This window comes from Haemaphysalis longicornis, unplaced genomic scaffold (genome assembly GCF_048455015.1).
Source record: "Haemaphysalis longicornis isolate Haplotype H1 unplaced genomic scaffold, Haemaphysalis longicornis Haplotype H1 scaffold_8, whole genome shotgun sequence".
Lineage (NCBI taxonomy): Eukaryota > Metazoa > Arthropoda > Arachnida > Ixodida > Ixodidae > Haemaphysalis > Haemaphysalis longicornis.
In genome coordinates this window covers 184,261,375-184,333,109 of record NW_027526445.1, presented here as the reverse complement: position 1 = coordinate 184,333,109, position 71,735 = coordinate 184,261,375, and the positions used below count along the sequence as shown (strand labels likewise).

At 49.8% G+C, this 71,735-nt stretch overlaps 1 protein-coding gene and 1 long non-coding RNA gene across 2 annotated transcripts in view; both read left to right on the top strand.

The window, feature by feature from the left end:
• The first annotated feature begins 29,403 nt into the window (after nt 1-29,403).
• LOC144150262 (membrane metallo-endopeptidase-like 1) lies at nt 29,404-38,733 on the top strand. The gene is made up of 4 exons (XM_077682123.1): nt 29,404-30,313; nt 32,474-32,991; nt 35,301-35,583; nt 38,107-38,733. The coding sequence occupies exons 1-4, from the start codon at nt 29,597-29,599 to the stop codon at nt 38,404-38,406; spliced, it is 1,818 nt and encodes a 605-aa protein (XP_077538249.1). The 5' UTR covers nt 29,404-29,596; the 3' UTR covers nt 38,407-38,733.
• Nucleotides 38,734-65,897: 27,164 nt separating this feature from the next.
• The window catches only part of LOC144148801 (uncharacterized), an 8,071-nt gene continuing 2,233 nt past the window's right edge, over nt 65,898-71,735 (top strand). The window contains exons 1-2 of the long non-coding RNA XR_013318066.1: nt 65,898-66,069; nt 66,805-66,942. This is a non-coding gene — a long non-coding RNA (uncharacterized LOC144148801). The remainder of the gene's footprint in view (nt 66,070-66,804; nt 66,943-71,735) is intronic.

The following is a 71,735-nucleotide window of genomic DNA, read 5'->3' as shown; positions in this document are numbered from 1 at the left end:
TCGCTCAGCTTGCCGAGCCAGGCTAGCCGTCATCATGTGCGGGCATGATTTTGATAATGCATTCCTGACGCACAGGGTAGCAATGGCTCTCTTGACAAGCTTGGAGTGAGAAGACCGAAAAGGAAGGAGTGGTTTGTTAGCCCTAGGAGCGTAAGACCAGCAGACGTGGTTGCTGGTGAAATTAAGGTCCAGTTCTAAAAACCTGATGTGGGCTTCGTGGGGTAACTCGCTAGTAATAAGCAACGGCTTCAGGTGCTCGCTAAAAAGTGAAATGACACGCTCTGCGAGGGGACTTCGGGAGGACTTCGTCCCAAGTCTTATGTTCAACGTCGACGTATATAGACAGCATATCTGCGATCGTCTTGTTCAGACGTTCCGTAAGTCCGTTCGTTTGGGGTGGTACGCCGTCGTTCTTCGGTGATCCGTGTTGCTGTAGCGCAACATTCCTTGCATGAGCTCCGCAGTGAAGGCCGTTCCGCGGTCCGTGATTAGGACTTCAGGGGCTCCATGTCGCAGCACAACTTTGCTTATGAAGAACTTCGCGACTTCTTGTGCAGTCCCCCTCGGAAGAGCGGCCGTCTCTGCGTAGCGCGTCAGGTAGTCATGTAGCTACGACAATCCACATGTTTTCGGATCGTGACGTAGGGAACGGGCCCAGAAGGTTCATTCCAATCTGTTGGAAAGGTCTCGATGGGACGGCGATTGGCTGCAGAAGTCCGGCGGGTCTCGTCGGCGGCGTTTTTCGTCGCTGGCAGTCACGGCAGCTCCGGACGTAGTGGGTGACGTCAGAGGTAAGGCGGGTCCAGTAGTACCTCGCCTTGATTTTTTCAATAGTGCGAGCCGTGCCGAGATGTCCGGAATACGGGTCGTCGTGGCACGTTTCCAAAATTGCTTCACGAAGGTCTGCGGGGATGACAAGAAGGTAATTCGTTCTTGTTCAGGGGGAGAGAGAGAGAGAGAACAACTTTATTAAAGTGCCTGCAGCTCGGTTAGATCCCCTCGCGCGGGGGTCTTTCCGCGATGCGGCCGTGAGGTCTTCTCGACTTCTTGTCCCTCTACTTTGGCTCCGGCCTCGCTACTCCCTTCGGCCGGCTTCGCCTGCCCCTTTGTTGGGGCGGTAACCTTTCGTCACTTTCCCTTGGTCGTTGCCTTTCGAGGGCCGCCAAGATCTGCTGGGCGGCCTTGGTCTGTTGTTCCTGGTCGTAGCTTCCTGCTGCGGCTTCGAGATACGGCGGGATCATAGTCTCTGTCGACGCTTCGCGCGGGTTTTTGGCACAGTCCCAGAGGATGTGGGCCGCGGTGGCTCTCTCCTTCTGGCACACTCGGCACAAGTCACTCTCGTACACGCTCGGACACACGTGCCTCGTCAGCACCGGGGTGACGAGTCAAGCCCGGGTGGGGTGGCGGTACCTTTCGTCTGCTCAGTCTGTACCACTTCAGGATCTCGGTGTAGGTGGTCATGCTGTCCTTGGTTTCTCTCCACCACCACGACGGGTCGGCTTCTGCCGCAGCGGTGCGGTTAGTTAGTCCTCGCGCCGCCGCGTTTGCCGTCTCGTTATGGTTGGTGTTGCCCCGGTCCGACACATCGATGCCCACGCGTGCCGGGAACCACTTGATGGCCACGCACCTCCTCTCACCGTCGAGGTCGACCGTGCGTAGTACACGTGCGGCCTCCCTGCACACTCTCCCTCTGGCGTAGTTACGCACCGCCGTTCTTGAGTCGCACAGCACCGTCGTGCACACAGGGTCGGCGATCGCCAGGCCGATGGCCACCTCCTCTGCCCGGTGCGCCTTCTGGGTTGTCACGCTCGCCGCCGTTATCGTTTCGCCAGTCGACGCCCTGACGACCGCCGCGGCGTAGGCCCTCTCGCTCCCCTGGTACTCCACCGCGTCCACGTACATGGCCCCTTCGTCTCTGGTGTGGAGGTCCGCGAGCGCCTTGGCCTTCGCCATCCTACGCTCCTTGTTGAACTCGGGGTTCATGTTCTTCGGTACCGGGCATACCCGTAACTGTCTGCCTGTCGCTTCTGGCACAGGTACCTGTTTGTTTTCAGCTCCGTCCTACATCGGTGTCAGACGCAGGTCGTGCAGTATCTGCCTGCCCGTTCTCGTTTCCGAGAGCCTGGAGATCTGGGCGGTCCTCTGCGCCTCCGCGATCTCCTCCAGGGTGTTGTTCACCCCCAGGGCCAGAAACTTTTCGGTGCTCGTGCAGTCGAGGAGTCCGAGTGCCGCTTTGTACGCCTTGGGTATGAGCGCGTTGATCTTGTTTCCTCGAACTCTCCGGCGGTGATGTCCGCCATCCCAGGCGCCACCGCTCCCAAGTGCTCCCAAGACGAAGTGATGGGATGTCCATCGTGCGATCTCGTGTGATATAGCACTATAGATATATAGATCTCGTGTGATATAGGGTGCGCTATAGCACCCCACATATATGCACCCATAAGCTACCAGACCTTCGTGGGTGGGCTATAGAAACGCAATACAGAGTGTATTGAAACTCAACACAATGAAGGTAATAACATTCTTGCTGCGTGTTAGTTATAAATAGTTTATTGCCTGTCTAACGACCACAGTCCACACATTCAGAGTTCAAACGACTTTATAGAAAGGCAAACAAAGTTTGTTAAAACTCAATTAGTGAAAGCAATAAAATTCTTGTTGCATTTTCGCAATAAAAAGTTCATTGATCTTATATTGGCCGCAGTTTTTAAGATTGGAGATTTGGTTCACTCTATAAAAATGCAATATAAAGTGTATTAAAACTCAATGTCTTGAAGGCAATAAAATGTTGGTTGAGGTTTCGCAATACAAAGTTTGTTGACTTTTTAACGAGCACAGTCTATAAACGATGAGTTTTAATTTACTTTTTATTGACTCTATAGAAACACTATAGAGGGTCTATTAAAACTCAACGTCCATTTTCATGAAGGGGGAAGGTGTTCGACTGTATTCGTCTCCACGCAACCGACTGCCATCTGTTGAGGGAAGAGTGTGGTGTAGTGTACTTGAGGCGACTCAACCTGCAGTGGTGCGTAATCTCCTTGTACGTGGCCAGCCTGTCTCTGCTCCCCGTGAACGTAGGTCTGGTGTCTCCGTCGAGGTCAGCCTGGTTGCCGAAATCTCGGGCTGCCTCGTGAGCCAGTTCATTCCCCGGCAGGGACGAGTGCGCTGGTGTCTATGCAAGGCGAACATGCCTGCATCTGTCGCCAATAAACGTAGAAATAATTTTGGCCGCTGGCGGGGATATTCGTCCCGCCAGGAAGTTTCTTATTGCCGTCTTGGAATCAGACACAATAATTTTGGCTTCCGTGCTAGCTACTGCGAGCGCAATAGCCGCTTCTTCTGCCACCTCAGGGTTCGTCGTCAGGATTGTGCCCAAGGTCACTGAGTTTCCTTGCTGGTCTACCGCGGCTACGGCCGCAGCCGGTCGGTCGTGATAATCCGCAGCATCCACATAGAGGACATGTGGGTTCTCGCACAGCTGCCGGTGAAGTGCAGAAGCTCTGGCGGTTCTTCTGTCTTGATGATGATCCGGGTGCATATTTCGTGGTATGGGAGAACAATGGATGTATGATCGAGTGCTGTCATCCAGAGAGCATTTGATACCGTGTTGAGAAGCGAAGTGGGTGCGCAGAGACCTTATAATTGCGCGGCCAGTCTCGCTGCACGAGAGCCTGTGCAGCTGCGCCATCCTTTGTGCTTCTACTGGCTCTTCCAGGGTATTGTGCACCCCCATTGCTTGGAAGCGCTCCGTGGATGCAATGACGGGTATTCCTACAGCTTGCTTGTAGGCTTTCCGGATGATGCAGTGGAGCTTCTCTATTTCTGCTCTTTTGAAGTTCAGAAAAGGAGCCACGTATATGATGCGACTTATAATAAAAGCATGAACCAGGCGCAGTAAATTTGCCTCATTGAGGCCGTGGTGTTTGTTAGCTATGCGGGCTATAAGTCGGCTGATTTGCTCCGCACTAGATTTCAACGTCGATACAGTAGCTGTGTTGGCTCCATTTGCTTGAACACGAAGGCCGAGTACGCGAATGCACTCGACGCGTGGAATCAGGCTGCCCTGTACATACACTTGAATGTTCGGGACGTCTTTCTTTCTTCTTCGCTGTTTGGGAGGTTGGTAGAAAAGGATCTCCGATTTTTGAGGCGCCTACATCACTCCGAGAGGTTTTGCCTGCTCACCTCAAAAATTGGTGGTAACACGCATTTATTTTATGTACAAGGGATACAAAGGCGCCATGTTACGCTTTAGCGAATTTTGGTGTCTAGGGGAGAGGGATTAAGTAATGGGAGTTGGGGAAAAAGTAGGATACATCCAATGGTACATCCAAGTGGGTGTGCAATTTAAGGAAATGGCGAAGGCCAGAGGTCTCAACGAAGTTTCGTAGAGTGGCGAGCAGGCGCCGTTCTTCGCTCTGATTGGAACTGCCTGGATAAAGCCAATCATTAAGGCTCGGTGGGATTGCCAATCCTACGGTTTTGGAGGCTTGTTGTCGACAGTCGGCAAAGCGAGGGCAGTCCCACAGGATGTGCGCAATGTCATTATGAAGTGCGCCGAGTGCACGACCAGTGGCTCCTGCGGCCGCGATGTGGCGCTGCAGGTAGGTTTCAGTTTTCCTGCTAGACCACTCGCTTCCGTGCCAGGTTGGACCCCTCGTACCTTCTACCTCGACAGAGGACTTCCTCAAGGCTCGATCGTCAGCCCCACACTCTTTAATCTAGCCATGATTAGGATCTCCCGAAACCTTCAAAGAGACACTAGTGCGAGGTTTACTATTTATGCGGACGATATCACAATATGGACCGAGTCAAGGGACTTCCCGAATGAACGAACTATGATTACGGCCCTGCAAAATCCAGTAGAAAGCATTGAATCTACCCTACCGGATCTCGGGCTTTCCTTGGCCCCTAATAAAACAGAATTTCTATCAGTTTTCGGCTGCAACCCAGCTCCTGACTTTAGTCCGCCTTGCATCATCGTTGGCACCACACCGATCACCGCCGTACTCGACCACATTCGCCTGCTAGGTATCCCCGTCGGTTACAAAAGTAGCCCGACTATATGGCTGAACCAACTAAAACAGAAATGGAATTCGACTCAACATGCCATACGAAGACTACCTAATAAGCATGGAGGAGCAAAGCAAAAATCAGTGCAGGCGCTTGCCCGCGCCGTCGCAATCGGTATTCTTACATATGGAGCCCCATCTTACACATTGAATTGTACCCAATGACGCGCTCTTAATGTCCTCCACAATACGACTCTTCGTGCAATCACTGGCTTATCACGCCATACAAAAATCTCTAACCTGCAATCTGTGGCTACCCTTCCACCAATTGAAAAAATTATTCAAGAGCAAACCGACCAATACAACTTTAAGCGGAAACTTACCCATCAAGGTGCCATACTCACGGCCTGGGATAAGCAAGATCGCATCCCCTTACCTGATTTCCCTATACCTATTCCTCCGTGGCAACGACTTCTCCTGACCGAACCAACAACAACTCACCCCACACCCGCACAACGGCCATTTGTGGACAAAACCTTGTCAGAGGCTATTCAGCACAAAACAACCCGACGAAATCGATATTTATACTGATGCCAGCCTGACACCGCCAAATGTTGGAACTGCCTGGGGTTTCCCAGATGACCGGACCATTATAGGAGTCTGTGAATCCGGACTCCAAAATGGACCGGACCGGACTCCAAAATTAATGTCACAAACACGGAAGCGGTACTACTCGCCATTACCCATGCTCTTGACTACTTGATGTACGACCACCATCAACCCATACCAAAAAAGATCGGAATATTAACCGACTGCTACGAAGCATTTCAAGAACTCCGACGACCATTTTCAACGCACCCTTCCGTAAACCAAATTATCCGGCAAACAATGACCCTACAACTGCATGGCATTCAAGCCCGCGTAGACTGGACTCCTGGCCATGATTTGGCGGCACCGGGGAATCAGGCAGCCCACGAAGCTGCGCAGGAGGCTTGCTCTTTTCTCTCTTCCGCTGACCCCGCCGTCGCCCAGCCTTCAGACCTTCCTGAATGCTTGGACACGACCGAAAATACCAGTGTACCCCCGCCATCCGCATACACCGGTACAAACACGAAAAGAAACTCCGACTCAAGCAACTTACACCGAAGGATCACGTTTCCAACAGACCTTCCCTTACAAGAACCGAAGAAATGAAATTCCCCGCATTTCCCCGAGGGGAAGAATGTGAAAGTGCGAATGCACGAGTTGAATTTGCGCGGTTCGGTAATGTTCGCGAAAGAGAGATCACACACACACACACACAACTACAAAGAAAGAAAGATGCATTTATTCACAGACACCTATTTGTGTTGTCGTTGTACTTGATTGCTAGAGCGGATCTCAGCTTTGAAATTTCGTGTCAGTACTCCTTTAAGCAGGTGCATTAGCCCTTCTCACGCCCGATTCTTGGCCAATCCGCCACGTGGGTATGTGCCATGTCAGCGGCCAGGCAGCGCGCGCCCATCTCCCCCGTTGCCAAGGAAGACGAGGAGATTCCTGTCCAATCCCCCACGTGGGTATGTGCCATGTCAGCGGCCAGGCTGCGCGCGCCCATCTCCACGTGCGCGGACATCGCCGGTGGACGCAGGTTCAGGGTCGCTTAAGAAGTGCATTGCACTTAATTAAGAAATTCTACACAGATGCATCATTCTCACCGGAAACAATTCGCAAATGGTACTACCCCCACATCAACCCAAAATGTCCATACCGTCAGCAAGCCGTCAAGGCTGATTTGCACCACCTGGTCTGGATATGCCCCGAATTCTCTCGATACCGGAATTTCACTTCCCTAAACCCAGATCCCTCAACCCGTATCGATCCCCTCACACTAGATGAACGCACCATTAACCTTGTAAAACGGTTCGTCACTAAGAGCGGTCTAGCGCAAGTTATATAGCGATGGCCTACACCAGTGAATGGACCATTCAATGCTGAACAGTTGTCCTGTGAGAAACTGATGCCGCCTCCCGAAGACCACGAACTCGCACGAGCCCCCTTCAACAATGAATCCTCCCCTCCCAACTCCCCCACAAGGCCTCCGGCCTTCCCTTTTTGAATAAAAGATTTAACAACTGTGCTCCGTTTACGTCACGCGAAACGTCATGAAATGGTGCTAGGGATGAAGTGCGGTTTTCAATTGGTAATTTTTCGGCAATTAAGCGTGTTTCGCCGCCGAAAAAACGCTGAGGGCTTCGGGACAGTTGAACTTTCGTCTGACCTCTACTTTCTGTTTGCCTTCAGTGTCCCTGATTTCGGAGTGCGTGGACTCGAACCGATGTCCTCTGTTACCGTGGGAACCGGCATCTCGATCAATCACGAGGCTACGAATGCCGAAGTGTAAGTTCTTTTTACCAGTTGGCCTAGAGATATCAATGCACTGTTCAAAGAGAACCAGTCAATTATGATAGGCGTATACGCGGAGTGCCATCCTCTGTCACTTGATAAATGGAGAAGGAGGAGGAGATAGCCTTTATTACATCAGGAAGACGCTAAGTGAAGTGGGGGAAGTGGGAGTAGAGGGTGGGATATTCGTAGCTTGGGACATCTTGAAAATAAACCGTTCAAGTTGAAGCTGGTTGGTTCCTTACCAAGGCGGAAGAGGCCACGTGGGGTGGGGAGAGCAGGCTCACGGCTTTAAACTGCTCGCGCTAGACCGCTTTCTAGGGAGTGGTGCGCAATTAAAGTCAGCGTGGAGGGTTCCAGTGTTCGAGGGTCGATGTATGAGGAGCAGGCATTTGGAGGAGGGTTGAAAGTTCTGTAACGCGTACATTTCGGACAGTGCCAAGTTAGGTGCTGGAGATTGGCGGGTGTGAGGGAGGCGCAGAAGGGACATCGAGGCGGCAGGGAGGGGGTGTAGCATTTACGGAATGTCTCTGGGGTTAAGCTAGCATTTGCAAAATATTTGTTCATAAAAATTTCGGCTGATCTTGGGAGCGGGGGCGGAGTGGATAAAAATCCGGTTGGAGTGAGGGTCTTGAAGCGGTCTTTTTTGTCTTTTTTGTACCGTAGAATCTGTATGGCTGGCGGTAATGACTCAGGAGGCGGAGGAGCCAAGTCGGGTAGCAGCGGAGGACTGGAGGTGATACACTCCCGTGCAGCCGAGTGTGCTGCCTGGTTCCCCGGTGAGGATTCCTCGTGTCCAGGCGACCAGTCGATGCGAAGATGGATGCCGCTAGATTTTCGGATGGAGATCTGATGCAGGATTTTGTTGGCAAAGGTATTGGTCAATGTGGGACTTTGTAGAATCTTTAGGGCTTCGAATGAGTCCGTCAGGATGCGTATTTGTGAAGGGACGGAGGAGTGAAAGTCGATCCTGAGGAAGTCGATGGCTTGAATGATGGCATGGAGTCCCGCTTCCAGGATGGTAGCACATGGAATATCAAGGGTTCGTTTGCCTTGGATGGAGGGGAGATCAGGTGATGTCCATGCGGTGCCAACTTGTGGATTAGCTATGCTTGCGTCGGTGTAAATATCAATTTCTTGGGGGCGTTTACTGTTCCGGAGGACGTTGATGCGGGCTGCGCGGGCGGGGTGGGCGTTATGCGGGACGGGATGGGTGGCTGTAGAGTGTGTAGAGTCCGTGACAGAAGGGCGGTTCCTGGGAGCCAAAGGCGGTGGGATGTCGTTGGGTTGCAACGGCTTCAGATTGTCCCAGGCGATGATGAAGACACCTTGATTAGTTAATGAGCGTTTATGAAGGGATCGATGTACTTGCTCTTGAATGATATTTTCCAAAGGGAGAAGAGCAACTGCAGCTTGCAGGTTCTCAAGACGAGTATGTTTGGGTAGTCCACTGATGGTGCGAAGGGTAGCTCTGTGCAGATTTTGAAGTATTCTCACGTGCGTTTTATTAAGCTCGTAGGGTTGGGCTGCGTAAGTCATAGTACCAATGGCGACAGCTTGTGCTAATGTTTGGGTCGCCTTCTGGCTTGCTCCACCAAATTTGTTCGACAGGCGACGTATGGCATGTTGGATTATTTTCCATTTAGGTTTGAGTTGTTGTAGCCATATTGACGGGCTATTTTTGTGCCCATTTGGGATGCCGAGTAATCGCAGGGGTTGGAAACTAGTGGTTATAGGGGTACCGGCGAGAAGAACAGTTAGAGGATTATAGTGCGGAGGGGGTTTGTGGCCAAATACGGGTAAGAATTCGGTTTTTTCAGGGGCCAATTCGAGACCAAGAGTGGCCAAGGAGCTTTCAAGGCTATTTGCTGCCGCTTGGAGTTCGGTTTGCATGTCTCCCGGGCATAAAACGTCGGCTGATTCAGTCCATATGGTTACGTCATCAGAATATATTGTGAAGCGGACAGCAGAGTCACGCTCGAGATTTCGAGCTACCCTCGCCATGACGAGGTTAAATAGGATCGGAGAAAGTATGGATCCCTGAGGTACCCCGTGGTCAAGGTAGTATGTGCGAGGAGTCAAGCCTGGGTGAGATCCTTGAATTCGTATTGGACGAGCGTCCAGGAAGTTGCGGATCCAGATTTGAGCCCGGGCGCTTGGGTAGGCGTGTGCCAGTTCTTCTAGTATGGCGGATTGGCTGACACGATCAAAAGCCTTGCGTATGTCCACTGCTAGTATCAGATCGGGAGGAGAGTGGTTATGATGGGAGCGATTTATCATCGGCGTAATAGCCAGAGGCTATCGTGAGTGCTCAGGTTTGGGCGGAAGCCCATCTTGCCAGGATAAAAGTATGGCTGTACATATTCCGGGTAATGGGTCATACGGTTATTTATGAGCCGTTCAATGAGTTTACAGAACACAGGAGTGAGCGAGATGGGGCGGAGGTTTGTGAGGTCAGTTGGGCCAGTACCAGGCTTCTTGGGTTTAGGAATAGGGAAGATGAGAGTTAATTTAAGAGGTTCAGAAACTTCACCAGTTTCCCCGCAGCGGTTTATATGGTCAAGTAAGACAACAAGGGAAGTCTTCGGCAAGTTGCGGAGGTGTTTCCAAGTTACACCGTCATGTTCAGGGGCAGATTTGGGTTTACCTTGATGAATGGCCGGGTGAAGTTCGTTGAAGGTGAAGGGAAGATCGAGGTCGTCCTGCGACGAGGAAATAGGTATGTATGGAAGATGGGGAGGGGGATTGAGTTGGGCCTGGGGGAAGAACGCCATAATATTATCATGCTCAACGGTGACAGGGTCTTTCGTGAGAGTGAGAGTAGAAAAGAGCGGAAGTCGCTGTTTTTTCTTAGGGCCAAGACTCTGGTGGATCTTCCATAGAAGGTTGCAAGCTAAATCACCTGAACGTTGGACGGTCTTGAACCGCAGTGCAGACAGCCATATTAATGCCGTGGCGGAATTTCTCTTGACAAGGCTGGCACATTCTCTTTCACCCAACTTCCCTGCTCCCTTTACACTGCTGGCAGTTATTTTTAGCCAGAACATCGACTGAACTTTACTGCAATCCTTCAATCGCTTTATGTAAGAGCAAAGACGAAGAAGCGCAAAAGCATGAACCGATCGTGGGCACGCGCCATTCTCCAAAGAAGAAGATCAACAGGAAGACGCGTTTTCAGCTTAGTAGCCTGCAGCCTATACTCCCACCTCATCACGACAAAACGGACAAGATGCAAGCTAGTGGGAGGCCTCTCTACACTGTGTCCCAAAGCGGCGACGACGACGATGACTACGACGACGACGACGACGGCATGCACGTAAGCCGCCCGGCTGACCCCTTTCGCTCAGAAAGGTCCGAGGCATATTATCTTCAGCCTGAACACCCGTACGGTCAGGTGTGGTTTGTTAAGTCTGACTGCCCGTTACTTTTGTCACTGAGTCATTTCGTGGTAGAGGGTGAAGGCTCGTATCTTTTGTTCTGCGTGTCAGCTCACTTTTTGTTTAGCTGCGTCTAATCTCACGGCAGCCGTGAGAATTACCTCCGGGAAATTCTCACGGAAGTTTCCATAAGAGCTGGCTGGCCTAAAATTTGCTGAATAATATTACGTCCCAACGTAACGTAACATAACATAACCTCACCGAACCTAGCGTAACCTAACCGAATGCGTCATAACCTACCCAAATCCACTGGATTTGCAGTTGGCCTAGCCCAACTGCAACAAACCTAATCTAACGCAGCCAAACGACACAGAACACAACCTATACAAGCGTAATTCAACCCATTCTAGAAGTCCTGTGCATCGATGTCTTGATATATTAAAAACCAGAGTAAAAAAGTATTAAGAAAATTACGATGACTGAAAAATTCTGAAAGCTAAAAAAACATCTCAAGGGGGGACTCAAACCTGAGCCTTCTCGTTTAAAACCAAGTACAATACCACAGCGCTACACGGACAGCTGCAAACGTGGGATTTTAGGGAATATTTATCCCATAAAATCTCTGCCGAGCGTGCTTAGCCCATGAAAGGCGACTGCCGGGAGAAATTTCTGATGGTAATTCTCCCGGTTGCCGGGATAATAGCCACTACCTTTTTGTTGCGCGATATGGTTTCTTGGGAAAGGAACGCAAAGATTCCGAATGTCATAGTTCTGGTTGGCTGTGCAGTGACTGAAGTGGCTTAGCCGTTTCTCATGTGGATCTTATAGCTCCCATAATACCAATTCGATTGAGACATTTTTAAAAGAGGTATTGTTTAACCTCCAAGTAAATTTACTTGGAGGTTAAATTTACTTGGAGCAAGCACTACGACTTGCTCAGCAACGTCGTCCTCACTGCCAGTCGAGATGCGGAAACCGATTGATGACAAAGTAGTTCGTTTTAGGCCTGAAGTCAGGCCGTCCCACACCTGCATCGCCCCCTCCCCCACTGCTGCGCATCAACTTCAGCGAAAGAAGTCATAAACAAAAAAATGGCAGCATCTCCACTCCGTGGGTGATGGCGAGGGTGCGGAGTACGGGGACTCGAAATGACATCCGATTTGCGCCCCGACCGTCATTCGATTTGAGCCGTGAGTTGCACCTTGATTATTCCCTAAATGAAACTGCAACTCACGGCTTAAATTGAATTTCGCTGTATTTTCGCTTGATGGTTGTCCTAAGGTGCTCCGCACCATTGCAGTCGAGGGAGTAAGCCGTTTGACTCTCGGGCACTAACTCGCGGTCGTAGCCCAATGCGTAAGACGACTGGCACTAACTCTGTCTGGTCTACCAGACCCAGACTCGAATCCTGTCGGTGTCTGTGTGATCGATTTTTAGCGATTGTAAATGCTATGCGCACGGACGCGGACGGACATTGGGCGGTCCTACGGTACTCCGCACCTAATAATGCCAGACGCGTCAGTGAGCGGACAGTCTTCTACATCCACGAAATCTGCCACGGCGGTTTTAGTCACGCATTCGCGTCAAAAATACTGAACGCTGTTTTGCCGACACGTTATAAGCTTCATTCACTAGCGTGTCGCGAACGCCGGCAATTGTGTCTGTCGCCTTAGCAACGGCAGAGTCCTTCAATGGGACTCTGGCAACGGGGACGCGCGGGCTGCGGCATGGTGGCGCTCGCATGAGGCCGCCCCAGCGAGCTCAAAAGCTACACCTCGACGTACACTACTGTTTCGCGCCGCGCCCTGTACAGCCTACCTGTCGGAAGACACGAAGTGATTGCTAGATTCCGGCAGCTGATTCCAGCTGCCGTGTTTTAGTATCGGCCACAGCCATCGGCGAACGCTTCCGGTTGTCGGATACCAAAGGCTTTGAAAGAAATGCAAGGAGGAAAGCACCTCGTGAGGATCAGATAACAGCAAACCTATGGCGGTCAAACTGCACTGGAAAAACTGGCAAACCTCTATACCCCCCGCGGTGGCTCAATGGCTAAGGCGCTGTGCAGCTGAGCATGAGGTCACGGGCTCGATTCCCGGCCGCGGCGGCCGCTTTTCGTGTGGACGCGAAAAGCAAAAACTCCCGTGTGTACGAGATTTCGGCGCACGATAAAGATCTTCAGGTGGTCAAAATTAATCCGCGCCTCATCTCCTGCGTTGCGTCGGCGCGTTAAACACTACAATAAATCAATTAAGCCTCTATACGCAATGCCTAATGACCGCGCGTGTTCCGGAATCTTGGTAGAAAGCGGACATCGTCCTAATCTATAAGAAAGGTGACATGAAAGACTCGAAAAATTAGAGACCGATTTACTTACTATGTCATCGTCTACAAGGTACTTCAGTCAGTCGTCTACAAGGTTACTGCCAGTCGTCTACAAGGTAATCGCTAACAGAATTTCTGCCACCTTAGATTTCAATCAACCTAATGAACAAGCAGGGTTTCGTAAAGGCTCTTTAATAATGGACCATATTCGCACGCTCAATCAGGTGGCAGAGAAATGCGCGGAGCCGCCAGGCCCACCACTGAAGAGGCCGGCGCTGCGATCGTTTTGACGTCACTTGTATGATCACCGTTCCTATCTTGCTGCACAGTTGTCTTGTAGCGTGTGACACTTCGCTCAGGAAGCGCGTTCTAAAAGTACTTTCGTGTTAATTTCCGTCGTTTGAAATTAATTCTCAGTGCGTCAAGTGCAGTTTAACCTCATGGGGACCTTATAACCGTGTCAACTGTGCTCCGCAAACAATTTGAGCGTAGTGGTGTATGACGTGTGCGACCGAAGCTTAAGCTGCGGCTCGTTATCCCGGTCAACAATGTAGACTACGACGATCGCCGAGCTAAGTTTCAAGATTTCCCTTGTTTGCAACAAATGTATGAAGCAGGAAATCATGAAGAGTTTACTGCTCGCACAAACGTTCCGCACACACACCCGCCGTGCCTGCCCGCACGGCCGACGGAGCAGCTCGAACCGACGCAGCTCGCGGCGGCAACAACTTGTCGCCGCTTTTTAAAATCACATAAGTCGTGGAAAAGTTCCATATTGGTGAAAGTGGATGTTAGGGTGGTGAAAAATCGGGCTAGGCAGTGTCATCAGCTGTGGCTTCCAAAGCGATGCTCAAATATATGCCGCGACCTACGCCGACCGGTCGCGGAGGTCGGTCCCGACACCGCCGGCCCATTCACGTGTGCGGTGCAGCGAGCGGCCGAAAGATGACGATGCCTGCGCGCAAGCATCCGCCGAGGCCGCGGCAGGTATCTTGATCATCGATCACTTAAACGGAAATCACCGCGGATACAAAGTTACACATACAAGGAAAGGGGTAACAGTGGGCTGAAAAGTTGTATTAGGGACTGTAATTTGCAACTGTAACGATAGCGGCGATGAAATACAGGGTGGTGCGACGATAAATGGAACAGTTTAAAAAAATTCCTGAGTGAACCGCCGCTCTGTTCTTCACACGAAGGTCGCATTTTTGGTCTATTTTGTTTGAAACCGGGAACAACGATGGCACTTACCCGTTGATTCTGAAAATAAATAAAAAGGATTTTCGCCTATGGGAAAATGGCGACAGATTTGGACGGGCGAGCCAGCGCAAGCTGATCTTGGAACGATGGCGCCACCTGGGGTATGCAGAGCGAAAAGCACGTTTGGGATTCATGGTAGGGAGGATCCAAATTGGGAAGCAGATGATCAGAAAATGTGAAAGCGGGTTTTCTAATCATCTGCTACCTCATTCGGCTCCTTCCACGGTAGAAAAAAGCAGAGCTCTTCGAACTCTCGGAAAAAGAGCCAAATGGGGCAGCAGACGAAGGAGCCAAATGAGCCAGCAGACAACCAGAAAATGTGATAGCAGGTGAGAAAACAAATCCAACATTTATTGGCAACGATCAACCGTGGGAAAATTTTATTATGATTGGTATCAGCTGTTATTCAAGTATTTTTGATCATCGTAAACTAGGGACGAAAGAAATTTTCTGAAGCCTAAAGCTCTGTTCTCCTATTCTAAAACTCCCAGTTACCCCAAATCATTAACGACGTGTTTCGCCTCGTACACAGCCTCGCCTTCTGTGAGCAGTCGGGAGTTTCGAAATTGATGCTTGCGAAAGGCCGGCTCACTGCAAACAGACAAAATCCCGCGTTGCAATTATACATTCCCACGCCCAGGTCCTAATGAAAACTAAATATAGCCATGTCCAAACCCGCTCGAAGGCGTTGAAAACTCGCGTTCATACTATTCATAAATTGCGGACAAGTTGTCGCGAAAAGTAAACATATCAGCCATGCAGAGTACAGGCTACGACAGTGATCCTTAATCAAATCCGTGAATAACTATGAAAGGCATTGTAGGGGAAATAGGCACTGCTTAAGCCAAACTGCAGATCACAGCAGCACTAAAAGCATGTGCGGCGAAGCAATCCGATCAACGTTCTCGCGAGTCAAAGTGAGCAGTACTTGCGGTGAGATCACAAGTGGGCGACGTGCTTCCGTCGCTGTTACAAGGTGTTTTCTTGCGCACACAGTCTCGTACATGTCACGTCACAAGTGTTCCATAATGAATTGACACCGTACTTCTCTCGGCATCAGTTGCCTCGTCCTTGGCGTTAGCTGGCTGCGTACCCGCTGTGAGTCGCGCGCGATGCCGCCCCGAGATCGAACACAGTCGGCCCCTGGCGGCGGCGGGACGAAACGCTCCTAGTGCGAATGGCGCTCTCGCGTCGCCTGCTCGTTCACGTAGCGCGCGGCACAAGACTCGTGCTGCACGCGATAAAACAACCAATATGTGTACTTGTTTGGCAGTAAGCAATGACATAGTTACCTCTACTTGCGCATTTCCTCTAGAGACGCAAAAATCAGCGGCCGTTGCGCTGGTTTAATTCCACGAAACATCTTCGCCGTGGTGAAACGTGTAATACGCGTGTAACGTGTTATAAACATTGTTTCGACACATTGCACTTTTCTTATTGATGAGTGCAGTCTGCCGTTTCGGGTACGTCAAATGGGCCTTTTTGAAGGTGGCGTGGTGGTTATTTAAAGGATAAAAGTTTACTACACGAAATGGGTACGAAGCGACAAGACCTGTGCATGCCCGTGCACTTGCCACACCCTTGTAAAATTACGCTGTTTCCTTGTAGAAAGAAGAAACAAACAAAAACACTCTGCCCACGACCCTAGCGCTATCGCCCATACATTACCGGGGGACGTATTTTACACCCGCATGCGCCTGTGTAATTGAATTCTATCCCGCACCTTTTCGAAAATAAGTACCATTTTTGGACAGTCGTTGCTTATACTGTGTTGCTAATTTTACGAATTATTTAAAATGCGTTTCTCTGGATGCGCAAGAGTATTTCGGGGGGATTTCTCGGTAAAATTAAGCAGTTGTGAGTTTGCGTTTGTCCTGTGGCATTTCGTGTGCGTCATTTTCATGTATCCCATTTTCAAATCCCGCCATAAATCGCCTTGTCCAGAAATGTGTTTCACTCAGCATAACGAAATTCCTAATATGGTCACGTCTTAACCTCTTAAGGAGGACCTAAGTTTAAAGAAGGCGGAAAAATCGCGTAACAACGCACGTTGCTGCCCACATCTATGGAGGGTGTGTGCCGTGACTCGCCGGATATTTTATTGTTCCCACAATGCTCGCTATCAATACAATTTTGAAAAGGGACGAGCCACAATTCCTGGACAATCGCGGGCCAAAAGGGGGGTTAATCAGTTTTGAGAATACTGGCGTGTACTCGTTGAAGTACTGTTTTTTCACCGCTACGGAACACGACGCCTAGCGTACTTTCAATTGCAAAGAATACTGATAACTAATGTTTGGCTTTTTGTGTTACATGCGTTCTCTACTCGCTGCGCTTGGAACGTTGGCAGAAGCGCCCTCCCCCCTCCCATCAAAAAAAAAAAAAACGAAATGCACAGAAAACTTTTATCCGTGCCTTTTTTAGCCAATTCACAACAAGAATTAAATGCCAAGACAAAAGCGAGGTACAGTTTACAACGCAATGTAGTTACCGGGAACCCGTTACGCTGTTTCGTAACGAGAAATAAAAAGGGAACGTTTTACTATATCTTCAACAGGGCAACTTCATTTGCAGTCTGTATGGTTCGTAAGTGACATTACGCAAGAATGCAAACACATCTCGCTTTTCTAGGCACCAGTTAAATATTAAAAGTAGCGCAAATGGTCAATAGTAGAGCCGTAAAAGAAAATCTGAGCTGAGTGTGAGGTCCCAGGCTTGTCACTTTGCAAGTCTAGCTAAACATAAGATTGCGCGCGTTAGTAATTTAATTCGCAAGTACACTTGCGACGAAAGCCGTAAATAAGTGATACGACACCGTTATTCATTAAACCTTCCTTCAGAGTCGCTAAAATTTCACTTATTTAAAGTTGCGCGCAAAAGACCCATTAGAACGGTTGCATTTATATCTCGATCGGCGCTGATTAAATATCAGTAATTTTATGTTACCTTTCGCACACAAAAAAAAACATATTGTAAACTCAGAAAAAATTCGGGGCAGTTTTAAATGGTGTTACCGTTTCAGGGCATCCCACAAATGCAAGAATGCGATATGCTACAAGTGAAGCGATTTAAACTGCTGTTGTAAACTGAATTTTGGAGATCGAGGCTTCCTGGTTTGTTTCTATTTATGATTTTATTGAAGGCTCAAAGCCAGAGTGTGGAAAGATCGAGCTTGCTACGAGCCACGGCGTACAAGTTCATTGTCATTATTGCGGCCGTTCTATGATTCCCGATTGGTCGCCGCTTTTTTGGCGTAGCAATGAAAACTTATTGCCGCTTCCATGCTATTCGTTGGACGTTGAGGAACCGAACTACAGCATACCACTCTTGTCTGCGCCTTTCGTGCGCACATACGGCGCGAGAAAGGCACTAAGCGCGCCCACAGTGTGCATTCTCCCGGGCCGCTCAGCGGAGCGTACAGCGCGACGCTATCGCCACCTACGTGTCGATCTCGCGGCGATAAACGCGGCGGTGTCGCCGGGAAATAGCGAGTCGCTGATTGCTCGCTCGGATTATTCGGTCTGCAGACCACTTTTTGGGGTAATTTGCGTAAAATCCACAAGGAGGGCGGAGACGGTGGCCACAAAGAAAAAACACGCGGTCGCATACGCACATGAAATGGGTTGTAACAGACGACAACCCGACCCGTCGTTCAACGAGTGACGTCATTCGTAGGGGGCGCCACGGTATGTCCTCGAGGCCAATAGCCTTCATAGATTATGGGTAGGGTTCTGCGTTTTCCGAAAAACACTCGCCGGTAAAAATTTTGCGAATTCAGATTTGTCCGAAAAACTCCGAATTCAGGGACCGCCGCCTGTGAAAACCAGGCTACCCTTTATCTTTCCCTGGCATCCTCGAACAACTTTTCCTATTCTATTAGATGCGACGCTGAGAGGAGCAACTCTTGCCGGCGGCCCTGTCCTGCGTGCGTCCGTCGTCCGCGTCCGAACAGCTGCGTCTCTCCTCCGCTCGCCTCCTCTCCTCTCTCCGATAGCGAACACTCTCTCCCAGCATCTGCGGTCGCGCTGCGCGCGGCTGCGCACTGTGCGCATGTGCAGTACGCTCTCTCTCTCTCCGCGGTCACCTCTCCTTCGGGCGCGCTGCGCATAGAAGCGGAGGGCCGTGCTCCGGCCGGTTTCTCAGTCGACGGTCGTACGCGCTTGCGCTTGCGCTTGCTCTCTTGCCGTACCCGACGATTGCTTGATGCGACGCCAATGGAACCCCCTTCAGCGTCGCATCACACCAGGGTTCCCGCTAGGGGAGGTGGGCGTAATTTTTTCAAGTTTCCACTTTTGTTCGTTCCACTTACGTTCCCAAGTTTCACAAAGGCAGTAGCTTTGGACCCTTATCATTAAAAACAAGATCTTTCCCCACAACAATAGTCGAACACTTCTCACCTTCCCTGCCACTCCACTTCGGGCGTTTTTCCCGGATATGTTCTTTTTCTAGAATTTCATTCGACCATCTCTAAACTCATTTCACTAAGGTTTGAACGTTTCAGTAAGCGCAAAGGAAGAAGTACGAACGAAGTGGACGGGACACGGCGCTACTATCATCTCGTTTATTTTCACTGTGACGCCCGATTTTATACGGGGCGGCGCACTGCGCACGAAAGAAAAGAGGGAAAGGGAAGGGGCACTAGCAAATACAATAAAATCTAAAAACTAAAAAGTGGAGGATGACACTTCAAACACCCGCGTTAAAAAAAGGTACTTTAGGAAGGCAAAAATAAGTGATTAGATAAGAACTTCAGTTCTTTCTTTGACAGTGTAATGGAAGTTGTGCTAACGCTTCTGTCTTTCAATGAAACAATCTGGTATGCCTCGATGATTTCTCTTGTTAGCTGATCCTCGTGTCGGCCGACAATGCTGGTCTTATCAAAATGTGGCCTACATTCACAATCTTATTTGATTGTGTTCGATATTCCCTTCCTATATTAGATTCCTTTATCGTGCGGCAGACAGTACGTTGGTCAGTCTGGTCGTTGCTTAAATGATCGACCTAGAGAGCGTAGGAACAATGTAGAAAAGACGAGTAACGGACATCTGGGCATACATTGCAGAGATTGTGAATGTAGGCCACATTTTGATAAGACAATAAAAGTTTATCTGCTGTTTGATTTCTTTTATTGTTGTGCATAGCATTTCTTAAAGATCAATACTCTAGGACCCTGATAAGCAAAAAACTCCGAATTTGCAAAACAAATAAACTCCGAAAAACGCCCTCCGAATTTGCTCAAAAATAAACTCCGAGAATGCAGAACCCTAATTATGGGAAACCATTTGACTCTGCCGAAACCTCAGCAGTCATTCAGGCATTGCGAAATGAGGGTATAGACGAGCATTACGTAAGAATACAACAGGATATCTACAACGGGTAGACAGCTACCATCGTCCTACTTTTCCTGTAAGGAAGGGTAGCAGACAGGGAGACACATTCTCTCCAACACTATTCATAGCATGTTTACAAGAGGTATTCAGAACATTGGATTGGGATTAGGTGTCCGTAAGAGTTCATGGAGAATACCTCAGTAACCTCAGATTTGCTGATGACGTCGCCTTGCTGAGTAACTCGGCGGGACAAATTGCAAAGCATGCTTACCGAATTGGACAAGCAGAGTAGAACCACGGGCTTGAAAATTATATATGCAGAAAACTAAAGTAATAATCAATAACCTCAGGAGAGCACAGCGGTTTGAGATAGGTGGAGAGGAGTGGAGGTGGCTAGCGAATATGTCTACTTAGGCCAAGTTGTGACCCCGGATCCCAACCATGAGGCAGAGATAATTAGAAGGATAAGAATGGGGTGGAGGGCAGTCGGAAGGCATTCTTAGATAATTAATGGCAGCCTACCATTATCCCCGAAGAAGAAAGTATATGACAGCTGCATCTTACCGGTTCTCACCTACGGGGCAGAAACTTGGAGGCTCACTAAAGAGGGTTCAGCTTAAATTGAGGACGACTCAGCGAGCAATGGAACGGAAAATGATAGGGGTAACACTAAGGGACAAGAATAGAGCGGAGTGGGTCAGGGAACAAACGCGTGTTCAGGACGTATTAGTAGAAATTAAGAAGAAAAAATAGTTGTGGGCAGGTTATGTAATGCGAAGGCAAGATAACCGTTGGTCATTACGAGTAACAGAGTGGATTCCTTGAGACGGCAAGCGGAGCAGGGGGCAGCAGAAAGTTAGATGGGCAGATGAGATCAAGACGTTTGCGGAGATAAAGTCGTCGCAGTTAGCACAGGACCGGGATAATTGGAGATTCATGGGAAAGGCCTTTGCCCTGAAGTGGGCGAATATAGGATGATGATGATGAAGACGAAGATTACGACAATATGTCGCATATTTTCCGGCTCGCCAGCGCAAGCTGTGCACTGTCCTTCCTGTATATACCGGCTCAAGGATACGCGTTCTTGTTTGCAAGCATGCCTCTCGGGCTTTAAATATAAATGCGCTCCCTTCGCCATTATCAAATAACTTTCCCCTCGTGATCCCCCGCTTCCCGATTCCGTAGATATCTGATGACTTTGCGTTCATCCTTTTTTCCCAGCTCGTTGCCTCTGATTCGTTCACTTCATTGTTTCATAGTTTTGAAGGGTCGTTTCCCCTACGCTTCCACGTCTCATAAACTTCGTCCTGTGACTTCTGGTTATTTTAGGGCGGAGCACATTGGCGTCCGGTACAGGCCTTTGACGGCGGCAGCGGCGAGGCGAAGGTGGTCTCCGCGTAATGGAGACCCCAGCCGACAGAAAACGGAGGAGCTTCTGGCGGAAGTGTGAGAGGGAGGGCGGCACGCGCTGCTGTGGCGTCATCTCCCAGAGTGCCCCCACGGCTCAGTACGTCTCACTACCTCCCACTCACACTTTCGCCAGACATTTCCCCGTTTGTGGCTCATCCGAACCATGTGAAATTTGCGCTGGAGGTTCAGACACGATTTGCAACAGCGTGCTTGGCGGCGGCCTCGCGCTACGAAATAACGGCGAGTAGCGCGCGCCGCTGTGCATTCGCTGATCACGCGATCGCTTCCTCAGATGCCGCAGACATGCGTCGTGACCGAGAAGACAGAAGTTCTTGCTGCGCACAAATTTCGCATTAGGGACTATGATCAGGGTCAGTGCGTTTTTTTTTCCACTGTGTGCCCACGCTTTTCATGCAAAGATGCCGTATCGCTCTGGCCGTCCATCTCTTGTCGTGAGGCAAGATTGCTGCGCTATCTCGTGGGTGCTTCGCAAACTACGCGGAAGGCAGCCTTGTACACAACGCTGGTGTAATACTGTAACGGGAACTTCGCGGTGTGCGCACGGAGGTTTACGGTGTGAAATGTGACAATTAACACTTACTAATTATCCTCTAAAAACAAACCTCTTTTCATTTTGGCATGTTCTTCGCTTCACGAGCAGCGAACACGACGGATATGCATAGTGCGTTGCGTAAACGAAGAGAGATTGAATGAGGGGAGGGCGAGAGAGAGGCCTCATTGTGAACAGACGGGTTCAGGAGACGGCCACCACCCCGTGCACGGGAGACGGGTGGAAATTGTTCGTTTTTTAACATGGGCCCGACGGAATCCAATTTTAGTCAGCGAAGAGGATAAGAATACGCAGTGCGCACTTCGTTCGTGGTAGAAAATTGACGGATCCGAGATTTCCGTCATACAAGCTTACGAGGCTCCCACCGACCAAACGCAAAACGCGTAGGAGAGCTGAAGACAGGGTATCCGGTTTAGAACTGCCAGTCTGTTTTCTGTATGTGCTATTTATGAGGTAATATTTTTCATGTCTCCAAATCGTGTTAGCCATTCCGAGCAGGGGAAATGGGGGATCATTTTGTTTTCGATTGCGACCATTAATGTCGCCTAGCTTCTTTTCTGCGTTTTTTAAAGCCCTCGCGGCTATTCCGTTTCCTGCAGCTAAAGATTTTATGTTCAACGCCTACGTGTTGATGTGCGCTTTTTTTGTTTAGCATTGCTGACTACTACCTCACCCGTTTTTTTTTTTTTCTATGAACAAAAAAGAGACGCCGACCAGTCCAAACAAAACATACTGATGTTTCGGCTTCCAGCACAGAAGCCTTGTTCACAATCACGTTTTTTTTTGTTTTTTTTTCTAATATAACCGCGCAGGATCAGCGCAGCGGTGATGCTTTGAATCTGTCGCGTATTTTCGTCGTTCGCTGTGGCTACCGAAATCAATTCAATGAGAACTATTTTTCTGCTCAGCAAAATCGGTAGCTTAGTTCAACGAACTCGCCGTTGAAAGTGACTCGAGTAAAATAAAAAAAAATAGCGTTCCATGTAATTAAAAGCGCTGGTCTCCTGTCCGGGTGTCTGTTGATCGCATTTCGTTTTGCCCGAGGACAATGCGCCTGGCAGAACACCAAGCACAACTTATGTGCACCCGCCGGAACGAATGCCGGAATGGTGGTAAAGAAGACTTTGCTTCATTTCGAGGGCAAAGAGCACGGGGGGGAGCCCGGAGAATGCAGCGGTCAATTAAATTTTAATTAATAGCGGTAAAAAAAAACCTGAATTGCAGCGGCGTAAGGCTACGTGTCTACAGGGTTTACGTTTCCTCGACAGGTGTAGGGACACAGATTGAAGGCGGGCCAGTTGGGGCATGACAGAGTTATAAAACAGCGCGGGAAACAGGACTGCAGAAAGGGCACACAGACAGGGCGCTGACTAACGACTGAGTTTATTGTCACTGGAACGGGCAATAAATAGGAATAGACAAGGGACACGTGAAGAAAGAAATAACAACTAAAGAATAAAAAATACAACCAGTTCCAAAAAGTACAGCGATCCGTCTTTGTGCCCTTTCTGTAGTCCTGTTTCCCGCGCTGTTTTATAAGTCAGGGTGTAGCGACCTTTCACCGCGCAGTTCTCTGCGGCGCCGCTTTAACAAGACAAGTCGAAAGCGTGCTTGCTCTGGAGAAATTTCGTGCCCTTTTCCTTATGAGCGCCAATAAAACAAATCGACAGCAGTCAATCCGGTGAAATTCAGCTCGTTGGAATACATTGTACGCCTCCGCATTGTCCGCCCATTGTTCGCCAATCCGGCCACGGCACGAGGGAGCGGCCGATGCTGGTGGCGCCGACACGGCGCACACGGCTGACACGGTATCTTTACATGAAAAGCGTGGACGCACAGTGGAGGAAACGAACCAGAAGGCTCAGGGCAAAGTATATGAAACCTGGAAGTGCAGGCGAAGTGACCACGGCAATAAAAAATGAAGTGAAAGAATCAGAGACAACGACCTGGAAAAAGAGGATGGACGTGAAGAAGTCCTTAGACATCTACAGTATCGGGAAGCAGGAGATCGCAAGGGAAAAATTCTTCGATAATACCAAAAGGAGTGCATTGCTTTTTGAACCCGGGCGGGTTGCTTGCGGACAAAAACGCTTATCCGCGAGCCGGTGCAGGAAGAACAATGCGCAGGCTGCGGAAATGAGCCAGAAACCATGCGACATATTGTAACGGAGTGCAAAAGTATCCGCCCAGTCCTCAGTGATGGAGCCATCCAGCTTCCGGAAGCCCGTGGCTTAAGGTTAGCGGAAAAGTGAATTTGACAGCAATACAGGTTAGTAAAAGAAGGTTAGAGTGTTGGTGGGAAAAGAGCAGAGAACAATCTGGGGAGACATACGAAGAAAGAAGTCAGACTAGCACAAAAATTTCGTAGAAGTATTTTTATTTTATTATTTTTTATTTTTTAAAATTTTTGGCGAGGTGATTGTACGGTGGCGTTACGAGTAAGCCCTCATTCACACAGCCGTCACCTTCTTCGTCACGGCACCGTCACGTCAACAAAAAGCGACGCTGACGGAACGGAGAAGTGTTCAGACTGGATCTACACGGGAGCTTTCCGTCAGATTACAGGGTCGTCTGGCTAGGGATCAGCGTTTTTAATCCGAAAAGTAAAGAAAATGGTTTGTGCTCACTTTTCGCTAAATTTAGCCGTAAAAATTTGTTTTCTGATTAGCTGGTTTAGCGCGGGGCATGGTCCCATCACGTTGACGTGACGGAAACGTAGAGCTCGGCCTCCCGTCACCGTCGCACCGTTTTCGGAGAGAAATCGATCGAAAAACGGCACCCATGACGGAAGACTGTGACTGGACGGTGACGTGACGGGGTGAAAAACGGCTGTGGGAATGAGGGCTAAGACCGCTGTGCAACGCCACCCCGTTACCAAGAGGAAGCCGCTAATCATCATCATCATCGACATCATCAGCTCGTCTGTTTTGGAGTCGCACGCTCCCTACGGGGATTCTATAATCTCACCATGATGATGATGATCCCTATTGGTTTCCCCTTTGAAGCGGGGTGATGACGAAGTCAGCGCCACCACCGCCACGCGCCCTCTTGTCCTATGATCTTTTAAATGCGAATGCATTTATTAGTCGGGGGTTGTCTTGCGTCCATCGAGCGGCGTGCGCCTGCATTCCTCCAGCGCGAGCGCACGTGAGCGCGCGCCTCGTAGTTCTGCCTTCGTCGTCGTCGTCGTCGTAAATGCGAATGCATTTCTTAGTCGGGGGTTGTCGTGCTCCGTCGGCGTGCGCCCGCAGGTGTTATCTCTCCGCGCTCAATGCCGAACGCATGCGCTTGAAGCGAGCTGTACTAGTTTGCTCGAAGCGGCAAGGACGGCGAGTACTGCGGTGTTAGTCTCGTGTCTAACGTGTATGGGAACTTGATATCGCACGCCGTTGCCACGTCTCCCGTTCGAGACACGTCTCCGTACAAGGACTTGTACACCCTTGCCTACACCGGAGACGGAGTCTTTGTGGTGACCGTGTACCTCGCGCCCAACCTCGCTCGAGACGCCGTTGCCGCGCAGCTGGACGCGGCTATGGAAAGTGTGCGCGTGCGCTCCAAACCCTCTGACCCCATAGTCTTGGTTGGCGACTTCAACGTTGACGTGCGCAAGAAGAGTGGCGAGTGGCTGGTCGAGTACATGCAGACCAGGCACTCTATGCATTGTCTCTCTGCCGGCTTCGACACGTTCCCCACTACCATTCACGGGAGTTGCATTGATCTGGTCTTTACGCGAAACTGTGACGCGCGTATGCTTCTCAAAGACCCTTTGACCGTGCACTTTAGCGATCACAAGGCAGTGATTGTGGCCGTCAGGTACAACGATAACACAAACAGGTGCTGATGAATAAATGATTACGTTCACACTCTCGTCATTAATTACGCCATTACTCGTAACACACTCATCGGTGCACCCAATGCATTCGCATTTCTGCACGATTCCCTTCGGGGAGGTGCGGGGGAATTTTTTTTAGCATGGTTTGACGGATAAACGGCATTTTTTTTTCCCGGAGTGCGTCATTTATGGCTCACGCGGTACAAATCGTCCATACCTGGTTTGCATAGCGCACCGGGACCGACCAGCGTTTTTCTTTCAAACGACTTTTACTACCCTGTATGTGAGGGGTGCATTGAATAGGCCCTGGCCAGATAAATTGTTGCCTTAACCCGCGGGCGTTCATTCGCACAAATACCAGAAGAAAATTCTCTTTCGCTCACTATCCTCGGGAGTATCCTTTTGCCTCAAGTATTTCTGTCATTATTATTATTATTAAAATATGCTCGCTCAGCACAAATGTCGAGCGTGCATTGCGGCTCGTTCTCAAGCAATAACTTTGACTTGGAAATTCCGGCCTCTTGCCAGTACTAGTCCCATTGAACTTGTACCTAGAATAATAAAAGAGAAGTACGCCAAGTTTAGCACGTGGTGAACGCTGTACTTTAACGCGTTACAAAGTCTGCCATGCGGTATTTCAGGATAGTTTGGAAATTTTAACACGACAGTGTTTTATGCCGGGATACACCTCACTGACCAAGACCTCACTGACGTCATATCCGTCACGGAAATGACATCGCCAGAAAAAGTTTCATTGACGCGGTTGCGCTTGGAATCGAGCCCACGATCTCTCTCGCCGCAACGGAAGGCCCGAACCGCTCTGTCAACTGCGCTATGAACTCTGTACGAAGAAGCCTATTATCCTTCCCTACCACCTTCTCCGTTCAGATGGTGCTGCCGTCTGAAAAAGATGTGAAGCGACGTAGTGCATCATGACGTTATGTAGAGCTCCGACAGTTGGCGCCCCGACAGGGCAGCGTAAGCTTCGAGGTTTCTCCGCCGCCTACTGCTTCGGTTGTGGTGGCCCCGTGTAAGAAAATGATTGCATGAGCCGCCGCAGAAAGGCAACGACGCCGACGGGCGAATTTCGCGCTCGTGACTGCTTTTATGCGACGAGAGGCACGCCAGCGGGAAGTGGCATTCAAGGTCCAAGCTACGAACTCTGCCTGTCGCGTTATACGAGCTGAGCTCGTCGCAACGCAACGTGTCTGCCGTACACGCACCGGAGCAGGACCAAAGTGTTCGCACCTTTGCCGAAGCGACCCGCCGGCAGGATGTCGGTCGCCAAGCACACCCGCAAAACAGCCCCGCAAATCACGCTCCTTTTGCTGCAGCGGAACGTGAGTTCACCAAATAATTGGCTGACAACCCGTTCGGTTTTGTTTGCACGGTTTGCGAGCGCCTGTTGTTTCAGTCGGATCTACGCAATGCTCCGGCGCATGCGTGCAATCCAGCGTTTAGTGTTGATGCATTTAACGGTTCCATACCGACGAAATATAAATGTCTGCGTGGAAGCTCATATATCAATGCACAATAAACATTCAAATGCTCCTGTGAAGGCACATTTCACTTTTCCGCTTTGCCAATTGTTACGAAAGAGGGGTCAGCCCCACTTTTTCTGTAAACATGGAAATCAGTCAGCAGGATGCAATTATATTTATGCGCCAACAGTGTCACGCTATGCTCTGTAGATGCCTTTTGACTCTTTCATGCACAGAACTTCATTTTGGGAGCGAAACCGTTTTTTATTAAAAATACTGAACCTTTGGTCAGAAATTGGTTCCCTTGCAAGAAAAAAATTCAGAGCCCTTCCACCCTGTGAAGAGGGATGGCCAGCAGAGCTGCGGTGCCGATCCTGAACGTGAAGTTTGACTGGGTCGTAGTCCAAGGGGTTCACGAAGAGAAACGCGTTTGTTTGTGATTTCCGGTTTAGCATAGTTCCTGGTTATTAACTGAAAGTCCAGTCCTGTCCAGTCACTGCTACTCGCGCATGCTCAGCACGGCTCTTCACGAGCTACGTGAAACGGCTATCAAGCGGCTCTGACGCAGCGTCAGACGGTTACTGCGCAATTGAGGCGCACACCTGGGCACGCGCCGGCGCCAGTGCGTCTGCCGCGGCTATGGCGCAACACAAACCAACACAATCCACTAAATTCCAATCCAATCCCAATTCAATCCAAGCCAAGCCAAGAGAAGGCAAGCCAATCGAATCGAATCCAATTCAATGCCCCTCGTGATTGCGCAGAACGGCCCTTCACGGCACACGCGAAACTGCTCTACCTCGGTCAGTGTAGCTTACCCTATAAAACACTCAGGAATCGTGGGTAGAAATTTGTTATAGTGCGGGTATGGTAATCAGGGCGTATGCTCTATGAAGGCCCTAGGACCTTTTTATTTTGTACGATTTTTTCTATGCCCCAGGGGTGTGGCGCACAGTTTTACGATTCCGGATATTTGAGCGGGCTCCGCAACGTGGCGCGACGCTCGCTAGCGATTCCTGTCTACATCGCTCTGGGACCGGAGACGATCTGCTGGATCCTAGCCATCATAGACAGCTTTGCTGTAAAAACCGGCACTTTTGGTTCAGAAAATGTGAGGTGCAGCATGGAGGGCCTACACGTCAATTCGGAAGGAAGGCCGCAAAACAGTCATTGTTTCCCGCAGGCACAAGGGGATTTTGCACGTTTCACGCATCCGTCTTCGTCTTGAAGGCTGGGCTTTCGTACTTCACATACTGCCCATCCGCACCGCACTATACGTGGTCACTCAGCTGACTACCAACTTCAGTGACACGATGATCTGTAGTAATTGATTGCAGCAGTTCATTTCTAGCTGGCTTAGCATTGGCCACTTGTACAACATGTTATCCCACGCTATCAACTCAGCAAGGACAAGACTTTATGCAGGAAAAAAGCCAATGAAAGGTGGTTACCTGCGGTGACTAGCGTTCCGGAAAGATTGTTACAGGAAAAAAACTGCGCAAATGGACGCGACGGATGAAGAAGGACAAGACAGGCGCAGCCTCACAACTAAAGTATTGGAAAAAAGCCTGCGCACCAATATACCCTTACACGCACATGCGCACCGTCACATCCATTTGATCACAAGAAAAACTCGTTTAGAAATTCATATTCACTGCAATACAAACATAGGGACGCTTCGCAGTTATCACCGTTTTTTCGTATGTAAAAGGCCTCTATCACTTCTCTTGCCACCTTTTCCTTGCTCCTGCCAAGCACTTTGGTTTTTTCCAGTTGCGGCTTGCAGGGCTTGTTTGCGCAGTCCTTGCAGTGGTGCGGAAGGTGCGAGCCAGTTTTATTCTTTATCTACAACTGGTTTTCTCTTATCCGGTCGTTCTAAACGAGTCTTTCCAAACGAGTCTTTCTTGTGATTAAACGGATGTGACTGCGCATGTGCGCGTAAGGGTATTAGGTGCGTAGGCTTTTTTCCAATAAATTAGTTGTGAGGCTGCGCCTGTCTTGTCCTTCTTCGTCCGTCCCGTCCATTTGCGCAGTTTTTTTCCCTGTAACTATGCAACACCAACTAGCCCAACAATATGCTTTACTAAGTTCCGGAAAGAGTTGAGGCGCCTGGAATTTGCACGAGACGATTCTTTAAATCTATCCATAAGATGTGTTTATCCGAACAAATGCGGTCGGTACATCTGTTTAAATCTGCACGCCAATATCAGCGAATCCGTGATGCCTTAAATATTTTCTCTTGGATTGATAGAAATTGAACTGATATTGCATCCTACAGCACGATCTAACCACCTTAGTTGTGTTTAGTTGTATATAATGGCTTAAAATCGGGTGTCTTCAAGGGAAGCAGTGTCCCGCTCACTTTTCACGTTGTATCAGTCGCAGGCGGTGGAAGCCCCTCCGGTTCACCCGGCTGTGGACGAAGGAAACGTGGAAAGAGGCACAGCAGCAGCTTGGAGACGGCGAAACATCTGCGTTGCGGCTTTCGGGGTCTGTGCGGCGTGTTTTGCAGTTCTGGTGAGCGCGGTGGCATTTGTTCTGCTGCATAATGACAATAATGATAAGGCAGGGGAAGCGACGACCGTGGCTCCTGACAAGTTCCCCAGTGTTCCCGAGATGCTCAGGGCCTTTATGAACCCCGACGCTAATCCGTGTGAGAATTTCTACAGCTTCGCGTGTGGCAGCTACAACAATACATTGGGCCAGACGCTCAGGCAAATCCAGAATGACGTGTACGTCAAACTGATCGTGACGCTGCTCGCCGTCGACGTTCCAGCCGGCCACCAGAGCGCCGCGCAGAAGGCCGCCGCGCTCTTCAAGACCTGCCTGGGCGGCATCGACGACACGGCCGCGTTGACGGGCTTCCTGACCTCCGTAGGCCTCACAGCCAGTTCCTACAGGCAGGCGGACGCCCTCGACAAGATCCTGCTGCTATTCTTCAAGTACGGCATAAACACGCTGCTCGGGTTCAGTCTCGACGAAGCACGGGTGGCCTCGATGAAGCGTCTGATTTCGATTACCGTGAACACAGAGAAACTGCGGTCGTTGCTGGCGGGAGGAAACGTAACGGTGAACTACTACCTGGTGCACCTCGAAGCGTTCGGGCTTCCTCCGTACGAGCAGGAAATAATCGATTTGCTGACACGGCTCATCGTTGCGGAAAATAACGCCCGTATACTTCTTTTACAAAGTATTCAGAAGGGACTTCGCGGTTTTACTTTCACGACGGTGCGAGAATTGGATGTACTGACACCTAGCCTCCCAGCGAGTCGCTGGAGCCTCCTAGTTTCCAGCCACTCCGGCGGTGTCTATGGTGAAGATGACGTACTACTGGTAAGTATGAGCGCATCCTGAGAGCAACAGTGTTCAGTCAGCCGTTTAAATTTGAAGCGCGTGTCTTTCAACTAACAAAAAGAATAGAGGCGAAAATGCAAGCCCATGTGAACTTGCGTGTACAAGCACGGTTTTATTCTGCTGTTTTGTCGAGTTATGATACCCCAGTTTCCTCTAGTTATGGTTTCTTTTGTCTTGCCGTACTCGATGGTGATAGCAATTTTGCATAAAGCTTCCAATCTTAAGTGAGCTTGGTGTGCCCCACTTTTATGTGCGGAGCCCTTAAGGGGCTCGGACTGTCGGCGTCTCCTGTCGTCGTATTCTCACCTGGTCACGGTACTGAAACACCGGAACACTCGTTTTCCAACGCCTCGCGCTACAACGTAACGCGTACTAAAAGTGTGTGATGGATAAAACCGGTTCAAAATAAACTAGCATGATTTATAGATTTGTGTAACGCTCACTAGCTGCCCGCTTCAGCATTTGTCAAGCACAAGCAGAAGCTATACCTTGTGTTACACTCGAGCACCCACCGGCTCTTGACGCTAGGCCTGGTCAGGGGCGGTGGGTCGAAGCAAGAAAAGGCATACTCGCCTGGTGCCGGGGCCTCGTTGATCACCGAGGACGAGCCCCCAGGCGAGTAGCGGGCGTTGCACTGTGCTCGCATTGACTTTTGCAACTATTGCAAACTGGGACAGATGGGGCATGTTAATTGCTTAAATCCGGTCCAACGCAAGAGAGGGCGCCACCGCCTCAGCAAGCGCGATTGCTTCTCTCACTGCCGCTTCTCCGGCGCCCAATCAGCGCGCGCCGTGTGGCAAGAGAGCGAGACTTACAATCTTTGAATACACTGGTACAGTGCATGCTTCGCCTCTCCTCAGCTGTCCCGTTAGTGGAGATGCCCGGGGTTTTTCCCTTGCTACTAGCGGGTAACATTTTGTTTTTAACTTATTAAAAAGAAGTCCCGCTACTTAGCAAGTAGCCTTAAGCCTCGATTTTCGTGATAATTTGAAGTATTGTAGTTTCTTGACAGTCTACCGCGGTATTTATATTGCAAAATGTTGCAAGACATAACCATTGCCAGACGCGATTTCAAGAGCAAGAGGCATCCTAATGTCAGGGGGTATGGTGCTTACCGATGTCAGAGTTCATGAAATTTTGGGGGGCGGGCGAAAACAGGTTTTCCTGATGTGATTTTTTTAGAAAAATATAAAGAAATTGGAAAACGATGATTCCGCGCAGATTTACAGAAACTCGAGACGCTTCTTAGGGCGGAATCCTTAGATGTCTCATCAAAATCGAAATAGACCATAGTTGCTGGGCACTGCACGAATGGATCCAAATTACGGCCACTGTAAAAAAAATACCGAAATAAAATATACCTAATATATATTTGCATTCGAATGGGATTTGTTACATGCTGGCATATACCAGCATGTAACAAGAATTATCCGGATGCGTGCCGCATGACACGTGAGCGTGAGGGCACCGCAAACACGAAATAGATACATAAAAGAACCTTCGATAATCCCTGACTATTCCATGCAAATCACTTAAAATTCTGAGGTGCCCTATGATTTTTCCATGTAACAGTGAATGGGTTTTTATTGTTACAAGCTGCATCACGAGATTCCCAGCCGAGCTTCCGCTTTCAAAATCTGCGCTCGAATTCACGTCAAGGCATTGATTTCATAAAGTGCTTCCCTCCCTGCAAATTGGTCGCATTAGAAGAAATTATTGCGGAGAAGGTCTGTCTTTTTTAAATGTTATCCTGATTTACAAAACGACGAAAAACCTGTTCTTAAAGATTTTGTTTTGTTTTTCAACGGCTCGCATCTCTAATCGCACTGAAATGTGGTATTCTGTACAACTCCATGGCGGTGTTTGGTATTGGCCAGATTTGCTGGAACAGCGTTCCATACCTGGAAAAGTGGGGCACGCAATTTGAAAAAAAAAACGCCTGCTTAGAGGCATGGAATGGGGCAAAATGCTGCACTTGCGAGGTAATCCTGAATGCGCACGAGAGCATTTTTCATCAACGGTGTCTGCACTGTCGCGCGTTGTTTGCGGAAAGAGTACTTAGAAAAAGCGCTTTCACGGCGAACAGCAAACAATTCATTTGGAAGCGGTATTTCTAATAGTGCCGTGTTTCGACCGCAGGTCAATCACGAAGCCCTGAAGTACTTTGACCGGCTGTACGGGGATCTCAAAGAAGAGGACTTAAGTCTCCTCACAGCGTGGGAGCTGCTCCTTGTCATAGTGCCCCTGACTAACGCGAAAGTGCCTCGAAGCTTTTACACTGTTCAAGATATCTTGGCAAAGTGCCTGCGGGCGTCCATGCAGGCCATGGAAGTTCCTCTGCTCTCATGGCACCTCTTCAAGGAGGTGCCCCGGACCACTGTGGGTGCTTCGCGTGCCATGACACAGTGCATCAAGGATACAATACTAAACGAAATCGAGGATTCCGACTGGCTGGATGGCGGCACGAAGTCGACAGCTATGGATAAGGTCAACACCATGGGGCTGCACGTCGGCTACCCCAAGTACTTCGAGTCCCACAGGGACATTGATGACGTGTACAGCTCCTACCCAGACGTCGGCAGCAGCTTCCTGACGCCGTGGCTCACCGCGATAGGAAAAACCATTGAGTGGCAGATCAACAACCACACCAGCTTCAGGTGATGACTTCTCGTCAGCGTGAATTTCTGGGCGAGTATCCTTTTCGTTGCTGATAAATGGCCAAGAGCGTAACAGTTTTACTGAATGTTGTGATCGATCGTTATAAAAGACTCTGGAAGAAACTTTGATGCGCCAGTAACGTTTGCAGGCATGTAAATTTAATTTCGCATCGGAAAACTAAATATAGTACATGAGAAATCTTTTAAGTACCGGGTGCGCGAGGTATGTGAGAACACCTTTCCTTATCGCCATAGACACCAGCAGCCTCATCAGGTATTATAGGCGTGCGGATTCTTGTTCGCCGACCCTTTATCATTCATGCTGCGGAGCTTCTACAAAGACGGAAGAGTGCAAGTTGAAGCAGGAAATGAAACGTCAAGCAGTCCTTGTCGCCCTGGCCGCGCACAACAGCAACTTGGAAATTGCCACCTTTCTGCAAGCAGCGAAATGTTTCGTTTACAAAGTGCAGACAGAACTTATGTGTTGTGGCGGTGACGTGGCATCTGTGGCGAAAAGGAAAAGGCACAGTCAGCGGTCAGACATTGTCAAACTCCTTAATTTATGCGGCGGTGGTGTTATCCGTTGTCCGCAATGAGGGTGACGTCAGGCCGCAACATTTTTTTGCTGGATTCCGCATTAATGCTGCCGCTTACGTGGATGTACTTGCCACCGTTGTGAAGCCATGGACAGAGAGTGTTTCAAAATAAAGACCAGATGTCTTTAAGAAAGAATCAACTCCTGCCCGCATCACCTCCGTCACCGAATAGTGGCTGGCTGACAACTTCTACGACCCTGTCACTCCCAACTTGCGGCCTCCTAGCTCTCGAGATTTAAATCCGCTCGACTATACTTTGTCTGGGGCGTCTGCGAGAGAGAGGCCAACGAAGGACCACATAATGCAAAAGACTCGCTCAAGGCCGCCATTTCTCATTCAATGGCCAACACCTCTAAGGAGCACTTGATTCGTGCATGCAGCCATTTGCGGAGCCGAATCGAATCGCTTATTGCTGCCGATGGCGGATTCATTGAATAGTTATTGAAATAAAGCATAATAGAAGTACTTCATAAAGTTTGGTGAGAATATGTCCGATTTTGCTAGAGATATTCGGTTGCGCCTGACGCCAATGTCCTGTTCTCAAATACCTCGCGCACCCGGTATATGTGTTAGGCACACGTTTTGGGGAAAGAAATGCCCACTTATTAGTTGGGGCATTCCTTATGCGTGTCGGCACTGTGACATTTTGCTACAAGTCCGGTGGGCCAGACATGCGGGGATAAGGCTTTCCGCCATCCCCAGGGAGACGCGCAGGCGGTAGTTGTTTTTGTCCATCAAAAGTTTCATAGCTTTTCTTCCGTTCGCTTTACAGCGTGCTGATAGCGCCTTTACTTGTCGCTTGGTTCCTTCACGTACATTCACTCACTCAGAAACGTTGCTATGTGAGTCGTGGGTACATTTCGCTTGGTGTTTCATTGCGTCTAGAGGTTAGGTATTCCCTGAGGCATGTACTATTTGGTATCATCTATGTCGTATATACCTGCTGCTTCGGGGTCGTCTTCAAATATGCGTGATCCGGGTCACGGTTTCGGAACGCTTACGCGAGCTCGCTCGAACAATGTCTTCAAAGATACCATTGATTAGTATTTACGCTTAGAGACATCAGAACTGGTTGCGCGCTAAGACATATACATGCCATTTAATCTGTGTATTGCTTTCTAAGAGCAAGCGGTGGAGAAATCGAAAGTGAGCATTGTGACACCACAAGTTTCACGTGTGAAGTCAAATAACCAATTCGGCGCCCTCCACTACGGCGCCCCTCATCGCCTGCGTTGCGTCGGCGCGTTAAACCCCACAATCAATCAATCATGATTGCTTAAAACATCTTAATAGAAATTAGGTCATAATGGTAAGTGTAGTGACCTGTGGAACTACTTGGGAAATTTGGACTGCAGAGTCCTTGCGCTATTTTTGGTCCACAATGGGCGCGTTTACTGCTATTTTATTCAGTATAAATACTAACTGAATCGAAACCAAAACTGGTATGAATTCCAATCTTGGACATCGTCCAATCGCGTCGTGACTACGACACGCGTCACTGCTGTTAGTTCTTGCGGCCGCCGCAAATGTCGCAGAGTATTTCTTCTTCTTTCAGCACTTATAAATTGAATACTGCTTCATCGACGGGATAAACAATCAAAAGTGTTTATTTATGCAAACAAAAACAGAATCTCGACAAATTCACTTCCGTGTCCCTTCAAATCTTTTTCACTTCAGCATTCAAGTGCACTGACGTGGCCTTGGTCTTCTCAGGTTCTCGGTGGTTGTGGCCAATGCCTATTACCACCCGACCTTGAACAAGGTCGTGATTCCCGCGATGGTTCTTCTGCCGCCCTTGTTCGTGTCCGAGAACTCGACGGCCCTGAGCTACGGTGGTCTGGGTGCCATCGTGGGTCACGAAATGACTCACGCCTTCGACGTGGACGGCAGCCATTGGGACGGACAGGGAAATCTGCGTGACTGGTGGACGCCGCAAGCACGAGTGGAGTACACGCAGCGGATGGCATGCCTGCGCCAGTCGCATGGGCTGGAAACGGTATGGAGCTCATTTGCTGTTTGGCTTGGTGGTTGCACACGAAACGAGTGTAAAGATTAAGGCGCAGGGATGTATAATTTGAAGTGCCAAAACCGGTGTGCTGCAACGCTATTGGTGCCACTCATTCCAATGATACCGATCACTCTGAAGAAATGCTAATGAGAACTGTTCCGTTTAGGCGAGGTGTAGACATTCCTTAACTCTTTCAGGTGGCGTTCGATGACAAGAAATATTCCATTCGGTGACAGGTATATAAATATTTACAGACTGGGAAGACATAGGTATGCGTGTAAATGGGTAGACAGGCTGGCAGAAAGGGAAGCAGGTAGATGGGTAGATAGTGGTGTGGGTGGGTATAGCGGGTGGGCAGGAAGGTGGCTGGTTGGCGGGCGGGTGGGTGTTTAGGCAGGCGTGTGGGCGAGTACGGAGCAGGAGCCTGCTCAGCTGCCACAAAACTGACACATTTTGGTATGAAGTGCCAATTGCCCTTTCTTGGCCATTAAAACGCTTGATGAGTTTGGATTAAGGGATTTGAAATTTTATCAGCATCATCATCAGACGCCTCTCTACGCCAACTGCAGGGCAAAGGCCTCTCCCGCAGATCTCCAATTATCCCGGTCCTGTGCTAACCGCGACCAATTTATCCCCGCAAACTTCTTGATCTCATCTCCCATCTAACTTTCTGTCGCCCCTGTTGCGACCGGGCGGGGGCACCCGATCCGACCTCCGTGGCCTCCGACATACGAGTGGTAGCGTGTATGATGCGAGCGGCCAGCCGCTGTTGCAGCCGTGAAGAAGTCCAGAAGCAGTAGGCTAACGTAACTGTTTACTCATAGCGAGAGGTGAGCCGAAGCCAAAAAAACATGCAATGCCTCGACGGGCGAGGTTACAATACAGGACTCGAGTACAGGGACCGCATGGATTCGCTGCTCAGACAGGAATGAATTTCAGCGCTTGGGCTGCTTCTATTTATACCCAAAAGCAGCAAAGGTCAAAACGCCTACAAGTAGCAACACGCCACGAACATCACAGACACACACAACGCTCTTTCCACAGTTCGTGAGTCATCGATGGCTTCGGCGCACGTGGAGTCCGAGAGAGGGGAGAGAGTGTCCTTAAAACATGCTGATACATGCCTCGCCGGGCCGGCAACCGTTTAAGTTTGAAGCGCGTTGAAAGCGAGGTGACTGGGCTGAGCATGTCGAGGCGGGACTCACCGACGTGCTGGCACCTGACGGCTGTCGGGCGCACGTCCGTGAAGAATGCCTGGGCATGCCGCCCAATGTTGATCGCGCCGATAGCGAAGCATCTGAGCCGGGCATGTCGAGACACGAAAGTATGATTCACCGACACGCGGGCGCCTGACGGCTGTGGCGCACGTGGTGGCTTCGCACGTGGCGGCTGATGCGGGGAAAATACGGCGGCGTTGGCCGATTCGTAACACCCCCTGCCGTGATTGCCTTCCCTAGGGATCCACTCTGTTACCATTAATGACCAACGGTTATCTTGTCTTCGCATTAAATGCCCTGCCCACACCCATTTCTTCTTCTTAATTTTTACTCATATGTCCTTAACACGCGTTTGTTCCTTGACCCACTCCGCTCTATTCTTGTCCCGTAATGTTACACCTATCATCTTCCGTTCCATTGCTCGCTGAGTCGTCCTCAATTTAAGTAGAACCCTCCTAGTGAGCCTCCAAGTTTCTGCCGCGTGGGTGAGTAGCGGCAAGATGCATCTTTTATACACTTTCCTCTTCAGTGACAATGGTAGGCTGCCATTTATTATCTGAGAATGCCTGCCGAATGCCTCCACCCCATTCTTATCCTTTTAATTATCTCTGCCTCATGGTTGGGATCCGGGGTCACAACTTGGCCTAAGTAGACATATTCGCTTGCCACCTCCACTCCTCGCCACCCATCTCAAACCGCTGTGCTCTCCCGAAGTTATTGAGTATTACTTTAGTTTTCTGCATATATAATTTTCAAGCCCGTGGTTCTACTCTGCTTGTCCAATTCGGTAAGCATGCCTTGCAATTTGTCCCGCCGAGTTACTCAGCAAGGCAACGTCATCATCAAATCTGGGGTTAGTTTTTCTCCATTACCCTTACACCCCCCTGTTCTCAGTCCAATCTTCTTAGTACCTCTTGTAAACATGCTGTGAATAACATTGTTGAGATTGTCTCCTTGTCTGACGCCCTTCCTTATAGGTAATTTACTGCTATCCTTATATATAGATATCCTCTAGTATTCTAACGTAATGCTCGTCTACACCCTGATTCCGCAACGCCTGAGTGACCGTTTTGATTTGTAATTTATCGGCTATTTACTTCTCACTAAAAAAATCTGTCGGGAGCATCAAATTCGCCAGCGGGTTTTCTCAAAGAGGGAAACGAATAGATCTAGTAAGCCCGCGTCCCCATTTCAAGCTTGTGTCATACATTGGTATAAGGGAGAACGAATCCGGAAACATTTTCTTGTTTTTTCTTATTTGATGAACTCCGGCCGTGTCTCCACAAACGTGCAGGAGGAGCAGGATGGTGAGAACACGGCTGACTTCGCCGGCCTCGTGTCCGCCTACAATGCCTACTCAAGCCTAGCAAAGCAGGAGAAGGTGGAAGGTTTGGAGTTCAACGCGGAGCAGCTCTTCTTCATCGCCTCGTGCATCAAGTGGTGCGCCACGAGTGGCGTGAAGCAGGCTGGTTGGTACGCGACTTTCCAGGAACGCTGCAACGTTCCCCTGAAGAACATGGAGGCCTTCGCCCGAGCCTTCAGCTGTCCCGCGGGATCTCCCATGAATCCGACTTCTCGCTGCGCTTTTTGGTGAAGGACTTGACCAGCGCCTTGGGAGATATTTGCTTCCAAAACGGGATAGAAGAACTTTCTCCCGAACGTGCGCGCTGGAAGACAAGGCGTTGTCCTGATTTGACACTGCGCCTGGGACTGTGTTTAAAAAAAAATATGTTCAATTTCGCGTCTCCACAATAGTACTTCTCCACGAAATAGTTTTACCCTCTGAGTCTATCCTGCAAACCCAAGAAAATACGACATGAACTGCGAATGAAATCAGCGTCAATTTTTCCGCGCCTGTGGTAAATGTATAACACCTTATCTGTCATAACTGTCACGTTGAGGATGGCGCCCAAAAATCGTTTTCGAGGGTTTGTGCGATAGCGTATGCGTCCTATGCTATAATGTTTCGTAATAAAAATACTTCTTTTTACTAAAAGTCATTGTGGGCAGTGTATTCATCTCATGCCTATATCTAGTGGGAGTTCTTGAATGCTTATTGCTTCTCTGAGCATGCCCAAGACCCATCGGCGCGACTTTTGGCTGTTTACTACATTGCTAGCCTGACGAATCCTCACAGACAAGCGTTACAAACACATACAAATGTCAGCTATTGAGGTCGCAATTGTCAGTAACATCATGCAATGGCAGACGTCAGTATACGCACGCTCTTACGGGCGTGTATACAAAAAGTGGGTTAACTTGGGGCGAGGAAAAACAAGTCACGCTGAAATCTCACCTGTTGTTGCATATCAGCGCGCCGCTACCCTGTTCGTGCGTGGCAGAAGTTGGTGCAGTACTTTTACGCTTTGCGGAAAGCCGGCCTTCCTCGAACGTGCTGGGAAAAGCACCGGCCGCGCAGACGCCGCCAGATTGCAAAATACAAAACTGTTCGGCATCTATAGTTCATATCACAAGCTAGCTGCAGCGCAGTGGAGGCTACATGGTTATCAATAGTGGGCCCATTGAGGGCGCCTAATTCGCCGTGAAGGGGGTCCTGAAAGGACACTCCCTTCTCCCCTCCCGGCAAGTGGCACCGCAAGGCCCCGGCGCCTTTTGTCGCTTCCTTCGCGGTGAGTTAGGCGCCCTGAGGGGGACAACAATGCAGCCTCCACAGTGCTGCAGCTAGCTTGTGCTATGAACTAGAGACTTGAGCCTGCCAGCGGACGCCGAGATCTCCTCTCCCTGCTCTCTCAGACCGCCGGCTCTCACGAACCCGTGAAAGTGTGTTCGTGTGTGTCTGTACTCTTTTCGTGCAGTGTGGAAAGCACTGGGAAAACTGTTTGACCATTAGTGCTTCGGGCAATTAATAACGCGGATCCTCCGAGCGCACAATTATTCGATTGGCAGCATTGGATGCCGCCGTCGCTCTTTTCAAGTCATGCTGCGCGCTCGCCCGGAAGGGTATACTGTTCCTGTATCGACGTCGTCCATCTCTCGCCATGGAGTAAACCAGTGAAGTTTTGCCTTCAGCGTTTTGTCATCAACACCAAGACAGCAACTTCTGCTGGCCGTCCGTCCACCACACTACCACTGCATGACAGAGGCGACGAAGCCCGGTTCGGGGACGCCTTCGCCAACGTAACAGGCGATCGTAGTTAACGCCCCCTTTTGTAGGTCCTGTTTGGGATAACCTGCGCTCGTGTACAAGCGTCTTTGGCCGCATTCAATACAACAGAGTTCTCCCTGGAAGGCCACTAAAGTAATCACAGGTTTGCCGTTATGGTCATTGTCATCATCATCATCAACAGCCTACTTAGGTCCGCTTCAGGGCGAAGGCCCCTCCTATGCACCTCCAGCGGACCCTGTCTTGCGCAGACCCAGTCAATTCTTTGCCTCCAAATTTTCTTATTCCTTCTCTCCCTCCAGTTAGTGGCCTTCCTCTTCTTGTGCGATCCCTCAGTGTCCATGTTACCCTCGTGGGCCGCCTGTTGCCGGTTCGTCTCACTTGATAGCCAGCCCAATTAGTCCATATCTTTTTCTTAATTGGAGCCATGATATCTTCTACTCGAGTTTGCCCCTAAGTGATACCCCTATCATTATTCGCTCCATGGCCCGCTGGGCCGACGTTCGCTTTCCAGTCGTTTGGTAAGGCACCAAGTACCGCTTCGCACGTCATCACAGGCAGCACGCATTGACAGTATAATATACCATTATTGTTGGGGACAGAGGAAGTTTACTCTTGATTATTTGTGAGTGCTTGCGGAATGCTGTCTGAAGTATTTTAATGGCCGTCGTTTTACGTACGTTGCGCGGTTCCTCTAGTTTGCCTAATATCGCTCCCTCTAAATGAATGCACACACGAAAGGACTGATGTGACCGCAGTGAGTCTTATGCGCCACTTTCGTGACTCCCTGCTAGTCCTTTTGACGGGAGCCGCAGGCTGGTAAGATAAACTGTGTGCAAGCCTTCCTTTCGAAGCCCCCTTCGGTTAGCCGGTTAGCTGCCTGCGGAGCGGTAAAGCATCCCAGGTTTCAACAGGGTTGTAATTTCACTGCGTCACTTTCGTAGCGTGTTCACTGAGGTAGGATGATAATGGAAAACAAATTATCTATAGTTCATCTCACAAGCTACATGCAGCACTGTGGAGGCTACATTGTTATCAATAGTGCGCCCACTGAGGGCGCCTAATCCGCCGTGAAGGGGGTCCTGAAAGGACACTCCCTTCTCCCCTCCCGGCAAGTGGCACCGCCCGGCCCCGGCGCCTTTTGTCGCTTCCTTCGCGGTGAGTTAGGCGCCCTGAGGGGGACAACAATGTAGCCTCCACAGTGCTGCAGCTAGCTTGTGAGATGAACTATAAGTTCTAGCACAAAGCAAGAGCGAGGGCTTTTCGGTTCAGGGGGAGGTATTTCGCCATTTAGTCACCATTAACATAATTTGTTTGTGCAATAATATTCTTCAAAATTTGCCTCAAACCCAAGTCCTATAGCCGGTATTCAATGGCGCGGAATGCATGCAGGCAACCAAGTATGCACCGCCATATCTGTGGCCAAGCGTCTGCCAAGCGTCTGTTGCTAGGCGATGTTGTGCGCACGGCCCCTAGGTCAGGCACCCCTCTTCTCCTCCATGCAACCGTGTGAGTGCGCCCACGGCCGGGCTAGAGCAGCGGCGTGCTCGCTTTGGTGGCGGAACTACGTCGAGACTGGGCTGCATTGTTTTCGCCGCCGCCGCTGCGAAGGCCGTATCAACACAGCGAGCGCCGCCGCTCTAGCCCAGCCGTGGTGCGCCGTCACTCGTTACGTCGGGCTCCGCGGGATGGCGGTACTTGTCCATGCTAATCACGACTGTGAAACACATCACGTTTCTCGTTACAAACTCAACCTCACCGAACGCAAAGTGTCCCCTCGAGTTCAATGTGAGTGCGATTGATAACATCTCTGACGCCACTCACGAGGTCGCGGGTTCGATTCCCGGCCGCGGCGGCCGCTTTTCTGATGGAGGCGAAAAGCGAAAACGCCCGTGTGTACGAGATTTGGGCGCACGTTAAAGATCCCCAGGTGGTCAAAATTAATCCGGAGCCCTCCACTACGGCGCGCCTCATCGCCTGCGTTGCGTCGGCGCGTTAAACCCTACAATCAATCAAATCTCTGACGCCACCGTTTAGAATCGGATTGGAACGGAGCAGAAGACGCACGCCGGTGTTTTTTTTTTTTTTTTTCTTCGCCGTGCGGGCGCAGTGGCCCAAGCCGCGCCGTGTCCTTGGCGCATCGGCCATGGATAGATAGATGAGATAGATATACGGTTGCCGTTCCCTTTCAAACGGGCGATCGACAGGAAATCCGGATCTGTGTGGCTGTAGGTTTCAGTTCTGTTAGGGTCCCTAGAAATTGTGCTAGTCTGCCGTCCGCCGGCCGCGAAGGGGGCTCCTCCGTGATGCATGCAGCGGCGGCGCTGCAGTCAATCGGAGCGCGGTGGCCGGCCGGCGCGATGGGCAGCGGCGGACGGCGCTCTGCCGTGCCGCTGCTGCCTTCGTAGTTCTGCCCTATTTCTGGGCGGGTTCAGCCCATTTTAACTGCCCCTTTTCGAACCCTATCCGTTTCTGTCGACAAACCAGACTAGCCAAATAAGTTGGTTCTTACCAGTACGAAGTGTTTTAACCGGAGCGTGAGTGACAGGAGTACGTTTTCGCGTATTATGAAGGATCGAGCCTTGTAAAAACCGCGGAATCGTGTCGCTATGCTAGACCCCGAGTATGTTTCGAACCGATTTCGACGCATACTCGGGGGCGGGGCTTCGGGAACACTGCCGGCAAGGCATCGTTTTCCAGCTTGGAAATATCATGCGGGACTTCAGCTAGCAAACAACCGTTCTTTGTGAATACCCTTCACTGATGGATTAGTCAGCGCGTGAAAATGTGTGTGGTGTGTGGCGGCGCTCCGCTTTTTTCTATGGCTCTTTGGAACCGTCTTTCTTTGCAAGTTTCCCAAGATGTTGTCCCCTATACGTGCATGTAAATAAAGCAGCTCGAACCAGTGCCTCCTGACCTTTCGCATCATTGATCTGGAGGCCCTTAAGCGCACGTCTTCGCGGCCCCCTCAGTTACGTCCAGTCAGCTGGGAATCTGTTAAATGTAAATGCCGAATAAAAAAAACAAGACGTGTGCACATGCATACGAAGTTTTATCACCTTCAATCAGATACAGTGATTTCTCCATAACTCGAACTCGGATATGTCGAAATATCGGTTAAGTCGAAACCTTTTTTTGCCGTGCATATACCTGCCATAGGCGACATTTTCCACCCTTTGTCTCGAAACGTCTTTTCGGGGATCACGGATATCTCGAAATGTTGACAATAGGACGCAATGCAACATCCGCTGCAGGCAGCTGATAAGCTCTCGGTTAAAGCTTCGCTCCCATTACGCGCCGAACACCGTCGCGAACGGCAAATTTGCACGGGGTACGCACGTACGCGGCCGATGTCCCGTTAGCGGAGGGCTGTCCGGCGCCTACATCGTTGATATAGCTGGGGAAGACGCTTCTGATCATGTGGACGACGATGTGTCTCAAAAAGTCCCAAAAACGGCAGGAACAAGAAAAACATATGCTTTGCCTGCTTCACAGAATAGAATACAGCGTTGGCGACCAACAGTTGATGCGGCATGGAGAAGCTCGAGAACACTTTTTTGGGACCAGATGCGAACGCGAAACAGGCGAGCATCACGCAGTTCTTTTTCCGCAATACCTAAAAAAATTGTTTTTTTCTGCAAATTATTTTTGCCTGTATTCCGGAAGCGTCCCTGTGCATTGGAGCGTTTGTTACCAGCACTAGCTCTTATTCCAGTGATCTGGCCATACATTTTTCGCATTTCGCTTAACCCAACACTCCGCTTACCTCGAAATTTTCAAAAATTTGGGTACTATCAAACCTCTTCTGCGTGCCTGTAATTTTCGTGAATACCACGATTTGAAACATTCGCCAGCATTGGGTACGTGAAACTGATTTTTAATAAAACCCGGCTGCAAATCAGAAACTTCGCTTGCAAGTCATTACACAGGTTCTTTTTGATCACCCACACACTCGGAGAGAATTGCGAGACGCACGCGGGGAAAGTAAAACGGGAGAATATTTGTGTTATGGCTGTTTGAAACCAAGGAGTAAAAATATTGACGTTTATTTATACTGTCATGACCATATATACCTTGCTTTATCCCCCCTCCCCCAGCACTTTGCATAAAGTATATAGGAACAAGTTTTTGCTGGCACAACATTTTCCTCAAGCTTTCGCTTTTCTTCTTGTCAGCCTACCAGCCGGCTGCGTGCTTGTCACCGTCAATGACGTTCGGGAATGACCCGGTAGTTTCGATGTAGAACAAACACAGCTTCTGGTGCCGCAGGGAGTTCTTTTTGAACGGGATCTCACTGTCTGAACAGTGGTGGTTGAACGCGAAGCTTTCTTGTGAGCGCTTCCTTGTCGTCTGAGTTTTGACTTTGACTCATTGAGCTTTCACTTTGACTCGCACGCATTTTGGACTTATGATCGCGCCGGATTTGAAATCGACCCTTTGCCGTTTGATTTCACGCGAAGAAAGCTTCGTGTTCAACCATCGTTGCGGAGTGGAGGAGTGGATAATTTTTCTGACTAATTACATGTGCACGTCCATGCACTCCTCTCCAAATCCAAATTGCTTTGATCATGTTGGAATTGCGCATTGAGATAGACGTCGGCTTCAAAACGCGATGGAGCCAGCTTCGATTTTGATCACGGGAAGCGTTTTTTTTTTCCCTCTCACTTTACTCACAAACATCACCGTCGTCAGAGACAGTTGGCTTTCCCGCAGTGCTTTTTCGAGGCGACATAGGCCATCAGTGAGACATAGAAAGCTTTACTTTAATAATGGTCCAAGCGGTGGTAGTGAAACGGCTACGCTGGTTGCTGCGGTTTCATCCTTCGGTCTCACCGGCGAAATTCAGCGGCCGCAAAGAGGCTCCGTAGCCCGATTCGCGAAAAACTCGGGGCGTGAAACTAAAAGGTCTTATAGTACTATCGTACCTTCAATTGTGAGCTGATGTACCTTGTAGCATTCCATTTCACCGCTCTAAGTGGCCGACAAACCCCGATGCGCGCTCGCGTTCCGCGGCAGAGCGGCAGTATAGCGCGCGGCACAGGCCGGCCTGCGGCCGCTCTTGCTCCGGCCGCTCGGGCGCTCCGATTGCTCGCAGCGCCCTCTGCGCAGCGCTGTTCGTGCATCACACGCCTTCCCATAGAGAAAGCGCGCGGACGGCAGACTAGCACAATTTCTAGGGACCGTAATTCTGTGGCCGTTTGCAGTGTTGCCAGGGGAAGAAATTGACCGCTAAACTTTTCAACGAACTAGTAGCACATTATGGGCGCTAGAAGGGCCATGTCATTAACAGTAGAAAGTTCGATATTTTGTGCACACGCGCGTACAATGGCGCGCTCATAACCATTTAAACAGGGAAAACTCTGAGGGCCACGTGACTAATTATCCTGCAGCAGAGGCATTTAACCCGGTTTGCTTACCGCTCTTCCATTTAGCTCCTATTTTATGTCCAGTGAAACTTGTTGGGGGGGCAGATCTACGTATCCACTACGTTGCTGTGGCCATTGCCTGACCTGCACAGGGCATTACTGCGAATACTCATGTCAGCTGTATTAATGACGATAGTATTTCCTGGGATTCTTGAACGCAGAAATTGTAGGCTGTCTGTCCGTCCCTCGATTCGGCCTCCCTGTCAAACTTAAAGCAGATATTGAACAAGATGTTTATACAGCCACAACTATTTCTAAACATATAAATCTGGTGGCAATGCTCATACTTGCCGACATTTTCTAACGAAAACAAAACATTCCGCATATCTTTGGGAAAACTTCAATACGTCAGTAATATTTGCTGTCTTCCTTAATAAGCGCGTTACATGGATGCGACAGTAGCGTATCGCATTTGATTTGTCGCATTACTATACCGCATCGCATCTCATGGAAGCAGGACAATTCGCTTGGGGGACGCGTCGCATCCGATGCGCTAAACCAGGGCAGATCGCGAACGCAAATGCGACTTCCCGAACGCGTGTAGCGGCAGTCGCATCGCATTTCTCGGCTCGGCACGGCTGTTGGGAACTTTAGGCTGAGGGTCGCGGGTTCGATTCCCGGCTGCGGCGGCCGCTTTTCTGATGGAGGCGAAAAGCAAAAACGCCCGTGTGTACGAGATTTCGGCGCACGATAAAGATCCCCAGGTGGTCAAAATTAATCCGGAGCCCTCCACTACGGCGCGCCTCATCGCCTGCGTTGCGTCGGCGCGTTAAACCCTACAATCAATCAAATCAATCAACTTTAGGCTGAGCATCGTGGTGGATATTTAATCGCCGCTGTCTGTACAACTGCGGATGACAGTCCTTAACATAACTTTTCACCACACTATCATCCCCCTTCTCTTAAGTAAAACTTTATTTTCGCGATAATTGCCGTTTGAGCGATCGCTGACCAAGTCATCTGCCATGGCCTGTTTTGATTGATGATGATGATGATTAAAGGCCTCCCCTTTTAATCGGGGTGACAGCGTGCGCCATCTAGCCTATCTTAGTAGTTTGAATTTAAATTTAGTCCCTCAACTCGGATTTCTTTTTAATTCTGTCCTGCCGCTACCCCTGGCTGGGATGTTATTTTATCGACTTCCCTGCTTTTTTTCCACCAATACTCTAGCCGCTGCTTAGTAATACCTCCTGCTGACCAGTTAATGTTTCCATCAATTGCGAAGCCCAGTGCCTCAGTATGTATGACTTTCCCGCCAATTCCATCCGGCTGAATCTTTTGGCATCCTGTTACTATGTGGTCGATTGTTTCTTTATCCCTGCCACATACAACACATGTCTCATCCTGGGACAAATATTTGCTCATTTAGGTTCGAGTTCTCAGGCAGCCAGCCCACGCCTCAAAGAGCAACGCACTACCTTTATTGTTGTCATAAAAGTTCCCTTTCCGGATCTCTTTTTTGCTTGCTTTGTAGATTCCCAGCGATCCCTTCTTTTCCATCCTCTCTTTCCACATGAGCGTCTCTGTTTCCTTCACTTGCTTTTTAACTGCCCCCCCCCCTTGTTTATTTGCCGCGGTCAAGGTATATTTAGTCGCCCGCTTTCGCGTCCTCTTCCGCCATTGGGTGTCCACAGTTTTAAGGTACACGTACCTGTGCACTCTGGCTGCCCAGTTCTTCTAATCTAAATGTCTAAGCCGCTCCTCAAAACGTATCTTACTTTGCGCTTCCCTCGCCTCAAATGAAGCCTAACCCATATCGCCTTGTACCGCCTCATTTGTAGTCTTACTGTGAGCTCCCAGTGCTAATCTGCCGACTGCCTTTTGGTTAACCTCCAGTCCCGACAGGATATCGGACTTTAAGCATAATACGGCATTAGAGAACGTGAGTACCGGCACCATTACCCCTTTCCAGATGCCTCGCACTACCTCGTACTTATTGTATCCCCAAAGTGCTCTATGTTTCATTATTGCTGCATTTCGTCTGCCTTTCAGTTTGAGGTGTTTTTCATGGGCATTCAGGTAGCCTTTTCCTTCATTAAGCCAGATCCCCAAGTATTTGTACTTATTTACTAATTCTATGGCTTCCTGTTAAATTCTTATTGGTGCTGTATGAGCTTCCTCGTTGAACACCATGACTCCAGATTTCTGTGGGTTAAAATGTAGGCCTAGGTACGTTGCCTCATCACCACAAATGTCGGCCAGTTTTTGAAGGTCTTCCGCATTCTCTGCCAGCAACACTATAACGTCCGCATACATCAATCCCGGAATCCGTTGCTCCACCAACTCCCCATTGCTTCGGTACGACAAGTCAAAGCCTAATCCACTCTCCTCCAATCGTCTTTCCATTCCTCTAATGTAAAGTGTGAACAGCAATGGCGAAAGGGGGCACCCCTCTTTTAAACCTCTTCGAATGTACACGGGCTCTGTGCCTGTACGCCCTTCCCATGTAATATGCGCCTTGTTATCCTCATATATTGCCCTTAGCAGCCCCACAAATTCTGACCCAATCCCCTCTTCCAGTATATGCCACAGCAATCCCCTATCTACGTTGTCATAGGCTCCCTTTCTGTCCAGAAACAGTAGCCATGTTGGTCTGCCCTGTGCTGCCGAAATTTCGATGGTCTGGGTTATTACGAAAATATTGTCTTCTAAGCGTCGACCCGGCCTAAATCCATTTTGCAACTTTTCTTTCTCTCATTTTCTCCTTTAATATGTACCGCTGTCCTTTCTTTCCCTTTCATTTCCCGTATCCCCTCCCCCCTGAGTAGGGTAGCCAACCGGACAGTATTCTGGTTAACCTCCCTGCCTTTCCTGTACTATTCCTTCCTTCCCCTAAAATACCGTTACTTTCCACCCACTTCAACAACTCGACTTTGATGGCTTGTATAGCTAATCTATAGACTATATAGAGCACTGACGTGACTGTAATCGGCCTGTAAGAGCTCGCCTTGTCCTTCTCTCCCTTGCCTTTATAGATCAAACTCATTCTGCTTTCGCGCCATTGCGTAGGAATCCTATCGGATTTTATAGCGCGCTCGATGGCTCTATACAAGTGCGTCTTTCCCGCTGGTCCCAAATGGTTCATAATCTCTATTGGGATACCATCCGGTCCTGTTGCCGTAATTTTGGTAACACTGTGTTCTGCCTTTTTCCAACACAAAAATTCGATATTAAATTTTTTATCTGTCGCTCTTCTATTGGCCACATGTGTCCGGGTAGCCGATATCTCGCGTGTTTGGCCGAAAGTATTTGCTATGACTCCATGTAGGTATTTTAATGCGCTGTCCCCCAGGAGAACGTTACCGTCCCCGTCCTGTATCTGAGTCTGCACCTCTTTAGTCGTCGTTCCCAATTCTTTTAAATGATTCCAGAATTTTTGGGGGGCGCTCTTATCCTTCTTACGTATACCTGATACCCATTTCTCACTCGCAGTTTTAATCTTCGCTTGTACTAGTTTTTGCACCTCAAATTTCTTTTCTCGGTACCGGCTCCACCGTAACTGCACCTCTTCCTCCTGATATCCCATTTGTTTTGCCTTTCTGTGCAATCTAGAAGCCCGTTGTCGCTCTCCAATAGCCAGTTTAATTTCCTTGTCCCACCAGCCTCGTGGTTTCCTTTTACCCCGCCAGCGGTTTTGTTTCCTTACTTTGTATATTTCCCTCTGTATACAACTCACAACCTCGTCATATTCCCACACCTTCGTGGGCTGGGCCTCTAATTCTCTTTCGATGCTACTGACGATGTCTGCTATCTGCTTTTCGCTCAATTTCGGGAGCCCACCCTCCGGTGTTTCCTGCCTAGCCCCTCCACTGTCAAATTTCAGGATTATACGCCTGTGGTCGCTGCCGAGGCTGTTTTCTCCTTCTTCATCTATCGTCATTTGGTTCAACCGCTCGTACATGTGCTCTGAGACCAGGCCGTAGTCTATGCAAGACTGTCTATTGCCGCTTTGCCACGTTATCTGCCCGTCGCATTTATGCTCCCGGTTAACTATCACCAGTTGCTGTTCTTCACACATATCTAGAACCATTGTGCCGTTATAGTCCGTATATCTATCTAGATCCTCAATGTGGGCATTTAAGTCGCCTACTAATATCACCTCGCCGGATTCTTTAAATTTCTTTATGTCCTTCCTGAGGCAGTCCACCCACTCTTTATTTTGTTCTCTGGCGTCATTCCCTGTCCACAGATAGGCCACTCCCAACCGTGTCTTTTTTCCACCCACCGTTCCACAAACCCATAAGTGCTCCTTACAGCCCTGATTCTCCCTTTGCCAATTCCCTCCTCGCCTAATCAACATGCCCACACCCCCACCTTTCCTCTCTCCCGCTGTCCTGTTGAACCCCACCCATACGTAGTCATCCATCACTGGTGGCTCCTCCATATCTCTCAGGTGGATTAACAGTCAGAGCGTACACGTCAATTTCTTCTTTCTCGAGTTGGGTTTGTATCTCGATCCATTTTTCCTGCTTGCGGCCGCCTTGCATGTTTATATAACTAATTATAGTTCCACGGTTTATTTTCCTTTTCTTTGCTTTACGTTTCCGCCGCCGTGCATCAGTGCCCCCTCCTTCCTGCCCTTCGATACCGCCTCCACTCAGCCCGCCTTCTTCTTGAACGTTCGGGGCCCCCCTCAAAAAGCCACTGCGCGGGCTTCCAGTCGGTGCCCTACAGGCTCAGCTAGACGGCCACTGAAGTGTATGCCGTCGAACACAAACGCCGCGTTGCGGCCTGCACGGACCAGGTCCCGGTTCAGGTTGACCACCTCAAACTTCATCATTTTACCCAGGGTCCAAAGCTCCCTGTTTGCCGCAACCACCGCCCTTTCTACGTGGACCCTTGTTTCTGCACCTCCGGCACCGTGCAAACCGCAATCTGCACATCCTCCGAGACCGCCCTCAGCTCGGTGACCCTCTTCGCAATCTGCCTTGCGAACCCTCCCCCGCGTCCCTGCAACACATCGTTCACACCCCCCAATATCACTACCAAGCTGCGGTCCTCCATTCTATCCCACAGTTGCCCCTTTGCTTGTTGCATTACTTCCCCGACTCTTTTTCCGGGAAGCTTACTAACCTTCACGCGATCGTCGTCTTCCACCCTCCCCTTAATCACCTCTCCCACCCTGGCCATGTTGGAGTCGCCGACAACGATGACTTGGCGCCTCCTCTCGCCTTTAACCGGCACTTTTGCAGGTGTTCGGGGTCTACTGTGGTTGACCACGGCAGCAAATGACCTGGCTGGCGATCCACCCCTTCCCGGCGTCGCCTCGGGGCTTTCTTTGCTTCCCGAGTCCGCTCTGCGTCGACGGACACCACTCGTGCGCGCAGCATCAGTCGCCCCCTGTGGCTCTGCGTTCTCGCCGGCGTGCCGCTCTTCGTGCTGAGCCCGCGCACTCGCGTCGTCTCCTGCCGCTGGAGTCACGAGCTCTTCCACCCGCTTTTCAATCTGGGCCTGCTTTTCCCGAGCTTCGTCCAGTTCGGCCACCGTGCGCACCAACTGGGCGGTCTTTGCCTGCCCGCCTTGTCAAGCTCGGCCACTCGCGCCTCGAGAGCCACCCGCGCTTCTCTTTCTTTCCTCAGGTACCCCTCCAGCTCCTCCACCCTCGCATTCAGCTGCTTCTCAATGCGTTCGAAGCCCAGTCTTGCCCGCTCGCAAGGCCTACATTCGAAGGGCGCCTTCTTAGCGTCGGCCACACGCTCGAACGTCGTCTCCGGGCCCCAAGTAGCACCAGCGCAGGCACTCTTGGCACTGCACCTGGTCCTCGTCCCCAGTGCCCTTTCTCGTCCTAGGGGCCATTGTTCGGCCAACCCTAGGCCTACGTCCCCCGTCACACAAAGCCCGCTACTTCGCTAGAATTGTTTTTCCGCACTTGATCACTAACGCGCCCGTCGCGTCACCACCGTTCGGTCACACTCGTTTCTCCCAACCCTCAAAACATTTCTGTCACTGCGCTAATACAAAAAAAAACATGAACTACTATGAACAACTAGCTACCACGTGGCTTTACCACTTGTTACATTTAGGTTCCCGCTTACTCACGCTAACTGCTCTTTTACCTGTTTACCTCTATTAATTAAGCCGATTCCTACTTTACAACATTATCTCTCATAAGCAAAAAAAGGAACGAAAAAACCAAAAACTTATCGTTTTCGTCTTCCGCGCCGTCAACTCCTGTTGCAGCCAGCGCCACCTTCCGCACAGGTAGCGCCATCTTTCGGCAGTTCGCCGCACCGAAATAGAAGACGTAACAACGTACGAAGAACTCGAAAAACGTTGCCTGAAGGTAGCCGAACAGGCGATCGTCAAAACAGAACAACGAACGAAAACAAGCTCAACACCATGGTTTGACAAAACAGTAAAAGCTGCAATAGCTGAGCGCCGTACCTTGTCCAGACTATACCGGCATACAAAGGAGGACACTGCAGCAAAAGAAATTGCTTGGAAACAGTACCTAAAAAAAAGAACAAGTCCGTAAACTTGTGGCAGAAAAAATAGCTACAACATACAGACAAGAAGAAAAATACCTAACAAAGGAAAGGAAGCACTACAGTGAAAGAAAGGTTCTGGAGATACGTGCACTCCCTTGAACCCAACCAACCTGTAAGAACAACCTTCACCCTCCAGACACAGTCCGGCCTTAGACTAAGCACAAAAGAGGAGCACACATGACGACCCACTTCAGGGCCCTGCAAGTCGTACACCCGCAGGCAACGACCACCCTGGGGCCAGAACCCAAACAACCGAAGACTCCCTGGTAGGCCCCATCACACCTACAGGATTCAAGCGACCCATACAGGACTTAAAGAACCAAAAGAACCAGGCATCGACGACGTCCCCAAAGAGTTCATAAAGGCAATGAAACCGAATGCAAGAGAAACTCTGCGCCACTGCTTCAACACAATCCTAAACACGCATACAATACCACCCAAGTGGAAAGCAGGCAGGGTAAACTAATATTCAAAGGCAAAGGAACCGACGAAGATGACCTTACCGCCTACCGGCCAATACCAGTGCTAAGCAACGTGTCAAAACTGCTTAGAGCAGTGCTCAGCCGCAGACTACAAAGCTACTGTGAAACCAACGGCATCTTAACAGAATCCCAAAACGGCTTTCGACCGCACCGCCGCACAAGTGACCACATCTTCACACTCACCCAAGCAATGGAAATGAAGCAAGCAGACAAATCCCAGCTCTATTTGGCCTTCCTGGGCATGGAAAAAGCGTACGACTCAATCCCACACCAAAAGCTATGGGACAGGTTGAGTGAGACACACGTAGGAGCCAAATTTATTGGTATTATAAAAGGACTGTACACCGACTGCACAGCCGTGTACAACCTCCACAACCTGAATTCGGAGGAAATCAAGCTGACTGTATACGCCTCAAACAGGGACGCCCACTGTCACCAACCCTGTTCAACATCTACATAAATAAATTGCTGAAAACGCTTGACGAAGAGGGCCCAGGACTGAGACTATCCACAACCACAACAGAGGGAAAAGAAGTGTACACAAAAATTTTACAGGGGAGCGGGTAAATGCCGACCTAGTAGACGGTCTCACGCGACAGGTGGGCTGAGAATTCATTTAAACAAGTACATTCAGCGCATTCTCGCGTAATTCGCGAAACGTTATCTGAAATACCAAGTTTAAAGAAAAAAAGAAACGCCTATGTTTGCCCCCCTCTCCTCCACGGCGTCGGAGCCACCGCGCCTTGCACGCGCGTGGTCGAGCAAATTGAGAGGGGAAAAAGCAAAGTGTGAAATTGCCAATTCTAAGCGCAACGAAGTATAGTACAAGGCGGAGATGAAAAAAAAATTCCCGCGCCTTCCCGCGAGAGGAACACGAGTAAATGCAGAGCATTGGGGCCTCAGTACTGGTTGAAGGCAGTGTTGCTTCCATCGCTTCTTCCGTGATGCTGGAGTAGCAGACACGAGTAAACGTGGGAGCGAGCGTCAACCAAGGAAGGAAGGAGCAACGCAGTGACTGAAGCACGAGCGACCGCTAGCCGCTTTATATTTGCAGCGCGCGCAGTAGAGGGAGAGCAGTACGGGGGGGGAGAGCGCGCATGCGCAAGTAGCGCGCGCCCTTCCACGCCCCACCGCGCCGCTATCACGCACCTGTTACGCCGAGACCGCGACGGAGCGAACGGGCTGACTACGACGCATGCGCACGCCAGCTGCTGTTGAGAGAGAGGAAGGAAGGAGGAGAGGCGCACCTGCTGCGGACGCGGAGCTGTGGACGCCGTCCGACGCAGGAAGAGGCGAGGCTAAGAAATGCTCTGCATTTAAAACCGGACTTCCCGTACAGGGTGAAGACACCCTCTGAACGGCCCCGTGCCATCGCTATTGGGTCAAAGTGCGAAATAGATAAGATGACTGAAACTTCGTGAGTAAACCGTGTTGCGGATAAAATTATAGCACGGTCTTGCTACAGGGACTTGCTGCGGCGGCCAGCGAGTGACGAAAAACGGCAGTGCCAACGTATGCGTGTCTCCAGCCTTGCGGCGGACGCGCGTGAATGTTGATTGATTGTGGGGTTTATCGCACCGGCGCAACGCAGGCGATGAGGCGCGCCGTAGAGGGCTCCGGAATAATTTTGACTACCTGGGGATCTTTAACGTGTGCCGAAATCTCGTACACACGGGCGTTTCGCTTTTCGCCTCCATCGCCCGCCGCGGCCGGGAATCGAACCCGCGACCTGCTCGTGAATGTCAATGCTCAGAGGGCGCGACGAATAAGTACACCCAGCGCCGCCCCGCGGAAGCTTGAGCTAACTTTGGTTCGGTGAGAGGCAGACGGCAGCCGCGCTCATATATTCGACACATCTCGGTTTGTTTTTGGGATTCTGCAATTGTTTTTGAAAGGTGTCTCGACCTTGAACGCTGTTCTGGTAAATAGTTTCCCCATGTCTCAAGTGCTTCTGTGCGATTTCCAGACAATTACGGGGCTGAACTACTACTGTCGGCCTCGCGTGCGCGAGAAGTTACAGAGATTGTACGTTCCCGCGCGCGTGTGCGCCGTGAAATAAATTGACGGGACAGACATATTTGCGAAGTCCCATTCTCAGCGAGGGAAGGTTATTTACAGCGCCAATTCAGGTCAGTAGCCAGCGTATACAACGGCGCTCCACGACAGAAGCGTGTTTGTGTTATTGTTTCCTCTGTTCGCGCAACCACACTACAGTTACTTTTTCGGTTGCCCTTCTTCAGCTCGGTTGGTGTTGTCACTAATTAACAACGCATTCCAAACGTTATTAGCTGTTGACAAAGTAAACGCAGTTCCACACAGTTCAAAATCTGCTGCGGAGCGGCGGTTGTGTTTACGAAGACTCCGTTTAGTTTCGGCTTCTATCTTGTGAGTAATGTTAGAGTCGTCTTAGCGGCTAATTGTGATACAGTTTGTTCAGGCCGTTCGGAATTCTCCAAAAAAGTATTTCCTCCTCCTCCCCATCCTCTGCTTAAACAATAATAACCTCAACTTTGAGAGTACGCAAAACGCATTAAAGAATTCTCCTCCTCATCCTCTGCTTAAACAATAATAACCTCAACTTTCAGAGTACGCAAAACGCATTAAAGAATCCTCCTCCCATCCTCTGCTTAAACAATAATACCTCAACTTTCAGAGTAGGTACGCAAAACGCATTAAAGAATTCTCCTCCCCATCCTCTGCTTAAACAATAATAACATACACTTTCAGAGTACGCAAAACCCATTAAAGAAGTCAGCGCGAGTGAATGCAACCTTGCCTTTGATAGCTTTCCACGGTCTCGCTTGGAATGCGTGGCCGAACTATGTACACTTCGGGGAACAAAGTAGGGCAGTAAGCGGGATGCGTATTGACCGTCTTGACATTGCTTTTGGCATCACCCGCGAAGTGCTGTGAATGCATATTCTTGTGCCGCCTTTAGGTACCCATTCGGTGCCGTTAATGTCGCTAAAAAAGGTTACTGCTGATAAAACAATAGTGGCGGAAGCGGTAGTACCTTGTGTTATGCAACTACTACGACAGCATGCGATTCATCGCAGCGCGTGATGTGTATGAATACTGAAAGCAAACGTTTTAGGTTTACGGCCCTTCGTGTCTGCGCTGCGCATAAACGGTAATCGTACTCATAAGTTTACTCCTTCCACTGACTGATGACTTTCTTACTTCCTTGACTTTTCTTACTGCTAAAATCATTTCTTGTGACGCTTATTCTCCCATGGCTGCCCGAGCAAAAAACCTGTACAGAACGATGGCAGGCTGCCTTTCGCGATTGTGGCTGCCCTTCGCGCAGCAGTAGCGGCGCTGCCACTAATTTTTTCCTGCAGCCTTTTGATCCTTTCGGACCCTGCAACTTGCAATTATAACTATGTTTCTTTAAAATACTTCCGCCACACAACGTCGAACCGCACGCAGCGCGTATGTTTTTACGTGCGCTGAACGGCCGGTCGCGACATCCACCGACCCAGAGTTGCTAATCGGCGGCGAGGGGCGGCGCTGGAGTCGCGAGCAAACTAGAGAGCGTAAGTTGAAAAGGGGGCGTGGCCGCGTCTTTCGCCGCACCGCGGCGCGTGGAGCCGATGGTTGATAAGGTCCCTGAAATTACTAAGGTAGCGCCATCTTTAGATCTCGCCGCCTTTCGCCCTCGCCGCGCTCCTTTCCTCCTTCGTTTTTTGCCATTTTCTTTTTCGCCGGCGAACGCCGCGCGCCATTGGCCAACGGCCAGTGACGTAATACCTCGTCCCTGCGTTGTTTGTTTTTTCTTCTCTTCGCGCCACTGTCCATTTAAATTCGCCATTTTAGGCTCAGCTGCCTCTGAGCAGGCCTTAGCTCCATTCGATTCAGAAGGGGGCCACGGCAACGTTGCAGAGGAAGTTATGTGGTGCCGATGCAGTGCAGTAGCGTGGTTCCGCGGTGCCGTGCATCACGGTTGCACCGTCAGTAGCGCGCTGCGTGTTTACAATCGAGCGAGGTGCAGGCATAGTCGTCTGCTAATCATCCTCTACAACTGGATGTTTACGGCCATCTGGGTTGCGTCGTACGCATCAGCGGCGACGCAAAGTTTGCCCCACGCATCTTCGAGCTTGACGGACATTTCCACGCGGTCGCCGCAACTGCCGGTAGCCGCCTGCCAACCCGCAACGCCCGAACGCTCACGGCACCGAATCCTGCACCTCCTCCGTAGTAGGTGCAGCGGTTCTCTGTACCGCAGTGGCACCGCTGCAGCAACATAAGCAATCGAGCGACGCGGTGCACGGCACCATTCCTGCAGCGGCGAATCAAGCGCTTTGGTGCAGCGCACCGTGCAACGGTGCAGGCGTTGCAGGGAATGGCGTCTGAATCGAATGGAGCTCTTATCGAAGCCGCCAGCGTATAACAACCGATAACAACCGAAGAGTCAGCTGCTCGTTTCAAACAAGTGTTGCGTCGGCGTCACTTCATGTAGCTTCGCGATGCCGAGTTGTTGTGCCTTCGGCTGCTCGAATAAGGTCAGTGCAGTCACGGCCAGCTCGGCTGTAGCAAGCTGTAATTTATCAAAGCCCACACATGAATCAATGTTAGCTGTACAGCATGAAAAGGATTCACAATGTCGCTTGCTAGCGCGCTTCTGGCCTTGGAATACGGTAGTTATTATAGAATTGGGCGCTACAGCTAATTGTAAGCTGAGCGCATTCTTTAACTGCGCGTTCTTTGTGCCAGCCTTTTCCAGATATGCCCGACAGGGCCTTACTCGAAATAAATGTGAACGCCAATCGCACGAACATTGCTATGCCACGGACGCACTGCTAAAGTACAGCCGTCTTGGGCGAGGCCAACGAGGAGACGCTAGAACTTTGACCCTGACAGCAGCCTATAACGACGTGAAGGTGACATATATATTGCAACAGCGTCAAAGCACCGTAAAGTGCACGAAATAAAGGTGGCATGAATGTCACTAGCTAATGCGGGGTGCATGCGGAGCGCTGCCTAATGATCTACAACTAACGCAAAAAACGCGAACGCAAAAAAGCCAGCGCAGCGCTCGAACTGCCGTGAACCAAGGTCACCGCGAACCATGCGCAAGCCCTCTGTGCAGCGCTTGCACGACCACAACTTAATCACGCAAATTCAAGAACGGAATTACTATAACAGAGCAATTTGAAACGTCCACGTTCGATCCTTTCGCGTTCACGAACTATCCTGAGCATGCCGCGCACGTAAACAATCACCGCGCTGTCCGTATGCTCCAGCGGCATCCATCCCCCAAATATCCCCTTCTACACAAAAATATACAACAAAACAGCCTCACTTAGGGCGTGTTGGTAATATCGGGCTCTAGAAATACTATGTAACAGAGCAGTTTGAAACGTCCACGTTCGATCCTTTCGCGTTCACGAACTGTCCTGAGCATGCCGCACACGTAAACAAACACCGCGCTGTCCGTATGCGCCCAAGGCATCCACCCCGCAAATATCCCCTTCTAGACAAAAATATACCACAAAACCGTCTCACTTAATGCGTGTTGGTAAAACGGGGCTCTAGAAGTACTATTAATGCTACCAAAGAGCGATTGCGGCGCGAAAACAAGAGCAAACTGCACGAAAAACTGCAGCGAGCTGCCCGAAGCGTTGCGAGGGCGTCTGCTCTGAGGAAGCCAACAAACATGGCGGCCCCGACGCGGAGTTAAAAAGGGACCGCGGCGCCGCGGGTGAGGGGAGATAAAAAAGAGGAGGGCAGCGGAGAAGGAGGGAGCTGTTGGCGCTACCTTAGTTATTTTAGGGACCTTAATGGTTGAAACGAAAACCGTGTGTGCTGCAGCGCTACTTGGGCAGCGTACTGCGCCATACAGCGCCGATGGCGGAAGCAAAAACATAATAGGAAACTTCGGGTTAGGGTAACTCGACTCGAAGCGGAAATTCTCAGATACTCGGCTGAGGTTACCCGTAACCAATGGTTTGAGATCTGTGACGGCATTAAGGGCACCTTAGGAATGAAACGTACCTGGTCCCTCTTAAGGCGCCTTCTAGATCCGACCGGCTCTAAGACGGAACAACGCAACCGCCTCACAGTTATATTACATAAATTCTCGGGGGACAACGAACAGCTCCTGCGCACATTGAGCACGCATTACATCCCCACCGGTCCCTCGATTCCACTCGCGTCATACCGCGGCTCGCCTAACGAAACACTGGACGCACCCATCACGGAAGCAGAAGTGAGAAGCGCCCTCCTACTGATTCGGCCAGGATCCGCACCAGGTGCAGATGGCGTGACCAACAAACTTCTTCGCAACCTAGACGACCCTTCTATTACGGCTCTAACTGCTTACTTTAATTATTACTGGACTCAATTGCACCCTTCCCCCAGCATGGAAACATGCTTCCATAACATTAATTCCTAAGCCAGGCAAACCTCTTACTATCGAACACCTTCGACCCATATCTCTCACTTCGTGTATGGGCAAGGTGCTAGAACATGTAATCCTTAATAGACTAACCGCTCACATCACGAGCACGGAGGCCTTTCCCCCCACAGTCCTAGGGTTTAGACCTAAACTGTCCACCCAGGATGTCCTCCTGCAGTTACACCAAGAGATAATCTCCCAACCACCTAAACGCGATGCAGCGGCGATCCTTGCGCTTGATTTGACAAAAGCATTCGACAGAGTCTCCCATAGTGCAATCCTCAGAGGCCTAGAGTCTATCCACCCAGGAGAGCGCACTTACAACTACGTACGCGATTTTCTCACCGCACGCACCGCCGCACTCCAGGTAGGCGAGCTCCATTCTGATCGCATCCGACTTCCTTCCATAGGTACACCCCAGGGTTCAGTATTGTCCCCTCTTTTGTTCAATTTGGCAATCTTGAACATCCCCAAAAAGTTAGATTCGGTACCAGGCCTCCGATACAGTTTATATGCCGACGACATTACGATGTGGGTACCTGGAGGTAGCGACGCTCAGATAGAAACCATCCTTCAACAGGGTGCCCATATCGTGGAGACAGAGGCGCAATTCGCTGAGTTATCCTGTTCTCCAGAAAAATCTGCCCTGCTCATTCTCTCTGCCCGGTCTTGTCATGATTCGCCGAACATACAAGTTTCCCTCGGCAACCGAATAATCCCAGAGGTGCAAACCCTTAAGGTGCTAGGCCTAATTATACAACGCAATCGAGGTAACGCTAAATTCCTATCCCTACTTAACTCTCAAGTAAATCAAACAATTGGCCTTATTCGACGAATCGCTAGCCGTCACCACGGGCTCAAGGAGAGAGAACGAATCCGTCTAGTTCAGGCTTTCATCATCAGTCGGATCACGTACTCTCTCCCCTACCTTAAGCTTACCACCTCCGACATAGACAAAATTGACTGCCTCATCCGAAAGGCATACAAGGCAGCATTACAAATCCCCCTCTACTCGTCCACTGCCAGACTCGCCTCGTTGGGAGTATACAATACTACTACTAGAGGCCCATCGTATTAATCAGTTACGCCGCCTCTCTACCACTTACACAGGGCGGCACATTCTTCATCGCTTACGAATTGGCATCCCGGCAGCGGTGGAGAACGAAGCTTCGTTGCCTCGAGACATCCGAGACTGCCTCTGCATACGTCCACTCCCGCGCAACATGCACCCAGTGCATCACGCGGAGCGCAGGTGCCAGCGCGCCCGTGCCCTTTCAGATAAATACCCCATCTCCCCCACCACCATGTATGTAGACGCCGCGGAGTACCGACACGCGTACCGACACGCGGAAGGATTTGCTCTCGCAGTGGTCACTCACCCCAACTCTCCCCCAGTCACCTCCCTTACCGTACGGACACCTTACTCCGCAACGGCGGAAGAGGCGGCAATAGCCCTGGCCCTTATCACTAGGCCGCAACCACACATTATAATCACTGATTCGAAGACGGCCGTTCAAAACTTCATTCGCGGTAGCATTTCGGCTACGGCACTCAAAATTATCCTCCTAAATCCCCCTCATCAACCAGTCGACATCGTCTGGACTCCGGCCCACACTGGGGTGGGAGGCAACGAAGCGGCCCACAAAGCAGCACGAGAACTCACCAGCCGTGCTGGGCTCGCTCCTGCTCCCTACCATGGTGCTCGGTCGGCCCGCGATCGACTGCTCTCGTACCAAGAGGTCACGGAGCATTACCGCCTCTCCCGCCACCGCTATCCCCCGGCCCACACATCCCTCACCAACGATCAGGAGCGCCTATGGCGACTCCTTCAGACAAACTCCCTCGCCAGTCGGTCCCTCCTCCACAAGATCTATCCCTCTGTGTTCCCTTCACCCAACTGTCCCTATGTGACTCCCTGGACACTCTAACCCACGCCATGTGGGCCTGCCCTCTTAACCCACTCCCCCCCATCTCCAGCGTCGAGCAGTGGGAGGACGCGCTGGGCAGCTCGCAACCGGGCAGCTACCGGGGGGTTGACCGAGCTGCCACCGTCGCCGCCAGCCTTCGGCCGGCAGCCACCACGCGTTCCTAGCCAACTTGCTTGGAAAATAAAGTGATTTCTCTCTCTCTCTCTCTCTCCTCGCAATGGCGTTTTGTCATCTTTCGCTCTTCGTATCGCCATAAAAAGAAAGCATACCTGATGTCATGGATGCAAAGAGACTCATAGAACCTATAGGATTGCAGCTATACGACTTCTTTGGCCGCATGACGCCCTCGACACACGGAAAATATTCGCTGCTACCAATGAAAAAATTCTGGCGCGTAAATAACGTTCAATTCGCTTTATAAACTTACTAATCGCTTTATAACGTATAACGTACTTTATACAATCTCCATGGCCAATGCAGTTCAGTAGAGCGAAAGGCGCGATCGCGTCAAACCCACGATGGATGGCTGTGCAGCCTTCGAATTAATGCCTGCTGGGTGGAAGCACCCGCCTTATTTATAGGATTAACACGTTTAAAGAGTATTACGTTGAGCGATGGCCTCAAAGATATGGCAATCTGTTCTACACATGTGCGTTAAGCAAGTTACAGTTTCAAGTTCAGTCGTAACAAATAAAACAACTTGAAGTCAGATGCACCCCGATTTCATTGCATTCTTAACGTATTTCGGTGGCCACAGGCTAGCCCAATTTCGCTTCTTTTGGATTGAATATCCAAGAAATTTAAATTTCTAATTACTGATTTCGAAGCACATCCATGTGTTAAGCAATGATGACAGCTTTCATGCTTGCTAAACTAAAAGTTAGAAACCAAATGTGTACTGAACGCTCGTCCAAGAGCGGTCTAGTTTGTTAAATGTCTATTTACGAACTACACTGCACTTATGTTCACAAATGTACGCTTTCAAGGCATCTGCATGTTTTCACAAACGGAACATTTCACACATGAAGCACTTTGTGATACAGGGGCTTGGAAACCAGTCTTTTTCCGGAATGCACCCTAGTCCGTGACAGTTGCACCAACATTGGCAAGCAGTGGTCTCACAAACTTAGCCATATTGACAGAGTGGTTGTAGCGTATGTTCATCATTCCTTGCTGGGCACGTGAACAGAGGGCAACGTTTTATATGAGGCAAAATCAGTGCTTTGTACGCACAAGCAGCACGCGCTTTATCAGCATTTAGGATATATAGAAGCTGCAGCTGCTTTCAAAGAGGCCCGTTCTTCCTCTACGTCAATATCCTAGACTTGTCCGTATAAAAAAAAAAGCTGGCGACAACAGTGTTTGCAAAATCTTTTGAGTTTGACAACACAACCTACATAAAACTCCTTATAAGATTTTCTGCGTTGGGGGGGGGGGGGGGGAAGAGGTGCAATTCAGAATGCCTGAGCTGGTTTCTTTGGATAGTGACAGTGTGCGTTTTATTTAGAGAAAACTGCATAAAGAATTATGAATTATACCATCGTAAATGGCGGTTAGCTGAGTAGCATGCCGCAAAAAACGAATATAAATTAAAATCTTGTAGTAAATTAAAAAAAAAGCATGTTCGCAAGAATATAATTACTAGGCTGCATAACAGGTGTTCCCTGAACGAGGTAGCAAACAAAAATGTACAAATTTTCAATTTCTAACAATAACTGGCAGAAATCAAACACGGCGCCCATATACAAATGCAATCACTGTTCTCGATTGTTATCCATAACCCAGCCTATGCGGAAATAGAAATATAACGGTTGTTACAACAAGGAAGCACCCGATAATTCTGTCGCCGAAAAGTTTTTGCACCCAAATTTCCGCGCGCCTGAATTTCCGCACCGAAACGTCCTGCACCTATATGTCCCGCACCGATCAAACGCAACAATCACAACGCGATTAACTTTTCGCCGTACAGTGACATATCTTGGTTTCAGTGCTATACCTTGAAGCTTCTGAGACAAGCGGACTTCATGACCTAGTCGTTAGGTTGATCAGCTCAACAAAAATAAAGCTGCAACACAGTTACGCGAATTCCGGCAACGAAGACACGCAGCAACTCAGGCCCCGCAAAGCCGCCGAGAGGAGTCGGTGCAAGCTGCCCAACCATCGGCTAACACCGCCACCTCGCGGCGCGTTGCGGAGTTAGTCAAATTACAGGTTTTTGCTGGGGGATGCGCCGAATGGGACGGCCGGAGCAACGGCGCTAACGGCGCGCCGCCGGCAGCTGATCGCCGAGGCCATGACACCACCACGGCCGGGCTAGAGCGACGGCGCGCGCGCGTTTGAACACAGCGCGCGCCGCCTCTTCAGCCCGGCCGTGCTTCAGCCTCCGCAAAAGTGACGCGCTGATACGTAACAGCTTGCCAATTTCGGCTGCAGTCACCGTGAAATAGGGCAAAAAATTTCACCGATCTTAATCTAAAAACGTTGGTCGCATGCCTGTTACCTCCAGACCGTTTACAGCGCGGCAGCGGCGCCGTGGGCGCGGCCTTGTTGACCGACGTGACGTCATTCAGCATGGCTGGCCTTTTGGAACGTGTTTCTCTTGTATGGCACCACCGTCGTTTCAGCGAACAGCGCCGCCCGTGGCGAACCGCTCGTCAGTGGAATTCCGATGGCAGTCAGTGCAGCGTAGTTGTGCATGGCTTTCTGTCGTTTTTCTGCGGTGCGGCTTGCAAAGCGTACGTAACCCCACGTACATTTTTCAGATCGGTAAATCTTGAGTGTGGATGTGACGTTTACGAGGCATGCCATGTGTGTTGCTCCGTGCAGTCAAGTTTGCCGAGCGAGCGCAGCGCCATCTACCGCGCCTCCGCGCAACACTGGGTAGGCCGAGCGTGGCCTCCGCGATCGGCTACCGGCGGCGCGCCGTTGCTCCGGCCGTTCCAATCGGCCGGAGAGAGCGTAATTCCGAAGAGGCCGTTTCGCCGTTTTCCGCCGCACCGCGGCGCGCGTAGCCTAAGGTCGTTTTCCCTGGCGCGGGTGGGTGCAGAGGACGAAAACTCGGCCTTCGCAGCCTATGTGTGACGTTTAATAAAAAAAGTTACCGCACACCAATGCAGGTGAAAGGTTGAAGTAGTTACTGGTGCCATTAGGGTAGTTACCGGTGCTTAGAATTTTTACCCGTGCTAGGGTAGTTACCGGTGCTTAGAATGCATGCTTGCATATACAAACGTACAGAGAGACTTCCAGTACACTATAAATGGACGTGGTCTAAGTAATGTAATAAAAATCTTTACCCGAGTTACGATTGGTATAGTTCTTCACTTGATGTGTTTATTCACTAATATCCCGAACAACTTACTTACAGCCTATGTTGTGCATACAGATATTAGAGATCAGCTTACTGCTCACCGAAAAAAAAATAATGCCCTTAATATGTCATGACAACAAATTAGCAAATCTAGAAATTCAGAAACAGCCTTTCGAAAAAATACATATGTAGAGTCGATAGCGATATGAAAGGCATCGCGGAATATCATGACTTTTTCACTCACGGCAAATAATTTGGTAGCGTGATTGCAGTAGGTACTTGAAACCAGGCCTAAGCATATTAAATAAAACGCAAAAATATGATTGATTCGTACCCATGGAAGCTTAACAGATTATTTGACTATCGTAGTCGCCTGCCTATAAGCAATGCGCGAGAACTTATCGGTATTACGCTGTTTTCGCGCACGCACGCACACACACACACACACACACACACACGCGCGCGCGCGCGCGCACACACACACACACACAAAACGGATACCCAGAGCGTTCGAAACAACTTAAAAGGCAAAAAAAGCATATTTTCGCGCAGCGATATCGCGCGAAAATGATGTAACAGCGAAAAAAGAATTCAGCACGCCGGCATTCACTCGGCCCGAGATGACAGAACCCTTCTCGGCATTCGCTTTTCAAGCAAACGACCACTAAAGCTGCGTGCAAAGGCAATCGTGGGTGTTAAACAACGTACGTTAAACAACTTTGTACTTGTAGGATCGAGTCAAAACACATAGACCATATATTCAAGTTTTCTATCCCGAAGACGCGACAACGAAGGCTGATTTACAACTCAAAGCGCAGGCAGCGTCGGCCAGACGAGCCTCGCTTCAACCTTAGGCTAACGGCACCGCCTTGCGGCGTGTGTCGGAGTTAGCAAAATTACAGCGCTCCCCTTGCTTCCGCGCCGAATGGGACGGCCTAGTGTCACTAAATAAGCTACGTGGAAAGAACACATTCAAATATAATAAGGGTGAGGTAAATTTCGATTCGAAGTTTACATACCACAAGTGGTATTGATTGATTGATTAAACTGGCAAATTCATAAAATAAATATTCATGCAGTAAATAAAATGACTCCGCAGCTATGCGGCAGTGATGCAATTGCCGCTTCAACGATGCTTTATTACGGGCAACGAGGCGTACGGGTCTGATCGCACACGCAAGACTTCCATGCGTTCATTTGGTGTCAGCGAGCAGGACATTTGGATTAGTGTCACTAAAGTTTCGCTGCTTTGTTCAGCGGCTCCAGCTGCACAACACTATCTTTTGAGGGAAGCGAACCACACGAAGCGCGTGCGTACTCTATACGGGCGGGGCTACAAAAAGTTTTTTTATGATCGCGCCAGCACAGTAATGTAAGGGGGAAAGTTGCTCCTTAACGGTAGTGCTTGGCCGACTCCGATCGCGTAGCCGTACGTTTAGGCTCTGGAATTTTCACTGCGATGGTTGCATTACAGCTGTGCTTGAAATAAACTCACCTCACAGATCCTCGATGATGGAGTAGGCTTAAAATCGTCGCGACCGACGAGTTGCAGCCACGCACGGAGTCTCTCACCGGCCTTTTTTCCCAAGGGAAAACGCATGAGCCGCTTTCCATCGTCGGGCTTGTTGCAGCAATGGATCACGGAACAACAAGGCATCGCAAAAGGCTCATCAGGCGGCGAAAAACGTGGAAAAAGCACCCGAAACAGGAGCTGAACGACTGCGACGGGTCGCTTCAACGTCCGCGCAGCAGAGGCAAGCCACAGGGCAGGCACGGGCAGGCCGAGGCACCTGCCCTTCAGGAGAGGAATTAACCAACCTCTTGGGCGGGTGAGGAGCATCGCTAGGCGGATGTGACGTCACGTTTGCTCGCAGCGTTCCCGCGCGGTATGTTTACATTTTTCCGAGTGCTGCACTGCTGCCTACACGGCGTACGTGCCGTAGCGATTCAAGTAGTCGCGTTCGACTTATGCGATCAACGCAAGAATTCATAAACTGGCGATGGTTGTCGCCCTGTCAGTCGTCGTTCAACAGCTCCAGCGTCTTCTGGCACAACAGCTTTGCAGTTATCTGTGGGCGTTCAACTGTCCACCATCGGCCGACCAGGTGAGTGTTTTTTGGCGGGTTTGCAATCAGTTCGCATATCTCCTACTGCAAAGCTTGCTTTCTGCTCGCGGCAGTTATATTAGCGACGTTTACGAAATTCTTAACGGCGCGTTCTCCCCGTCTTGCATTATTGTCGCTGTTTATGCTGCTCGTTCGCGTCTGTCGGCGATCGCGAGCTGTTGACGGTTTGTTGCACGGCGCGGAAACTCGCTCGCATTGCAAACCCGTCTCGCCCATGACGTTTCCTTGTCTCTTTAATGTGGCGTCATTAACATCACTTGTTTTCCTCGACGCTTTTTCTAGACAACGTGCCTTGTGCTAACCGATCTTAATATTGTAACGAAAATGAACTTGCAGTACGATCTGTTGGTGAAGTTAGGAGCGTGACAGGTCCCTGTTGGCAAGGTTTTCGTGTGTGCGTGTGGTTCGTGAGGGCGTTGTAACACGCTACTTTAGCCTGTTGCACTCGTTGCTGCATCCAGCACTTTTGCTGCCAGGAGTGCCTGCCAAGGAATGCTTACGTCGTTATGTGTTTTCATCTTTAATAGTGGGGCCAATCGGCGTTCAATAACTGATGGAAATTCAGCGGGAACGACCCGGATAACGCAGGGCGGGCAAGAGCACTGCTTGTGTGGTCTTCGCTTTCGTTTGCCCCTTTTTTAGTCATCCTAGATTGTTTATTACTGCTGCCTCAACGGTGCTTCATTCCTCATGTTCCATTTCTTTCTCTTGCAGCATCTCCTGACTGCAGTCACAGTGCCCCTAGCCTGCCTGCAGCACTCATCCTGCCAGTCTAGTGGGAACTGCCATTCTAGTGCAGGCCACTTGTCACAACCAAACGGGTTCCCGACTTTTCCTGGCTTCTATTTGATGGTATACTTTAGATCCACCTGTGCGTTCTCACTCCGTGTACATTTCAAGCGAGGGTTTACAGTAACACGGTAGTTGATAGCCATGAAGACAGCAGCGTGTGTACTAAAAATCAAGTTTAGTTATTTATGCCAATGTCAAAAAACCAACCTGGTCTATGCATCCATTCCAGCCTGACATTTTCAAATACAAGTCTTTCAGTAGCTAGTGAAACAATGAAGAGGTAGGGATAGCTCATGCACTGCTTAATTACTACCTTCATTTTTTTACTGTTGAAAATTTATGAATGATGCTATATGTACCACCTAGTGAAGTCCCACCAGAAATTGTTATATGCACTACCGATATAGCACAATCTATGAGGTGGGCTGGCGTGACCTTCGTGCAAACAGCACCGTACGTGGTTTCCGTCACGACAAAGTTTGCACTGTAGTCTTGGGCGTGTAATGGGTTATGGCTGACCACAGGGCCGTTTACAGTGCTTTCCAGCTTCCAGTGGAGGCAGGAACACAAATTACGTGGTCGGCCAGGGCACAGTACATGGTGTTAGTCAACACCATAGATATACCGTGCCTCGGATGGCCGCGTCATATATATATATGTTTCTTAATTTTACTTTTGAGTTTTGTGTAAGCAAGGATGTATCTAGTGCCCCTATGCTGTCTATCCTTGGTTTTTGTAAACACTAAGTAATATCGCACGGTAGCTTTATTCATCGTAATGAGATTTCTCAGGTGCCAGATTGCTCAGATCTCACATGGTTTCCTATGGCTGCAGGGATGTACAATGTCTTGGGTTCGATTCTTGGCTGCCGGGGCTGCATTGAATCTATAAAGCCAAAAAAATTAACCTTCTGTACACAATGTCTTGGTTTACGCTAAAGATCCTTGAGTGAGAGGTCTACCACACTGCCCTGTGCCTCATAGTGCGAAGTGACCTCAGTTTACTCGATTATGATGCAATTACTTAATGCCTTCTCATGTAAACTCTTGAGTGCAAACGGGAGAAGGTGCACCTACCTCGCCTTGAGCTGTTAGACTAAGTTGCCTTTTTCGCACGACATCTAAGCTGTGTGAGAAAGCCATACAGGGCTAAGAATGTTGTAAGAAATGCCTCTTACGTGAGGCAGCTCATACATAATGTTTAAAAAAAGCATGTCACATTATTTTGCAGTAAGCTCTTTAAACGTTTTACACCCCTCCTACCGCCCTGCTTTTATTGTTAATAAAGGCACTTTGCATATGTAGACACAGGAAAATGAAGCAGAAAGACATAGATATTTTTTTCAGCTGCACAGTGTCGCAGGCTATGCACCTGACGCAATGCTGTTTGTTCATCACGGTTTGCACTGTGCTTTGAAACAGTTTGTTACCAAGGTCCAAAGATTCACTTGGCTATTTCATGTCAGGAATGATACAAAGGGATCATCTGTGGAAGCAATGCCCATCTTATTCTTGTCCTTTTGTAATTTATGAGAGCTGCTGCAGCCAAGCATTCTATGGTATATTTATGAACTAGAAAACACATGGAAAAGGCAGTCTCTAAGCTGGAGGGAAACTATCGAGTAGCATATGCATTTAGTTTAAATAGTGGCGTGTTGCCCAACTGCTGGGCAACCGCATTAAGTTTATGCCGTGCTTGTGATTTGCTCAAGTATGTGAACTAGTCTTAGGCATTTACGTGTTGATAAAAGAATTCCGTGCTATCTTCATTCATTCACTGCAACTCGTTTGTGCTCATGGGGAGCATTCGGAATATGACCCTTAGCATGATAAAAATCAGAATACGCTGTACTCAGTTGGACTCAAGATATACCTGATCAGGACACGTCTACTCCTGAATGCTTAGATACCTGATCACATAAAAATTGGCCAACTTAAAACAAGCTGCAGGAAAAGAATCAGCCCCATTCCTTCACCATAAAATAAAAAGAAGACAAGAAGAAACTATTTTACATTTGCAAAAGGTCCAGGCGAGGCTGTTGTTTCTTACGCTTTCAAGAATACATTAATACTGTTGTTGTTTTACAATATAAAGTGAATTTTCCTTACACTACTTCCTCGACTTCAGTTGTTTTCCTTTCTGGGTGACCTACGAGACCAAAGGTGCAATGTAATTAACAGTATGGTCATGTTGGTTGTAAACATGATAGAAAAGGAGCACAAAAATATGCATGGCAAAACTCAGGACTTTTGTTGTGTTGTTTTTCATTTATAGTTAATTTTGTTTTGTCCTATGGCACAATGCAATTCTCGAAACCAGCTTTCCTCAGAAACCTATTGAGCCCAATTTTTCATACTAGGCAACATTACATGCAATGGCTGCACAACACTTTCTGCCTGAATATAAATGTGGCTAAAAAATGTCTTAGTTATTTTGAAGCAGGCAGTTTTCATTGCCAGTCAGACAAAATGGGGCCAGATGCCATCTGTGCAAAACCGCATGTGACCGCACCATGGGAGGAGGAGGACAAACATTTTATTGAGCCTTTAAAGGCCCCTTAGGGGACGTGGTGACCGGCGTACCGGTGTCCGCAGCAGCCCTCGCCGTGACCACCCGCTGGGTAGACAGGTCGGACCTGCCCAGTGCCTCAGCCCAGTGCCCACCGTCTGCTAAGAGAGGATAGGGGTTGTGGGGACAGTTCCAAAGAAGATGGTCCAGTGTTTCCACTGCTCCACAGGCCGTGCAGTTGGTGGAGGGGTAGACGGAAGGATAAATACGGTGCAGGTAGTAGCGACATGGGAGGGTATGGGTTTGCACCAGTCGCCATAGCCGTTCTTCCCTGTTGGATAAATCCGGGTGTGCGGGGGGGAGCTGGCGGCGTGAGAGGCGGTAATGTGCCGTAATGTCTTGGAAGGTCAAGAGACTGTCCCAAGCTGATAGGGCTCCGTGAAAGGGTTCGAGGCTAGGGCCTGCTTGGACGGTGAGCTCTCGAGCGGCCCTATGTGCTGCCTCGTTTCCCCCCACGCCCATGTGGGCCGGAGTCCAGATCAGCTTTATTTGTATGGTAGGAGGATTTTTGAGGAGAATTTTGAGCACCAGGGGCGAGATCATGCCTCTGGCGTAATTTCGAATGGCCGTTTTCGAATCCGAGATGATAGTGATAGGGGGCGGCCTATGTGTAAGGGCTAGCGCGATAGGTGACCGGTAAAAGGTGCAAAGGCTCATGGGTACGTTGTCTGCTCCAGCCACTTTTGGTTCGAGATCTCGCCTGGCCTCCCGTACGCCGGCGGCTTTCACGCGCGTGTGTGCGTGTTGTTTATTTGTCACAGAGTGCTAACCTTTCAGAGAAGCCCCTAGTAGAAGTCATTGTTGTTACACATTGAATGTGCGATGCATGAGCGGTTTTTTTTTTCGGTGGAAACAGATAAACAACAAGCACAAGTGCACGTGAAAGCCGTCGGCATATGGGAGGCCAGGAGAGCTCTTGAACCGGAAGTAACAGAACTCCGCGGGAGCAGACATGCACCCATGAGCATTTGCGCTTTTTACCGGTCACCTATTGCCGCCTCTTCTGCCTCAGAGGGTCAGTTGGTGCGGTCTGTTAGGGATTTAAGAGGAGGAGTGTTGGAATGGTTGATTACTACTGCGACAGCGTATGCATCCTGCCATCGATAGCAAGCTGCGTCCACGTAAACCGTAGTGGGGTGGACGGGGTATTTCTCTGTAAGTGCTTGTGCTCGTAGTTCCCTACGCTGCTTGTTGAAAACAGGGTGATATTGCGCGGTAAAGGGTGGATAGTGAGGGAGCCATGAATGTCGGCTGCTACCGGGAGCCTGTCATCACAGAGGATAGGGGCTTTAAGGTTAAGAGTAACAAGGAGAGTGTGACCGGTGGGGGTGGATGAGAGCCTATTTAGCTGACCGATAAGGTGGGCTTCAATGAGTTCCTCCGCAGTATTGTAAATGCCGAGTTTCTCGAGTCTGGCAGTGGTAGTGCTCTGAGGGATTTGTAGCGCCGTTTTTTAGGTCTTTCGAATGAGGCAGTTGACTTTAGAGAGTTCGGTACGCGAGGGCAAGAGATACGGGAGGGAGTAAGTGAGAAGGCTGAGCCCAAATGCCTGTATCAGCCGGATACGCTCCGTTTCTTTGAGCCCCTTGTTGCGGGCAGCAATCCTGCGGATGAGGGCGATCGTCTGATTCACCTGAGAATTCAGTTGTGCTAGGTACTTAATGTTTGCGAAATTGCGCTGTATGCAGAGCCCAAGTATTTTCAGGACTTCCACTTGGCGAACATCCCTACCATCAATGCGGACCTCAATGGTGGGTGTCTGGGCTGGGTTGCCGGTTGATTTGGCGGGGAGGATTAAAATCTCAGATTTTTCAGGTGAGCATCCAAGCCCAACTTGCGCCGCGGCGGTAACTAAGTCAGCTCCCTGTTAGAGAACCTCCTCGATTTGAAAGTCGCTGCCTCTGGTGGTCCACAGCGTAATATTATCGGCGTATATGCTGTGGAGTAAGCGAGGGATCGCGGCGAGCTTACTGGGAAGGTGGATTAGGGCAATGTTAAATAGGAGTGGGGATAATACTGCACCTTGAGGCGTGCCAATGGTTGGGAAATGGATAGTGTCGGATTGTAGGTCACCGAGCTGAATAACAGCCGTGCGGTTCGAAAGGAAGTTACGGATATAGTTGTATGTGCGGCGACCCGGAGTGAAAATAGCCTGGTGTGATACGTGATCAAAGCTTTCTAAAGATCAAGTGCCAAAATGGCTCAATTATCTACCTTTGAAGGGGCAGCGATAATTCCGTGTTTTAATTGCAGGAGTACATCTTCGGTTTCCGCACCATGGGAAG

What these genes read in the sequence shown, in the direction of transcription:
- LOC144150262 (XM_077682123.1), top strand. Translation starts at nt 29,597, where the DNA reads ATGCTCAGGGCCTTTATGAACCCCGACGCTAATCCGTGTGAGAATTTC. An exon ending in GTGAAGATGACGTACTACTG is followed by an intron (nt 30,314 to 32,473) that starts GTAAGTATGAGC and finishes TTTCGACCGCAG; the next exon opens with GTCAATCACGAAGCCCTGAA. An exon ending in AGTCGCATGGGCTGGAAACG is followed by an intron (nt 35,584 to 38,106) that starts GTATGGAGCTCA and finishes ACAAACGTGCAG; the next exon opens with GAGGAGCAGGATGGTGAGAA.